Below are 61,427 nucleotides of genomic sequence, written 5' to 3' on the forward strand. Positions count from 1 at the left end.
CTTGAGAAGTAAAAAAGTAGAACATAGAAGTACACTTGGAATAAAGAATTTTCAAGTACATATCTTACAAACTATTGACTGTTCATTTAAATGCTTTGAGTTTCTGCTTTACTAGCAGAAATATCTGTGCTAAAAATCTCAGAACAAGAGGAAAAAGATCCAAAATCTATAGTGGTCCTAATACCTTCTGTAAGCCAACTGAATTTTTAGAAATCCATGAAGGTAGATTTCTCCTAACCCAGAGATTTGTACTTCTCATAACAGATAGGAACAGTTCTGACTTCAACATCTAGAATTTATTTCCCAAAAACATTTGCTTTGGGGGAGCTTGCAATACAACTGCCCTTTTACCTGATAATTCTACATTTATGTACCTTGAGGGTCTTCCAACCTTTAATGAGAATTTTGTTAAATAGAGTGTAATTCGATATAGCTGGGGCTTGGATTAGCCACATTTTTTATGCCAGGCACATTCATTCCTTAGTTTCTAGCCTCCTTGCTGTTGAGTTTTTGCAAATTCAAAGACTTGCAACTGTTTGGTAAAACTTCAGTTGCCCTAATAAAGGATTCTGATTTATTCCTCTGTTGTACAGGTAATGATAAAATAGAGTAGGATAGCAATATTGTTGTGGTTGTGCATTGCATTTTTGGAGAAGGTGGGCCCTGCTTTTTTGTTTTTACTTGTTTTTGAATTTTCTTGCTTGCTTCCTGCAATAAATCATGACTATATTTGGTTACTTATTGCTGAAATTTCAGCAGCATGATTCTGGGCAGACCTTTCTGGGCTGCAGAAAAGGTGTGCTTTGTTAGACTATGTGATATATGCCATGGAAGTGTTGGAGTCAAATCCAGGAAATAGGTTATTAATTATATGTATGATTTCCTGCCTCTGTTCTACAGTCCTTATCATCTTGCTTTCTGTTATCCTCTCATCAACTGTGTTGGCCAGCTTATAAAATAAATTGGTAGGAGAAAAGTGCTACATCTTGATGAAAACTTCAAACTGAATCTTTTAGTTAGTGATGTTTTAGAGACTATTTGGGTTATGTTTTGCCTTATAAGAATTACTAATAACATATTTTCTTCTTCTATACTTTTTTAGAAGATGCAGACTACAGTGCCTTTGGGACAGATACCATGACAAGGAAGAAAAATGTCTTATCAAATGTGCTGCGTCCAGATAACCATAGGAAAAAGCCACACATTGTTATTAGCTTGCCACAAGACTTCAGACCAGTGTCTTCTATTATAGATGTGGACATACTTCCAGAAACTCATCGGAGAGTGCGGCTTTATAAATACGGAACTGAGAAGCCTCTAGGATTTTATATACGTGATGGCTCTAGTGTCAGAGTTACACCGCATGGGCTAGAAAAAGTTCCTGGTATATTCATATCCAGGCTAGTTCCTGGAGGCCTGGCTCAAAGTACAGGCTTGCTGGCTGTTAATGATGAAGTCTTAGAAGTGAATGGTATAGAAGTTTCAGGAAAAAGCCTTGATCAAGTTACAGATATGATGATTGCAAACAGTCGTAATTTGATAATTACAGTGAGACCAGCAAACCAGAGGAACAATGTTGTCAGGAACAGCCGGACTTCTGGAAGCTCAGGACAGTCTACTGATAACAGCCTTCCAAGTTACACTCCACATATTGTGCCACGCTATCAACCTGAAGAAGAAGACAGCGATGAAGATGATATAATCATTGAAGATAACGGCGAGCCACAGCAAATTCCAAAGGCTGCTCCATCCAGTGAAAGCCTGGATTCACTGACACAAACTGAAACCCTTCATGAATCCATGCAAAATGGCTTCATTTCTTCCAAGGAAGTAAACTTGTACTGTTCAACAAGCAGCATTAACGTGGAATTTAAAATCCAGGATTCTGAACAAAAGACCTTAGAAGAAGATGGGACAATCATCACATTGTGAAAGTACTTCATTTAGTTTTTCAGATTAAGAGGCCAAAAACGATATTTGGCTACACCTATACATTACATACCTCTCAATTACTATATTTCAGTGGCTTTTTATATTAGCAGAAAGGAGTTGTGATTCACTTCATTTGTTCCATTTTGATATCTAGCTGAATAATATTTTTGAAACATGGGCTGGCTCTCTTACATTTTCAAGACAGAACATGATCCCATTACTCAAAATCCCATTGCTTATTTATGTACTTTTTTCATTTACAAGAACCAGTTTTTGGTTCTTTTCTTGGGTCTATCTGCATATTTTTATTTCATTATACACATCTTGAAGTCAAATCCAGCCCAGAGAATGCCTTATTTCAGCCTAAAATATTAATGAAACAAAGTCATTCAACATGAGAGATAACCATTTTAACCCATGTCCCAATATGTATTAATTAAAAGGTTATAAATGATTTATAATGGATCAGTTTCAGTTTTCATAAATCTTAATGCAACTATTCATACAACTATACTTTGAATTTACTAATGTAATGGTTAGTTGGGAGCTATAACTATTATTTTCTTTTAAAAATTATGAGTCTTTGACTGTATTGCGATTTATTCCTGGTGCTGGAGGAATAAATTTGCACTGGATAAGGTAACTTATTAAAAGCCAATTAAATTGTTTCTCTGGGTCTGTCATATATAGTTATGTACCCATTCAGTGAGAAATGGTGTGATCATAAATGTTGCAATGCAGTCCAGGCCCATTAAAAGTAGTGGGATTTTCTGTTGACTTCAGTGGTTGTTGCAGAATGTGATGTCAGGACCTGGCATCCTTGGGCAACTGCAAGAGCCTTGACCAACCCATTCCTTTTGTCCTGCTCCCTATCCGTTTTCCTAGTTCAGTATTCAGACTAAGGCTAGATGGTTGGATCTGTCTGTCCCTTTAATTCCCCACTGTGACCTAACTTAGCATAGTTTGGGTCATTCAGTGGAATTAAAAGAATGCTCACTTCTGCTTGAAGCTGTACCAGTACAACCGGGTGAACCACCAAGGTTCCTTAACAGAAAAGCAAGGCCATTAAAGAACATTTTGCCCAGGGGCCACCAAGCCCAGAAGTTGACCCTGTGGGGTTTTACTGTATCTATAATGTGAATGTCTTTTGTGTGTTTTTAATTCCAAATGCAAGTCCTAATGATAGATTTGGCAATCAGGTATGTTATATATAGAGGGTTTTTTTTTTTTTTTAAACGATTGAAGGATCTTCTACAATGGAAGAGATATTTAAAGAAGGCAAGTTGTATAATCATAAACATGGGAAATATCATTTGAACTTCTTTCCCTTTGGTAAAAGGCTTTTTTTATATATAAAGCTCTTAGCAAAGGAATTTTTATATTTAACCTTTAGGCATATGTTTATACCTTTTTCTTTCATGTAATTGTGATTGAGGTACAATCCAGAATTGCAGGAAAAATGATTCCACAATAGAAATTGTTACCTGTGTGTATGTTCGGTACTACTGTGAATTACCTTGATGAATTATATTGTAGATGTTAAACTTTTAACTATCACAGAAGCATGGAACCCAAAACCTTAGTGGAAGAACTGGATGTTGAAACGTATCGGTTACTGTGCTATTTAACTCCTTCATTCTGATTTTTTGACATTTCTGTTGCAATTACGTTTCACCATTTTGCATCTATTATTATTGCAATTACAGACTTAAGGAAATGTTTATCATGCTGTGTTTAATTTCCATTCCTTAAGATTGTAGCCTCAATCAGGTAGCTTGTATTATGAGATGAATGTGTACGTTATAAATAAATATAAGTTGTATATAAATATATACACACACATATATGTGTGTGTATGTGTGTACCTGTAAAACAACCTTGTTTTGAAGCAGCATCATGTCTGAAACTCTTTGAGTTTGGCAAAATCTTTGAACAGTATGGAGGGAGAGAGGATAATGCTTACTGCTACTAAAATGACAGGCTGCATTGCATATGACTGCAACGTAATGCAGTTGCCTTGATGACAGAATTGTAGAGTTTTATGACTACCGTGTTCTTACTAAATCTTCAAAAATTAAGCTGCTTAAACATAATATAGTATGTATTAGCTTGAGACGTGTAACTATAGAGAGAGATCTCAGTCACAGTACTAAGATAACTGACATAGATTTCTACATACTACCTCTAAGACTTTACCACTTAGCATCTTGTGGGGGAGAAGGAGAAAGGGCAGTCTCCGACTAGAGCAGTGTTTCTCAACCCCAGCAACTTTAAGATGCATGGACTTAAAACTGGCAGGGGAATTCTGGGAGTTGAAATCCACACATCCTAAATTTGCGAAACTCTGGACTAGAGAGATACCTAGGGATTCAAAAGTGAACACCAAAAAAAAAGGTTAAGCTATTTAGACTGGTCTGCAAGGCACCCTGGTTTTCTCCCATATTCTTTATATATGCATCACACTCAGCTTTTTATTGAAGCTTCTCTATTATATGTATGAGTGAAACATTGTATTGTTTCATCAGAGAATCAAAATTCTTTAGATGCTTTTGATCCTTTAAAACAGAGGCATATTTTAAACCTCTTCCCCTGTAGCTTGGAATCAGATTAGCCTCTTAAGTGCACCTTATCTGAACAAAAGCAAAACATGGCTACAATGATACACTTTTTTGGAGCTGTTTTTTAGTTCCAGATGAAGTCAAGCTGAACTGTGAAATCTTTGTTCTTCCATAAATGTTGTTTAGGATTCTGTCATGTACTGTTCCGACTTACATATTTTCTAATTAAAAACTTTATGCACATAATTTTTACATGAACATGTATAGAATCTCAAATGTCAGTATTTTTCTTACCACTTTAATGTATGATGTACCTCTGTACGACTAAATGAACTTTGATTTTACAAAAATCAATTGGCACTAATCATATGCTAGTCATATTTTTTAGAAACTTGGTAATAAAAATTATGACTATTGCTAATCTGAAGCTTGAAAGAATGGTTTATTATGTAGGCTGTAGATTTTCAAAACATCACTTGCTGATCCTCCAAGATATATTTATCTGACAGCCATCCTTGAAGCTAAAAAAAAAAAAAAGGTTTGTATAGCTGACACAGAACATGCTCACACGCAGTTAGAAAAAGTAAGCAGAATCTTGCTTTTTAAAAGGGGAGATCTCTAGGAGCAAGCCCAAAAGTTTCACAAGTCTATCACTTCTGAGCATCCTGAATCAAAAGCCCAACATCATTTCAGCTAAAGAAAAAGTTATTGAAAATTAATCTAGCTCTTACTATGTACCCCCAATTTTTCTTCCAAGAAAGAATTTAAAATTAGTACATCAGGCACTTTCTCCTCTTAGAACCATAGGATGCTGTTGTAGGAAATTGTATACATGCAATTAGTAGTAATTTTAATGTTCTTTTTACAGTAGTTGATTTCTTTAGAATCTAAAAAAAGTATCTGTTAGAAAAAGCCTTCCAGTTGCTATAGTAAGTGGTCAGAAATTGAATAAAAAGGTATTTTACTATTCACTACATGATCTTTAATATTTTTTTAAAATATTCATATGCAGTTTTTAAGCCATCAACTTCCCTTTTTAAACTGAACTGAATATTCCAATTTGCGTGGAAATGCTAAATATCAAGTTACAAATGGCATTCCTAAGTTGATAAAATATCCAGTTGCTTTTTAACATACAGGCTTGTTCTACATTATTTCCAGGTTTAGAATTTGAATTCCCCCCTCCATAAGATTAAACTTCCTGAACACTTACTTTCCTTTGAAATTCCTTTTCAGCTGTTGTGCCATATTGAGTAGGTCCACTGCAGCACTTCACTTTCATTCTCCAGCACAATCCCAGGAAAAATTGTAGCTGCTTTAAAGTGCTGCACATCCTACATTAGTGCTTCTGCATGTTGCAAAGCATCATTTGGAGACTCAATGTTCCGAAGCACCATACAGCTCTATTATTTATTTTATTATTTATTTAATAGACTTGTCCCCGCCCATCTCCCCACAATGGGGGACTCTGGGCGGCTTACAACAAACTAAAATCAGAAATACAATTAAAAGTTATAAAAACCAGACATTACAAAGATAAAAAGGCTAAAAAATCCAAGAGGCCGATAGGGGCCACACCAGGCCGCTAAGGGGCCAGCCAACCCCATTTCTGATATCCTCCCTCCCCGCCCCAGGCCAGATGGCAGAGCCAGGTCTTCAAATCCCTCCGAAAGGCCTGGAGTGAGGGGGCCTGTCTCACCCCCGGGGGCAAGATGTTCCAAAGGGCGGGGGCTACAGCAGAGAAGGCCCGCCTTCTGGACCCCGCTAATCAAAGTTCTTTTACTGCGTGGATCCGGAGCATGCCCTCTCTGTGAGCGGGTGGGACGGGTTGAAATCGTGCGGGCGAGGCGGTCCTTCAGGTAACCTGGCCTCATGCCATGTAGGGCTTTAAAGGTGATAACCAACACCTTGAATTGGACCCGGAAGCAAACCGGTACCCAATGCAGCTCACAGAGCAGAGGTGTTATATGGGTCCTTCGGGCCCCAAAAATTGCTTACGTGGCCATATTCTGGACCAGCTGAAGCTTCCGGATACTCTTCAAGGGTAGCCCCATGTAGAGTGCATTGCAGTAGTCTATTACTAAGCAGAGCAATCCCATTACTCAAATAATGAAGTGTATCAGCTTAAAAAAACACACTTTGATTATTTAAATTATTGACATTTGTTTCCAACATGATTAAGATGAAGGGTTAAAAACTAGTTAGTTTCAACTGGTGTGGAGGAAGGGAGTGTGAGAGATGGAGAATTGAAATGCTGAATGGTAGCATTGAAAATAGAATTTAGGTTCCAATTTTCCATAAACAGTATAGTCTATAAAACTTTATAATGTATTTATAATTAGAAAGTTCTTACTTAAGTCTCAGACTAGGCTTGGAGTAGTTGCACTGCCAAAATTGTGAAATTTAATTCTTTTAGGCTGTATTATCAGTTTACAAGTACTACAGGGTTTGGTCTGTGTGCAGATGCACACGTGCCACTGTTATAAACGGAAAATGATTACATTGTAAGTCCATGGCTGCGATCCACATATCCAATTAGACCACAGAATTTTGCATTTAAATTCTATTTAATCTTGAATGTGAGTGAAAACTGATGACAACATTAATTAAAAGGTAGCTGAGGTTCTATTCTAAAACTAGGAATATAAAAGTATGAGATCAGAGAAAGATGAGATCAAATGGGTTTTTGGGGACAAGATAGGTATCTTAAAGGAAGGGGTAGACCACTTGCTGGCCATGGCCCCTACCAAAATATCTGACTGACTGAATATGGGGTTCTTGTGGAGTCCAGAGATACTGTAAATAAAAATAAGACATTTTGTTTTTCAGCATGCCAACATCCCATTCTTTTTTTTTTTTTTTTAATGAGAAATATCTTTTGTTTAAAACAAAATACAGATGAACACTGGCAGCCTGACCAGGGTCAGTGCAGGTTGTGGCATAAGGAACATTATTGAGCACCTTTGGAAAAGCTTGACAAAAGGAAACTACAAGAAAAAACTCTTTCAAGATTCTGTTTGGTACAGTATATAAAATACCACCGCAGAGAAGATTTGAGCAGTGTAGGGCAATACATTCCAGTTGATGAAGCAGCACAGAACATTCAAAATTAAACTCAATTGCAATTTCATTTAAATATAAATGAAATAAATTCAAATGCAGACTTCTTTTCCCAACTCTGATTTTTTTTTTTTAGTATCCCCCTGGGCATGTCACTCCAATAAGATAAAACCTTTTGTGGGTTGATGCATGCACCTGATCTTTGAATAACAAGGTTTCCAGGGTCTCTGGCTTCAAGGCTCCAAGCTGAGGCATAAAGGAAAAAATGCTACTCCAGACCATCTAGTAAAACTGGGTCAAAACAATTGTATAACTAGAGCTGCGCCAACACTGTTACCTTGGATGCCTAAAACCATATAGAAACTGCTTTGTGTTTATGTGTTCTTGTGACTAAAGTCTAGAACAGGTTCCGTTGGACAAATACATGCGGGTATCTCTTGTGTAACCATGGGTGTGTACCTTGCACTCGCTGCTTATTTTTTATAGGTTGGCTTTTTACCTGCACAGCTTTGATTCTTGAGCTGTCTTTTTGGATCCAAGCTGTTTTTCTGCAATCTGAACTCTCTTGATCTTTGTATTTACACTGAAATTCTTCGGGCATTGAAAAGGGAGGGTACAAGGTGTGGATGAGCAAGAAGAGGAGGAAACTGTCAAACTGAAAACTCCATTATGTGAAATAGGAGCTGGAGTTACAAGGGAACAGAATAAAAATGCAAACAGAAGTCACATTCCGTTTAAATTCTACACCAGCTTCAGATTTACAGTACATGCTGTATTATTGAATTAAGATACAACATTTCCTTGAGAATAATAGAATTTTTTTCAAGGGCACTTGCAGTAAGAAAGACCTGATCATATATGCCAACATGATACATTTAGATTCAAGGAACATACTAAAGTTATAATAAGAATTGCTTAATGGGGGTGGGGGAAAAGGGGGAAAGAGAGGGAAGCTACCAGAATGCCCTTTTTTAATAATGTTTTTTTTCTCTATAATTTCGTTAGCTTTTTTTGCCTTTTTTTTTTAAAAAAAACCTTCTTTTATAACCATCATCTGTTTATGTATGCACTGTATGTATATGCACTCTTTTCCTTTTCTGTTGTTTTTGTTTCTTTTTTGCATGTTTTATTTAAATAATACATTTAATATGTTTTAAAATAAACTTCAATAGATCTTAGATTACATCATTTACTTTCTTACATCATATATAATTTTATTAAGGATTTTAATTACAATAGTAAAATCTAATACAAACTAAAAGAAAGAATAGAAAGAGTAAAACGTACAAAGGAGAAGAAAAAAACAGAAAATAGAAAAAAATAGAAATAAGAATGTAGTAAAGAGAAATTATGTGTGTGTGTGTGTGTGTGTATGACTTCTAACCTTCAACACAAATATAAACAATTTGTGTAACTCTTCACTCCCTCTTAGTTTATAACCAATGATCTCTTCATCCCATATCCCATCTCTTATCTATAGACAAATCCATAAAGTATCATCTTTTCAGTCCTAGTGTCAGCAGAAAGTCCATTAACGGTTACCAGAAATAACAACGTATCTTATTTTAACCTTGATCAAATAAACAACTTTGCAACCTTAGGTTACATCATTTTCAACAAAGAAACATTTCAGATTTATTGAACTCCATTGCATTCCTATAGAAATAGTTACGTTGTTGGAGGTGCAATGAAATCAATGCTTCATTTAAATATATGTTTCTACAGTATCCAACAACTGTATTCATTAACTCAATTTTGAGATTCAATATTATCAGCTGTTCATATTCTTTTACAGTTTATTCCTGTAATATGGAAGTTCACATTTGGACAAAGAAAATGGGTTTTTGGTACTCTACTTACAGCTGAAAGAATTACCAGAACATATGGCCCCATCTATGCAGCGGACTGTGGAATTGATGTTACCAGCAATTTACAAACCAATAACTTATGAATATACATTATGATTATAATTAATTATGGCTTCCATTTATTGAAATGTCTATTGCACAGCTTTTTGCATGTATCTGTGTCTGTGAATATGTGCCCTGTATGTGTTTGCTTCTTTTTTTAGCTTTTTCCCTCCTTTCTTTATCATTTTGTGTTTTCTTTTTCTTTTTTCATTTTTGTATTCAGTTAATACAAAAAGATCTCTAGGAAAAAAGAGAGAATAATACAGTACAATGTTATTCTGCTGTCCAGTCCAGCTGGTGGTGGCTTTAAAAGGCTTTGAAAGAAAGGTTTACATTTATTTTATTCTCTGGGATAGATGAGGCTGGGATATATTCATTTAGCAAAACACATACTAGCCTGCCAGTAGAGGAAAGGAAGGAATCTGTTTGCAAGTGATTAGTGAAAATGGATCCTAAGAACCATTAGAAGTGGCAGTAGCAGTAAATTTTCTAAGCAGACTCCACTTTAGTAGCCTAGCTCTCTTCTTACATCACAATTCCTTAAACCTAGAATCATCCCCAGGTATGTGTGTGGGAAGGATAAGGGGAAAGAGAATGACCATGATGATGACAGGAAATACTGTTTGGGCTCAGAAGCTAAGCAGGTATAGACCTGGTTGATACTTGGATGGGACACTATTATGAAACATCACCAAGGATAGGTTGAGACAGTGGACATACAGTCATTAGGAATTAGACCCAACTCAGTGGTACCTAACTAAGGACCATAACAACGCAATGGTTGTGACACAGACATTATGCTTATTCTGTAAGAGTAAATGTTTGGCTGTAAAAGAATAACTTGGCTACCTCTCCAAAAATTAGCCCTCCAAATGCCGCAGGAAATGGTTTGAAAATGTAATCCTTTCAGACAGAATTGTCCCTTCAGTGTTCCCCATTCTCCCTCAGCGGGCAGGAAGAGAGGTGACTTTCCCAAACTGATGCTGGAAATCTAGACAGCGATTACATTCCCTACATTAAAAAGTCTTTCTAGCCAACCCACCTGAGCCTGGGGCTGGCAAAGAGTGTTGCACTACAACTTAGGTGGTTTCCATATTGCAAGGAATCTAAACTATAGAGCAACTCCAAATACATTTTATATTTTTAAGCCCAAGCTGCTGTGTGTAAGTGGACAATTGTATTCCTCCAGTGAAAAAGGAAGAAGTGATTGGGAAACAATTCCTCCCTCCGTCTTTTCTCTTTTCTTTTCTTTTTCTTTTCTTCCTGTTTCTTTATTGAAGAAAAACCTTGCATTTAAATTGTTACTACCCATAGTGACAATTTGATAATTCTGCACTTCATTGTGTGTAAAGTATTAAACAGCACTAGGTAAATCATCTGGTAGTAGAACTGAGATCATTTTTGTTATTATAAAAATGGTAGCAGTGCTGCCATCTAGTGATGGAAGGAGTAATTGCTTGAATAAATTATATATGTGTAGCCATAGAGCAGTGTTGTCCAAACTTGGCCACTTTAAGATGAGTGGACTTCAACTCCCAGAAGTCCTCTCATGGCTGGCTGGGGAATTCTGGGAGTTGAAGTCCACTCATCTTAAAGTGGCCAAGTTTGGACAACACTGCCATAGAGAGACAGGAAATAGTACGTCCATTAATCTGTTGAGGACAAATAATTGTGTAACTCTCATTGTTTTGCTTCAGCTGCCACAAGTAAAGAATGTTGGCATTGCAAATGAGCCTGCTTCTCTCCAGCCAAGTGCGGGCTGCCCCCGCTCTCCTGGCCTTTCAAAAAGGTGTGAAAACATGGCTATGCCAGATGGCCTGCGGGCCTGATGAGGGCTCACATTGCTGGAACTGGCTCATGGGATGATTGATACCACTTCCCCCATCTTCTTGATTTGTATATTGCTTTTATAGATTTGTTATTTGTGTTTTAATCGGGGGGTATTTATATTTTTATTGTTTTTATTGTCTTGGTTTTAATTGTAAGCCACCCAGAGTCACCCTCTGGGGGAGATGGGTGGCATATAAATTTAATAATAAATAAAAATAAATAAAATAAATTGGGACTTCAGTATTTCAAATGGCAAATCACTGTCTACTCTGAATCACCTCAATTCATTCATTAGACATCACCATTCATAGCTCTGTTTTATCTGTTTCAGTTCTTTTTATTATTTAAATATTGCCCTTTGTATGCCTTTACCGGTAGGAATTTGTTTAGAATAAATATATAAATCTGTATGCAATTGTTTTAGAAATCTATAATAAATGCAAAAAAAAGTCTAACAAACATTTAGTTTTTCAATTATTCTGTCATCCTGTCCTAATACTGAGCAGAAATTTATGGAAAATGGGATAAGAATGCATCATGTTCTGAAGATGTATGGTGGTTCTTGAGATAAAGCAATGAATGTCAGATGATGAAAACCTGATGATGTTTAAGTTTGAATGAGCATGATAAAGGAAATTATCTGGAAACCAAGATCCATGAAGAACATTTAAAAGAGCTGAACATATTTTGATTGCAATGGAGAAGTTACAAGGAGGAGATATGATAACAGTTGATCAGATTGTTCAAATATCTGATGATGGTGATTGATAGAGGTCTACAAATACACAAGAGGGATGTCTACCTGTTCTCTGAGCCAATGGGTTGCAATTCAAGGAAATATATTCCAGACTTAATATTAGGAGGAATTTCCTGACAATAAGACTCTTTAAGTTTTGGAAGAATCTGCATCAAACAGTGGGAATTTCCCCTTGCAGGAAATTTTGAAACTGGGCCTGAATGGCTACCTGTTGTGAGTAGTTTAGTGGACTCTTACACTGAGCAGGGAGTTCACCTACATGATCAACAAGATCCCTTTAAATTACACATTCTATGATTCTATGAGACTTCATTTGGATATTTTAGTGAATAGACAAGTAAGCCTCCATTCCCACATTCACTGATGGTTTGCCAGTAGGCAGCCATGGTCTGAATTTGAACACACATCTTCACTGAGATAATTCTATATTCAGGTAAATGCATATCCCCAACTCCATCTTACTGGATATTAAAAGGGCTGGTTAAATTTAAGAAAAAAAGATTGTTGATGTGGGTGAAGTGGGCTACTGTCAATACTGTGCTGGAGCCAGCTCGTACCAGCTTACAAGAAAGAATTGATAAATTTCCTGGAATTTTACAAGCCGGTTGAGAGCAGAGCTAAGCTGCTAAACCTAGTGCACCAATCAGCTGTTTGGCAGCGTGTGGAGCAGTGTGGCGGTGGCAATGGAACATGCAGAGCCGATTGTTATACATTTATCAGCACATCACTGGCTACTGGGGTTAGGAAAAGGAGATAAGTAACTTCCTCTTGAGCCCCTAATGAAAGGAAAGTCTATAAGAAGCTGAAAAAAGTCCAAGAAAGCAAATTAGGTACTAGAGCATTGGTTCTCAACGGGGGCGGTACCGCCCCCCGGGGGGCGGTGGGAGGATGCTGAGGGGCGGTGAACTTGTTTTGGGCGGTAGGGGGGCGATGAGCATGTTTTGGCATTCGAACTTAATTTTAAAACTCCCCTCAAAATTTATTAAATCGATTATCCGGTTTACACCATTTGTACCAGCAATAAAACGAACTTACGCGACGGCTGCCCTCACGCACTTCTAAGAATGGTGAGACGAATTTGTATTCTAGGTAGGCTGACCTTGAAGAACTCGACACTACGATTCTTCTCCGATCCCAACCAGCACAGTGCATGCGTCAGCTGTCTTCCCACGCGATTAATCGCAGCACGTGCGTCAGCTGTCTTCCCACGCGATTAATCGCAGTGCGTGCGTTGAGCATCCTTTCAATATGAATGTTTGGTTTGACCCGTGTTTCTTGAGTTGCTTTTCATTTGCTTCATTTCTGTTTTTTTCCCTCAGTTTTGATTTACTTTCATTGTTTATTTGGCCAGTCGGCTAGGTAAGTGCGCTTATTAGTTCTTTATCGTGGTCGTGAATTATTAATTTTGAGAAATAGTTATCTTTCCCTCATCATATTTTGCAGCCGCTAACAATATCGGTTAATAAAAAGAAGTGTCATCAAAAATTACTTAAAATTTTTGCCTTTTATAATTCAGTAACTCCCCCCCCCCCCTAAATTACAGGATTTTCACAAAGGGTGGCATTGAAAAATTTTCCGCTCCTTAGGGGGGCGGCAGCTTCAAAAAGGTTGAGAATCACTGTACTAGAGCTTCAGATACCAGGACATCCTATGAAGTAGAACTATTAGTGTGATGGAAGACTTGAGTGAGGAGGTCCAAGGTCATCGTGGGGGGAGGGGGAGAAGAATCTCAAGCATCTCCTCAGCCCACAGCCTGAGCATATGAAAACCAATAGGATGAGACTGGCACCACCTTAAGGAATTCAGAGTGTTTAATTGCTGTCATTGGGGTTAGAGTTAGTCTGGTGAGATTCTGTCTAGTAGGTGTAAGCTAATAAAGTAACTGAACTGTTCCTGAATCATCCTGCTGAGTTTCTTGGGCTGAACCTGACAATTAGCTATAGATTATGCATTATGTTTAATTTCTGTTACTGTTATTTATTTAAGCCTATTATTTTGTCTCTGGTATTTATTTTCTGTATACAGACACATTAATTGTGTTTTTAATGTCACATCTTTAAACCAAATGTTCCTCTAATTTGGAGCAGACCAGCATCATCTTGTAGTCTGCACAGGACCTTATATTTTTCTTCATATTTTTCTAATGAAGGTTCTTTAAAGATATTATTGCTGATTTGAACAGCTCTATAATTTCATCTCTTCCATCGGTGAATGTTTTTATGTCATAACTTAAAATTAAGAAATAATTTCTACATTCTCCTTTTTCTTTTTTGTAAAAGAAAGTTTGATTTATGTAGTTCTTGTGAGATTGGTGTATTTCCCAAAGGGGAGGGGGAAGAAGGGCTAATTTTTATAACTGGAAGACACTGCATCAAGGCCAAGAGGTGGCTGTATAAAATGTATTTCATTCCTCCCTCCCTCTCTCTCCCTCTCTCTCTCTCTCTTCCTTTTTAATTTGCCAGAAAAGCAAGATAGGTTATGGAGCTCTATCTCTGTCACAAGCTAGGCTTAGGAGAAGGATGCCACAGGAGGCAACCTCCTAGAAGATAGGTGGTGTCAGCAGGAACTACCAAGCCTCTACATCAAAGCAGAAAAAGAAGCTAAGATATGCAGACCCTGAAGGCTTCTGGGAGAAGAGGTTTGAAATCCCAACCTTTCAGTCTACAGGTTCAGTTGTGCTGCTATAGATACTGATACCCAAAATATGCTCAAAGTTGTTCTTTCTCAATACTGAAGTAAAAAATTGGGAATTGTTCATTTGTCAAATTAACAGATTTTAACAAATTTATTTGTTTTATTTTATTAATTTATTAAACTTTAGTAACTGACATTTTGACTTAGTAACAAATTCAGGAGAATTGGTGCCACAATGCTTGTTTGAGATATTTGTAAACCAGTCACAGCAAATGTTTGCCATTAGCAGAAATGAAGATGAAATTAGATAACTTCCTGAGAGCAGTCAGAATTCAGTATTATAGATTAATATTAGCCATCAAACATCTTATGACTTTTAATAAATAGTTTCATTTGCTCATTTCTGATCTTTACCATTTTGCTTCTTCTAAAGATGGTCCTAAACATCAAAGACATTGACAGGCCTTCATCTGCCTGTGTAGCAGTAGCTATGAGTCAAGGAGGAACCACAACTCACAGACCTGTTCCTTTAAGTGGAAAGTGATCCATTTTAGACTTACAATCATTATAGCCTGCATATATATACCTCTTGTTACTTTGGCATTTTTCTTCTGGAAAATAAAGAACTTTGCTCTCTAATGGCTGCAGTTCTTTAAGCTCCCCTGTCAAATACACTCACTCCAAGAAAGAAAACCCATATACTTGTCTGCCAGTGAATATGCTGACATTGTCAGATAAGTGATTCTGTGATTGTTACTGAAAAGTTATTCTATTCGTTCTTTTCTAAGAAGCTATCGATCGAAATAATATCTCCACTTCTGTGAAATTTTAAGAAAATAAATCACTCTGAAGTAAGCAGTGTTAAGTCTAATCATAAAATCTCTTCTTTGTGATGTTGACGCATATTATTCTCCGATAAGTTTGTTGGTCCAAGCAATAAGGAACTGAATAAATGCCGGATATGTCAGGAAAAATATAAAAGTAAATTGAATGGTGTGAGGACACTTTGCTGCAGTCATTAAGGAGTTCTAGTCCTGCCTTAGGCACAAAGCCAGCTGGGTGACCTTGGGCCAGTCACTCTCTCTCAGCCTGAGGAAGCGGGCAATGGCAAACCACTTCCAAAAAAACCTTGCCGAGAAAACTGCAGGGACTTGTCCAGGCAGTCACCAGGAATCAACACTAACTTGAAGGTGCACACACACAACACAAATTGAATGAGTTACTTATGAAGTGTACAGGGTAAAAGAAGAAGCAATGGAGTCAAGAATGAATGGATGCTGAATGAATGTGGGTTAATAAAGATGAGTGACCGGTACAAAAGAAGTATGTTGAGGTGTGAGGGTTGAATAAAAAGCAATAATACTTCCAATGTTATAAGTAGCCAAGAGAGGGCACCACTGAGGCACTAGAAGAACTCACATGTTCTTTATCATCTGTTCTTTCTCTCCAGTTGGCAGGAAGTTGCTGTGAGAAAAGGTTGTATTGCTATTGTTTGTGAAATGGAAGCCTGCAGTGAGTACTCATCAGTGCCCTTTAAGCAACAGACTGGAATTGAATTTTTGAGTGGGGAAGGAGTGACTCCAACTGAAATTCATCACTGAATGCAAGTTGTTTATGGTGATGACTGTGACGATGACATGAGTACTGTGCATACTAGGCACATGTAAAGATGGTGAACCAGGAAGAACTGATTTATGTGATCAAGAACAAAGTGCACAGCCTGTGACAACAACTGACTCATGTGAGAAAAGTTGATGAGTTGATTAAGGATAATCAGCGGATCATTCAAAGGGAGATTACTGTCAAGCTTGACATTTCAAAGGAATGCTTGGGTCATATTATTGATATTCTTCAATAGTGGAAGTTTTGTGCAAAATGGATTCCTTGCATACTGATGACAGAGATGAAAGTTTCAAGAGTTGAAATTTGCTTGCAATCATTGCATGCTATGAGAATGAAGGTGACAAATTTCTTCACTGCATTATGACAGCTGACAAAACATGGGCTCATCATTATGATCCAGAAATGAAGTGTCAGAGCCATAAGTATCATTACAAAGCTTCACCTTTAGAAAAAATATTCGAAACCCAGGCTTTTTAGGGACACCAATAGTGTTATTCACATGGATTTCTTTGAAACTTGCACCACTATCAACCCAATGCTACATTGCAACACTCAAAACAGATTAAGCAGAATTTGGAAGCACTAGAAGGAAATTTTGCTGCAACATGAAACACAATGACTTGCACTTCATGAGCCATCCAAGAAACAATAGAAAAGTTGGATCTCACTGTCTTACCCAACTCCTCATACAGGCTACGGTTTGGTGCTATGTGACTTCCACCTTTTCCCAAATTTGAAGGAGAACCTTTGTGGGTATTTGACTCAAATGAAGAGGTGGAAGGGACTATCGGGATCTGGTTGAAGAGGCAAAGTATGGGTTATCTCATGACAACTTTAAGAAGCTTGTCCAGGCAGTGATTGATGGCAATGATGTGGAGAAGTAAATGCAAAAGAGATCACTTCAAGGAATACTTTCCTGTTTCATTGATTTAAATAACCTTATTTAAACTAAAGTTATGGAGGCAGAAGCCAGTCTTTTTATTGAATTTATTTATTTTTATTTATTTATATTTATGTAGCCATCCATCTCACACAAGGGGACTCTGGGCAGCATACAACAATTAAAAAATAAATACATAAAAACAAACATAAAAAACTGTAAAAAACCGTAAAAACACACAAAATAGGAGGGGATAAAATTAATAAGGGAGCCATCATAAAATCTCCCCAATCCCCTGGGCCCCAGGCCTGATCACATAGCCAGGTCTTGAGGGACTTGCAGAATGTTAAGAGGGATGGAGCTAATCTCACTTCTGAGGGAAGAAGATTCCACAAGGTGGGTGCCACAGCAGAGAAGGACCGCCTCCTGGGACCCGCCAAATGTAATTCTCTGGCAGACAGGATCTACAGCAGACTTCTTTGCCAGATCTGATGGGACGGGTAGATGTAATCGGGGAGAGACGGTCCCTCAGGTAACCCAGCTCCATGCCATGAAGGGCTTTAAAGGTCAAAACCAGCACCTTGAATTGGACCCGGAAGCAAATTGGCAACCAGTGCAGCTCACAAAGCAGAGGTGTAACATGCACCACCCTAGGGGCACACATAACTGCTCAAGCCACTGCATTTTGCACCAGCTGAAGCTTCTGGATACTCTTCAAGGGCAGCCCCATGTAGAGCGCATCCTTATAGTTTGGTCCTACACAGAGCATGAAAGATTGAATTGTGAAACAAATATATGAAGAAATTTGAGTAGGTTGAAAGGGATAGGAAAAGTCATAAACTGAGTGGAGTCAATGAGGTCCTCAAAGAGAGAGGGATAGAGATGAGAAGAAAAGCAATTGTAGGACATGATCTATGGATGTAGCGGAGCAGGATTAGTTTTGCAGGTTTCAAAGGAATGGAATAGTATAGCGAATTGTGTTGGTACAAACTAGATTTAGTTAGATCAGGGTTCCTCAACCTCAGCAACTTTTAAGATGGGTGGACTTCAACTCCCAGAATTCCCCATCCCAGCATGCTGGCTGGGGAATTCTGGGAGTTGAAGTCCACCCATCTTATGATTGCTGAGGTTGAAGAACCCTGAGTTAGACTGCATTTTTCTTTTCTGTTATCTCATACATTTACAGTTCCTTTGCTCCCTACTTCTTACTCTTTTCTCTTCTTTGCATAATGGTTTTCCCAAAAGGGAATAACATGATGAGGATATATATGTATGTGGAGTATTGCACTGAGACAGGAATAACTCTTGCAATAAGACCTGTATTTATATAAAATTTCCCTTGCAAAAATCTTCATGCTCTGCCAGGCTCGTAGTTTCTACCATCTGTAGAAAATGACATTTTCAAATTTGATGAATTGATTCCTGTTATCGCAAATGCTTATGGCAGAAATCTCACCTCTCAAAACACACGAATAACACTAAGCTGCAACCCCATAACCTCCGAATTCAGTACAGCTTGTTCTGAATCAGCATTACAAAATTGTACTGAACAGCCTGGCTGCAACAATGATGCCTTTAACACTTACACAACAGGCAGCAGTTGCGGCTGTCCCACCATTCTATGGAGGAGAACAGAGGGAAAGTGCATCTGTTGTACTTCTGCCTGTCATGTAGCAATTTAAAAAATACTCTTGACAACGAGGAAGCAGCAGAATGAGAGATGAAATTACCCCACGTTAGGAGGTAATACCATCTGTGTTTGCTTGCCAACTTTTCTGATTACTTATAAAGCAGATGTACACACACACACGTATGCAGGTATATATGTTTAGATATAGAGCAGAGAGGGCCAGGACCAAACTAAATTTGATTCGATTTGTTGTTTTACTGTATGTCTGTTCCACACTTAGTTGTAAGTGCATAATAAAACTCCTGCTCTTAGGATCCTATAGAGGACGCTTGGATTCAATTGCAACGTCGCCGACCTATCCAACATTTATTTCTTTAAAACTTTTATACAACATTTCCCATAAAATATCCCGAAGCAGTTCAAGTTTTAAGACGGTCGTCAAAACCATTAATGTAAAACGTTCAGAAACAGGGGAGAGAAGAGGATTTGGGAAGGAGAAATCTCACACAAAGGCGAGGTGCTGGGTGTAAAGCGGGGCTTCGGGGGTCCGGCGGGTCTCCTCCTGAGGCACCGGAGGCGGCGACCTCTGCGGGCCGAGACCCCCGGCTTCCCACGGCGCATTTCTGAGCCCCGCTCGCTAGGAGGAGCTCCGGCTTCGTCCGCGGAAAGCCAGGCACCCGGAGGAGCCGCTTCCGAGCCGGCCGCCGCGACTGCGAAGCTGCGCCAGCGGGAGCGGCAGCGGCAGCGGCAGCGGCAGCGGGACCGGCGCGGGGGGCTGCCGGCTCTGGCACGGCCTGCGGGCCGAGAGAAGGCGCGCGGCTGCCATGAGCCAGGCGGCCGCCGACGGGGAAGCGGCTGCCTCCCACGGGCGCCCCTCGCCGCCCGCTGCCTCCTCCTCCGCCGCCTTCCCCGCCGCGGCCGGCTGGGCGGCGGAGCAGCCCGGAGACGACGCGGACAACGGGGAGCCCCGGAGGAAGGCGGCGGCGGCGGCGGCCGGAGCGGAGGAGACGGAGGCCGGCGGGGCTCGGCCGCTCGCTTGCCGCCTGACCCCTGAGGCCGGGGAGGAGGTACGGGTGGGGCTGCTGGGGGTCGCCGGCTGGAGCGAAGCATTGCAAGGCGGTCCCCCCAGATCGGGAGGCATCCTAGGGGTTTGTGGGTGCCCCGTGCCCCTGGGGGGTGCTTGGGAAGGGAAGGAGCCTGTGGGCGGCTGTGTTCCCACGACCCTCCGAATCCCGGACTAGTTTACCGCGTTTTCTCTTAGCGTGTTGTCCAAACTTAGCCCGTGTGCCTAATGCGTGGTTCCGTGAGTTGTGCAAATCCAGGACACTGAGTTCATTGAGTCAACCATGGGCTACTGCGTCGTAGGGACACAGCTCAGTGCTAGGATACGAAACTGGGGGCCAGCCTCCCTCCCGCCCTCTCTCCCTCTCGGCCTGGGGACGTGGAAGGCTCCTCCGCAATCGAAGAAAGTGTCCCATGATAGTGTAACACACCCTTTAGCTCCGTGCCACTCTGCGGTTTGTCTCATTCTGGGTGTGCCTTCTGCTTCTTCTATATGAATTCTGTTTAGGGATCACCTTACGTCTTGAAGCAGGTATTCCACCGTGCAGTTGTAACATCCCTGTATAACAATTTAAAAAGATCCAGTAAAATATATATATAGATATAGATATAGATATAGATAGATAGATAGATAGATAGATAGATAGATAGATAGATAGATAGATAGATAGATAGATAGAGATTAGGTGCAAGGAGAAGATATTACCTGTTGGTCCTCCAGGATCTTTCACTGGTGTTTCGATGCTCCCATCCACGACATCCTTGGGGCTCATTTAGCTGGAATTGTCTTGCACACTTTTTTCTTATGCTGTTTCCCGTTTTTAGAGATCAGTCGTACAGGAGATTCTGTACAGAGTACCACAAGTTTGTCTTCTGTTTCTGCTCCTGTTCAGTACTTAAATAAAACAGAAAGTCACCAAGCGGAGATTTGGGCAAAACTACCATCATTATTGTGAGGGCGCATAGCACTACTTGGTCTGTAAATATGTCATCGGGAAATTAATGTTGAGATGGAATTGGCCCCATCCCTGGAGGTTGCAAGGGGTTCAGGTTACATCATATCTACACTGCACTTAATGTTCATACTCAATTTAAAATAACGATATTAGTATCTAAACAATTAAACGATTTGGTACCAAGCATTATTTGCATCCATATGGGCTCATTTGTCCATTGTTAGCAGCAACTGGCACAAGGAACAAGCCATTGTTACATGATGCACCTTCCTTACAGAGTTCATGTTCTGCCAAATTTTAGATAATTAAAAAAAAAACAGGTTAAAAAAAACTTTTTTCCAAGCTGGTTTTTGTTAAAAAGGCTGTTCAAGTTGTTATGCTAAAATTATTTTTAGTTGGCTGACTTTCTGAATATTTGAACTGTGAATATTGTACTATTAGCATCCAAATGTATTTTAGTTGGTTGAATTTGTGGATATTTCAATTGCAAATTTTGCATTATTAGCATCCAGTTTTATACATTTAAAAAAATTTATTTGAAGAGTGCCATATAAGTGAATGAGTGAATATAAAAATCCACTACCCAAATTAATGAGCAAGTCCATTAATAAAATATGGTACTCAAATTATACTTCTTCCCTCACACACACAAATAAGAATTTCTTCATGCATTACAGCTTAATTAAGGATTTTCAGTGCATATGGTTGCAATGCTGTATATTGGAAGTGATCTCTTTTGAACATAGCACAACGTTTCCTTTTTTTATTTTTTATTTTTATTTTGGTGTTTTAGTTGACTCCTGGTGACTGCCTGGACAAATCCAAGCAGTTTTCTTGGCCACATTTTTGGAAGTGGTTTGCCATTGCCTTCTTTCTAGCTGGCTTTGTGCGTAGGGAGGACTACACCTCACGGTCTCCCGCTTTCTAGCCTGGCGCCTTAACTGCTGCACCAAACTGGCTGTCTGTACTAAGCTTACTGCTGAGTAAATAAAGAAATATTTTGTAAACTCTGCAAAGGGACAGACACCAAAATGAGTACAACATTTGGAGAACTCTCATCAGGAGGGTTGAATGGATTGTTAAGATTTGCATGAATCAGAAGCATTGTGATTATAGAGAGTAATTTGGTGCGTATGTATCTTCAAAACAAATATAAGCAAATATATAACACATGCAAATTTTCCAGTTTTAAATTTTGTAAAGTAATACTTTTGTAATTTGCTATGATTTGCAGCTCTTGTAAACAAAGGGGTTTCATAAGTTTCTTGAAATCTGTATATATATAATTATATAATTGGAAGGAATGAGAAAAAGAGGATAACCAGCAGAAGGTAGATGAACTCATTTACAGTGGTGATGTGTGCACTGTTAGAAGCCCTGAAAGACCAAGTTAGGGACAGATCATCATGGAGAAAATCTATGTGGTTGCTAAGAGTTGACACCAACTTGATGGCACATAAATCAAAATCAAATGTATATAATATTAATTCAGATTAAATTGCAATTTTCCTAACAACCCTTATATATTGTTTAAAGTAATAGTGTTAATAAAAAGAAAAGTATGTGAGAGAAGTTAGACACACATGATTAGTGAAATGGAAACAGTCCTTTTCCCATACCTTTAAGAGGTAGCGTATGTGTCTATGAATAATGCATATGAGGGTCATCCAAAACAACTGACATGAGAAAGAATAGACAGAATTTATACTGTTAAACATTTAATAATGGAATTCTGACATTGTTAATATTTTTAAATATAACTTTACACTGTATTGCCAAGGGTGTCTAGCAAACAGATCCTTGCTCTCCAGCAGTCTAGTTTCAACAGGTTACATTACTCTGAAACTTAGGTTCAGTTGAATAAGGAATGGCAGAATTACTTGTTTAAGCAGGGATGCTCCATGCTTGCAGCCCACTTAACAGCCCGCTAGCAGTCTTCTGAGTCACTCACAACCCCCTGAAGTGGATGATATTTTTTGCATTGCGGGGGGGGGGGATTTTAAGTGGTAAAATGGGTGCCTTATTTGCAGGGGCTTCATCTTAAAAAAATCCAACCCCCCAGTTTCACTCACCCAGTCTTGGCCCCATCCACTTTTGGAACTATGACCTTTGTCATGCTTCACAAAGTCCATTGCAGTCCTCGAGGCAGTGGAAGTCGTACGCTGCTGCTTAAACCAAAGTCTTCTCCAGTCTGATAGTGTCCAATACAGTTGGATACCAATAGTGGATGTGAACAGTTTGATTAGCTGAATGAGCTTGTTCTACACTTTTCCTCTCTAAATTTGTCACTGTGACTTGGTTCACAGAGTAGATATATTTGTTATCTGTTACTTACTAATAATTTTCCCATAATAAGTTAGTGAATTTGAGCTGACACCTCATGAAGAGACACCTCAGATGTTTAAATGTGTGCGTGTCTGTGTGTTTATATTCAAGGAATTATCCCCCTGAACACTGTTAGGAGAAAGATGAATAATGAATTAGAGACTCAATTTTCTCTTACTTTGTTTTTGTAATATCAATACTGTTTTATGTGCTCAGATTGGCCCAAGGAAAGAACATGTCAGGTTTGTTGTTGCTAATCCTTAAGAGTCAATGTTGTCTACTACTGTATGGTGGTTGACATGCTTACTTTTGTAATGTTAATTATTTATGATTGTGAAATAATGGCTACTAAACTTGCATGCCTCAGCTAATACAAAACAATCTAGCATAACTATTTTTTGAACATGTCTGTTATTTCCCATCATGCCCCATTCAAAGCAAAATATGAGATTTCACAAGCTTAACTAGCTTGGGTAGGTTTAGATATTTTATAATTAACTACACGATCTTGGCCATGTTTATGTTGAAATAAACCATCTATAAATAGAATTCTTTCATGGTAAATGGGTTATATGAACACGTTTGTGAGTTCATCAGGAGGCTAACTTTACTTTTCAATACAAATAGTATTGCAAACTAACTGTATTCAAGTAGATTTATTGCTCAGCACTTAAAAGTGTGTGTTATACTAGACATAGCTTTTATCTAATTGCCATAATTGTATGGAAAGTTCACACAGTGTAACGATGTGTTACAGTGTTCCTGTAGATACCGTGAGAGTTTCATGTTGGCATAGCCGCCAATTGAAGTTAAGAATTAGATCAAGATGGCAAAGTAGGAGAGAATAGATGAAAATTTTCACTTGGGAGGCTATATTCATGTTCCCACTCAGCTGTGAAGGTCATTGTGTAGTACACTGAGTAGTACATAAGGCAAGAATAATGGGAAAATTTGCCCCATACCTAAAGGACACTTCACACATGGATGAAACTTCATTTGAAATGATCAAGTGGGTGGACAGTTTTGATTTATCCATAATAATAAGGTGGATGGCTGTATGTCAGTCAGGGCAGTAACATTAATTCATTTAAAAAAATAATCTCGCAGTTTTAGACAGCAACAGAAAGTAAAAAGTAAAGCCTCCTTTGAGGTGCCTACATGGACGTGGACATGATTTCTGGGAATGATTTATCATTTCTTCAAGATTATTTCACTTCCCAATCTAGTCTACAATCTTGGGAGTTCCTGGTAATTTCCAGTCAAGGGCTAACTAGGTCTGGTATTGCTTAACCAAGTGAAAGAAAAGTGAACATATAAAGCCTTAGGCACAAGAGTTTTATTTCTTATTTATATTGCTGATGGTAGGTGAATCCAAAATGATTCTTTCAGTTAGGGATGCAAAATAATTTTGCTGTGGGTTCCACTGAGAGTGGTATTTGTGTGTCTGCTTCCACCAGGCAAATGGAACCTAGGTAGTGTTTGTCTTTCAGCAAAAATAGGCAGAAAACCTGTATATGAAAAGAAGGTACATTATATTACTGAAAGTGATATACAAATAATGGTAGGCAGTCAGAAATTACACTGACGAAATGTGTGTTGAAGAAACCTGTATTGGAAAGTTGTTTGTCAAAGAACAAAAAGATAAATTATTAAAATGTAAATTGTTCAAAAAATTAACTACTACTTAAATCAGAGAAAGAATATTGTTAGGAAATATTGTGAATGTAAGTAGGTATGACATTTTCTGTGGATTTTTAGAGTGGAGTTCTGCCATACTAACGTGAATAGCAAAGTGGATTTTAGCTGGTCTGCTTAGTCTCATTACGGAGTATAGAACTCTTCTGTTTTTAATTCTTCCTTGAAAAAAATTCCGTGCTTTTTTCTCCAAGTTATCAATGTAATTGATAACTTGGAGAAAAAAGCTGTAATCTGTAATCTGAATAAATTTGTGCCTACCACAGTAATTCTTTAATCGGAATTCATGGGTGTGTACACTGGGGACAAGGAGGGCAGGTGATATCATGTCAGTTTCGATGTCACTGTAGAAATGGTACAAATTCCATATGGAACATCATTTGTGACTGACACAAATCACATCATTCAGATCATTTGCTTTACAATGAGCAACTGAACTTTTCAGTGTTACTTTTTCCTTGAATTATATTAGAAGCTTTCTCCATATATATTCTGCCTTTAATTTCTTCTTGTTTGGTGTAATGAGTTCCTCACAGTGGCGTGGCAATAATTATTTTCATTTTAACAGAAGAAAGTGATAATTGAAATCCCATGGAGTCAAAAATGAAATCTGACATAGGAACACTTAATTCATGACATTTCTGAACAGAAATTTTGAGAAAATATTCTACAGGGAGCTTATCTATCAGAATGGCATTGCCAGATAATATAGCACCATATTGTGCTACCTGGAAACATTATTTTATGTCGCTTCTGCCTGATTTTAGGAAAGCACTGCAGAATTTAAGGACCTGCCCTGAAGAAGCAGTCTTTCAGTTTTCTCCAACCTGGTGCCCTTCAGAAGACTCCTGTTGGACCAGAACACTCATCATCCCAATCAGCCTGACAACCATACTAATGTGTATTTCTTTTTAATGTTCATTGAGTGCCACTACCAGTTGTATAGCAGATGTACTGCACATAAACACTGCTTGTTGAGATTTAGGGTTTATTCGTATAACTTTATTTTTAATTTATGTTTTTCATTTGGTGTTCATTTATTATAAGGTTTATGCTGCCCATATAACTAGACTCTGAGTGGTGTAGAAAAACAAAACAATAAAAAGTAACCAATGAAATAAAACATAATGCCCCCAATAATGCCCCCCAATTATATAAAACATATAAAAGAGGAAACGACAGCCATCTAGATACTATTAAGTTTTGGAAGCCTCCCAGAATAAAATTCCTAATTAACTAACAAGTATCGCCTTGCTTCTGAAAAACTTGACATTCTCTAGTTGCCAATGCTAGAAATTATGATGGAACAATATTTTGTTTTTTCACATTTTGAATTCATTTCAGACTTTGTATATTCTTTGTTTCATTATATCTATTTCTTATGTTGCATTCCCAATTTAGATATGGATGTGTGTTAGAGGACTGATTAAAGATTTTTTCCCCTCGGATACTGGAGTAGACTTACAGATGTTTATTTTCAATTACTTTTCTTAAAGGTCTTCTATTCTGGTTCCTACATGCAAGGTTTTCAAACCATTTTATTTAATCTGTATAGCAGAATTCGTAGTGCTTCAGTTGATGATTTCCTGTATTGTAGTAACACCCAGCTAATACTGGTTGATCTCAAAGCTAAGCATCATTGATCCTGATTAGTACTTGGATGGAAGAGTAGCTGGAAAATCCTTGGGTTACAGTATAGACTAGACCAGTGTTTTTCAAACTTGGCAATTTTAAGATGTGTGGACTTCAATTCCCAGAATTCCCCAGCCAGTGATGGCTGGGGAATTTTAGAAGTTGGTCCACACATCTTAAAGTTGCCAAGTTTGAAAAACACTGGGCTAGACCATGTAGTTGAAAAGTATCCTGAAAAAAGACAGTGGTAAACTGCTTCCATATTGCTCTAAAAAAAAACTACGTGAAGTTGTCTTTGTAGAAGCCATGAGAGTCTTTTCGGCACCAGTGTACTCTGCTTTGTCAAAGTTTGTATGTAATTTAATGTTATAAAAAATGTCTACTGCTTGGCATATTTCCTCAGAGGTTCAGTTTTATTTAGTGGAGATTATGCCCAAATAAGTATACATACTATGTTCTGTGAATTTTAGCCCACTATCCATCTGAAATCTCAGTGGGAGTATCAGTTTAAATCTCTTTTTTAAATAAACAAGATGAATTATTGAAAAAAACTCTGCTCAAGTCTTTATGTATGTCCTTGTTTGTGTTCTGTGCTGGTTCAAAAGTATCAGAAGACAATTCTTGACTTTTGAGCTATGTCATAGATTTGTCTCCATGCTTCACTAGACTCTTATAATTTAAATTCCACTAAGAGTTTATTTAAATGTCACAGACTTGTGCAAAGCCCTTATTGACAAGAACTTAATGTGTATTTATACTATTTATTATTGTGTTCATTTTCTAAATTGCATGCAGTATATGCACAATATAATAGCTTGGTGATTGCAGGGCTACCAAGAAGACAATGGGTGTGAGTGAAAAATTGTCCTCTGTAAAGAGTTCCTAAACATCCTGCCTGTGTGTAGAAAGGCCACCAGAGGAAATAAGGAGAGCATGATGTAATGTTTATGTAAGGCCTATTCCTTGAAATATTAGAAGAGACAATTTCAAGTGATAGTCAGTGACCTAAAAAGTTAAATATAAATATAACTCTGATAATAGGAATTACTTAAGTGTTTTAAAGATAGTGTTGATCTTTACAGAAATTCAGATATATGTGTAAAGACAGTATATGTACTGAAACACAGGAGAAAGCAAAACCAATATATAATTTTGGAATCTTAATTTTTGACAAAGTAGAAATTGTATAATAGTGATAAAGTAAGGGAGGAAGACATTTTTAGAACAAATAGAGGTGATGACACAGAAATCAAGGATATGACATGGGTGTTTCACACATAATTCTAACCAAGATTTTCTAAAACATGGTTTGTTGAGTAAGTGATAGTGATCTGGCTGGCACATAACCCATAATGGATGATATTACACATGGCACTAAGCTAAAAGTACACAAACTGTTTTAAAGGCACTGTTTGTTTTGAAAAAAACAATACTTAATGGAGTATCTAGTTATACTAGGAGTATCTCTTTTAATTCACTTCATATACCTAATATTTTGACTTTTTAATGGCGCTTGGACATTAACTTTGAATAATCTTTCTTAACTTGATCCACAAAGGCAGCAGGTTGGAGAAGACCACCATAAGATAATGGATCCCATAACATCTTAAACAGACTTCTGAGCACCAGATTTAGAGAAAGTGTTGCTGTTCTATAAATAATGTATCCTAATTCCAAATTTCTGCCAGGCCAAAGGAAAGAAGAGGTTTGAAATTTGCAGCAGTTTCTGTCACTTTCCTTTCCAAAACATGAAGTAATTGGAAAACTATGATTTTACTGTGGAATATGTTACACGTTCTTTGAAATGGCATTATGAATGAAATGACAAGTGTTAAAAATTTAACCATGTATTTCAAGTTCACTCAAAGACCATTTTATTCAAATTCCAGTAATCATTGTAAAGTGGGGAAGTTGTTTTGAACAGGTTCTTAGATGGTGAGCTTCATCACCTTCAATGGGCTTTCACAAACAAAATGCTTTCTGCAAGGATGGTCTGTTGCTACATTATTGGAAAGGGTCCAAGCAACAAAATTTTGCATGCTTATCATCAAGAGAAAACATGGAAAATCAAGTTTGCAAACATAGCATTTTTTTTTGAAAATTGTATTTTGTATGTAGGTGCATATAATTTAATCTGAAATAGAAAAAAATCATTGTGTTTAACTGTCAGAATTTAAAGTTTTTATGTAAGTCGGGTCATTCAACTTCGTTTGGGATACAGAGGATGTTCAGAGGGTTGTCTCACTATTTCGCAGAGGCAGTAAATTTAAGTTATCTCTTTATTTTCAGATGAAAGAAGTAGAAGAATGTATAGAAGAGATGTTAATAAGACTGGATGAGTTCTGTGGAATGACTGATATGGTATGTGTTTAGTTCAGCTTCTGTAGACCTTGGAGAATATAAATACTTCCTCTATGTTGTCTCCTCTGGAGGCCATCTTGAGAGTGATTTAGAAACAGCAGCTCAGGCTGCAGTGAGCTGTGTGGGAAGAGGGAGCTATTTCTCTCTCCTCTCTCTCAACACGCACGCACGCGTGCACACACACACACACGCTCATGTTCTTCCTAAGGCAGCCATCTTGATAACAACCTTCTCTGAAATGGTTTTTATTACTGAGAACAGTGATGGTTGAGCCACAAGGTGGCACCATGGTGCACAAATACTTGCGGGCCTAGACAAGTGCTCTTTGCTTGTAAAGTTTATGTGCACCATTCCTACCTGCATGCATAAACACAATAAGGAGCTCTGCTGTTCTCACAAATATCTCTTTGTGGCTATTTGAATACTGTATGAAAGATTCCCCATGTTAGTTCTAGAGGGAAAATCTGCATACTCTCCCCTAGATTTCCCCTTTGTATTTCAGTGGAGGATAAAACCTAATGCCATGAAGTTGATAGCTGCCCAAAGATCATCTTGGAAAGGGATTGTGGACTTTTATTCGAGGGCCAAAAAACATATTCCCAAGAGGTCCACTGATCTTGTGTCATGATAATTGACTACTTTGCAACTGATGATTTAAAATGTGGATATTGATACAGTCCTGCTGATATCATCAGGGCATATTCAGCATAACTGGACATGGTTGTTCTTTGCAGCATCTTTAACCAATGCTTTGCATTGCAATGATTTGTGGACCCTTTTTAATCATTGCATTCTGACTCATAATAAGTAAAGTGTGGTATGCATCAGCTTAGTCTAGAAAGCCATGCTTAACAGTTCTTCCAAAGAACATCAGCGATTTGTCAAGTATGTAGTGCAACTTCAAAGGGTAGCTTAGCTTTCCTAAGAATACATAGGCTGTTTTCATAGGTATTCAGATTCTACCATTTCAGATTTTTCTGTTCAAGTGGCAACCAACAAAATGTTTAAGGTTACTTTCCTAGGAATTATCTCTATTGAATTCAAGGATACAGGTTTCTCCATAGATAGTGGTAGATTTGTGCTATTGGTTTCTTTGTTGTATTATTATTATTATTTTACAGAACTAACGTTCTCTACTATGACTAAAAAGGGGAAAAAACCCCGAGAAAATTACCCTTTTTTAGCCTGTCTCACCTTGTAACTTTTTTGATGTTGTTTTCTTTGCTGTCTCTTGCACTCAAGGGACAGGAAACTATTTTTATTTTGTTTTTATTGATTTTTAAGATGTTACTGTCCTCAGTTCAAAATATCCAGAGCTGTTAACAGTAATAGTTAAACACAATAAGAGCATCAAATACAGCAGGAAAAAGAAGTAATAAAAGCTTAGAACTCAAAAATAACATGGGTGCCAGATGAGTCTTTTTTACATGGACAGTGCCTTTGCTTATATTAAGTTTTTAAAAAGGATACATTTTGTTCTACTGAGATTTTTTGACGACTTAAACAATCAAAAATCACTTAGATAGGCTCAATAAATGTTCAGATTACCCAGAAAAAAATTTATCTAGTCTCTTTTATAGCAAAGAGGATCAACTAATTCTTCATTTGATCCTCATTAATTTATTTTATGCATTTATTTATTTATATTTCAAATTTGTCACTGCCCATCTCACTGCAGAGTGACTTGGAAGACTTAGTAGACAAAGTGAAACCAGTGAGGGCTTTGGGGAAGAATAGCAAATAATGCTGATGTAGTCAAAAGCATATCTTAAACTTGAAAGAAGCAGATTTTAATAAATTCAAAAGTATAATTCAACGGGAGGAGAAGCTCATGGAGAAAGACCCCGGGTGTGTGTGTGCAAAAAAGTAATAATATAATCACAATTACAAATAATTCCAATGATGAAAGGAAGTGGAAAACAACAGAAGCAGCCACTGAGCCTATAAAAAACAATGGTTTAATATGTCATTACATTGGTAGAGTTGTTTTTTGTTATTATTTTATTCTGCCTTTTTTATATTTGGTCAGTTCAAGGCAGCAAACATACCTAATACTCTTGCCTCCTATTTCCCCCACAACAACTCCTCTTTGTGTTGTGGTAATTACAGAGGAATTATGTTTGGAAACCATATTTGGCTGTTACATTTTCTTTTGCATGGATGTAAGAAGTAAAACATTGCAATTTTCCAAAAGGAGCTATAGTGAGTCTGCATGTTGTGTTAAGTTTAATCGTTAATGTGGTCCTAAGGGGATTTAGACAGGGACTTACCTGTGTCCCAAAAAAAAGGTGCTTTTTCAGCAAAGACGTACATAATAAAGAAACTAAATATTTGCTGCACGTTTCTTTCCTCATAAAGTTCCAGAGAGAAAAAGGAATTCCCTAGGAGAGGGGAAGCTAAGCCTAGTTGAGCCTGGTTAATATGGAATGGAAATCTCCAGGGAATGCCAGGGCTGTAGGCTGGATTGGGACATTGAATAAGCATTCTGAGGGAAGGCAGTGGCAAACCATTTCCATACGGCTGATGAGAAAACAATATGGACACGTCTATGAAGTCACCAGGAATTGAGCTTCACCTGAAAGATACTTTACCTTTTGTGGTAAGATGATGTAGACCAGGGTTTTTCAACCTCAGCAACTTTAAGATGTGTGGACTTCAACTCCCAGAATTCCCCAGCCAGCCATGCTGGCTGGGGAATTCTGGGAGTTGAAGTCCACACATCTTAAAGTTGATAAGGTTGAGAAACCCCAATGTAGACTATGAATTGGAGGGACAACAGTTCTTAAACTGTATCTTCAGGCCCTTTCAAATCTTTGTTCAGGCACGAAGAAAGTTACATGCATCAAGGTAAAACTTTTCTTTTGTTTACCTTGCTTACCATGTTTACAACAATCAGCCTTTTCTATTGATTCTATTGATTCTCCTATTCGCAAATGCCAATTATTTGTTTGTTTGTTATTATGTGCTGGTTCTACTTTAGAGTTTCTGATGGTATGTTTCCAAAATATATCAACCGTTCTTTGTTCTCTGTTTTGCTGTTCTCCGGCCAAAAAATGGGCATCTCTCTCTTGTACCAATTACTTGTTTTTATCGTCAGAGAATGGCTGCTCCTGTAGTAGTGTAGTGTTTCCTTTCATGGTTTACAGGTGAGGAATATATTCCTTCACTTTTCTTCCAGTAGCATTTTTAATTTCTTTTTGCTATTATGTTCATCATCAACAAGCAAACTTCACTGTCTTGTCTTTAGACATTTTGAGGGTCAATTTGTAACCCCACCTAGCTAATTGTATTTTTCTGTTGCAGCAAATACAGCAAAATATCAGAGTTTGTTATCATATACATTTTAATGGATTATGTTTCTGCGTTGGCAATGATGCCAAGATACAAGTTAGGCTGGATACAAAATAGAAATGATAGCTTTCTCCAGTTGTACTTTTGTTGGCTTAAAAACATTATTCTGCAAATTTTTCATTGGAGTTTTGAAGTTACCTACTTTTTGAGTTATCTGCTTCTCAGATAAAGTGCACTTAACCACTATGGAAGCATGTCCCGACAACATCTTTTTTCTGCCATGTCTTGTGCTGGTTAATGACCATAATAAAGGTTTTCAGTTTTTCAGTTCTGCCATGTCATCATGACATTGCCTCCAACTTGTTTCCATCTTGTACGTAAGACGTCTTAAGTTATCCTTAGCTATACTGGTGTTAAAGTAGTATTTTTCCTCTTAACCTGAGCATCCAACAGCAGCTTCAAGGTGTGTAAAATCTGTTACTCTTCACTAACTGTTACATCAAAGGCTTTGTCAGGTAATCAGTAATGGACAAGAACAGAGTAGTACCTATTGACCTTTTCAGCCTGGTATGGGCATGTCCTCTCCCTTGAGTGCCTGTCAAGCCTTGTTTGCTGCCATTCTGCTGTTGTCTCCTAAAGAATTGGAGCCAGCCGTGCTGTGCCAGCAGTCTCTCAGAATTATGCAATACAGTACTATAACACTATGTTTCTCAACTGACAGTGCTGTAGGTATCCTAACTCTTTGGCTATTGCTGATTTTAATGCAAGGCTGAAAAAGCAAAACAGTGGAATGATGGGTACAACTCTTCCTGCCACTCACTCCCAAGAATAGAGCAATCTGGAAGTTGACATGTGTTGCCCTGAAAAAGCAGAGAAAAGGAAGAAAAGTCTTAAGTAGAAGCATTGCTTCTGAGCATCCTTTGTGATTTCAATATGTTTTTTAGCTTTATTCAGCTAGGATGACAACAGTATGGGGTGCAGAGGAAGAGCACAGGAAGGAGCCTAGCGCAGGAAATGTAGCCAGAATCCTGGAGCCAGACCCACCCCATTCCCGCTCCAATTCTGCAGTTGGAGGATGCGTTGTCAGCTAATTGGCGATAGGCAGAAGAGGGAGTATAGCAAAGCCAGAACAGATATCAAAGAATTGTTCTTCTCCTAACATGCTGCACATGGAAAAGCAGAACAGCACCACTGGCAGTGAATCAAAGCAGATGATAGGCATGATAGGGATCAGCAGTGGAGGAAGAAATGTATATATTCTTGCAGCCTTAAGCTAAAGTATGACACATTTTGTGGCTTACATAGTATGTAGACCTAGTAGTTGGTAAGGGAACAGCTGCCACTATAGCATAATTGAGGATAGCTGTAGCCTGAACAGATCCTAGAAAGGAGTCTACTGATGTATTCATCTATATTGAATTTTCTGAAGGAAAATGTTTGGCACTATTTCATACATAAAATGATATTGCATGTATTTTTATACAGTATATTGAATGAAATATGTTTTTGTATTTATTGACAGTGCTTTCTGATACATATTTTTTCTTGTCTGTGCAGATTAGGAGTGATACATCCAAGCTCTTGGAAGAGATGATTCCACTTATTAAGGCCAAAGTTTCAGAAATGAACAATGTCTATACAAAAGTGGATAAACTAGAGGTTCGTTGCTTACATTAAGTAAGGTTGGACCAGAAACGTATACTTTTGAGTAGTTTCAGTTCTGTTGAAGTATTTAAAAAGGTTCTTACTATTATCAGAATACTGGTGAAAAAAGTAATGAACAGATCTTTTATTAGAATTCACCAAAAGCAAACGTAAATAACGTAATATATACCAATCACACTGATCCCTTTTGGGTAAGTAACACTGTGCGCCATACTATACAACACCACACAGACATGGATTGAGAAATAAGAAGACAAAGAAATTAAGAGTTAAGAAAAGGAAACTAAAGTAGCTAACTCTAGTTTCACCATTCACTGTATCTCTTTGTAGCTTTCTATCCTTGCAAACCATTCTTGGTTCCACCACATCTCTATCTTACTACTATCTTGTGCCATTTAATGTTCTCACATCTGCCTTTTTGAAGGTCTCAGTTCAATTCAAGAGGACTTTTTCAGTCTTCCACTTTCTGTGAGTCCACTGACTCTTCATATGTTTGTTTTGTGATTCAGTCCTCATTCATTCTTTCTATATGTTCAAGACACATCAATGTAGTTCTTTCATGCTGGTCACTCATTTTTGTATTCATTTAGCACCCAATCATTCTTTACCCTATCTCATCTTGCTTTATCACATATGTTTCTTAATTACCCCATGCCCATTGCAGTCGATTTACTTTTATGTTTCTCCTGTCATATCCAACTCTTACGTAACACAGGGGGTGCACTCATTTTTGCTTATTTTGACAACCATTCACTTTCTGCAAGAGATCATACATTAACCACTATTTTTTCTCAGTGTTTAACATACATTAAAATTTCTCCATTCTCCCACCCTTAGTAAGCATTATACTAAAGTATGCAAATTCATTTACTTACTCTAATTTTTCACCATTTATGAATAACTTGTGATTGTTCACTCAGTTTTCTGTATCAAACTTGATCTTTGATACATTAAATTTTAGATCCATACTCTTTGTTACATCCAGTTCCAGCAAATCATTCAAGCCCTTAGCTAACAACATGGCATTATCTGCATAGAAAAGTACTTGCATATTGACATCCCCACTAATATAGTTGTGACATTGCTCTAATGCTGGAAAAGGTGGAAAGAAAGGGAAGAAAAGGATAACCAACAGCAAGGTGGATAGACTCAGTTACAGTGGTGATGAATGCACCATTAGAAGACCTGAAAGACCAGGTTAAGGACAGATTGTCATGGCAAAAATCTGTCTACTTTGTCACTAAGAGTCAACAGGAACTTGATAGCACATTCAATCACTAAAAACATGCCTTCTCCATTTATCCATCAAAAAGTTAACCAAGGAGACATCACACATCCTTTTCTTAGTCCTCGTTCATGGTTATCCTTTTCCTAAGTGTTTCACTTAAGCTTTCTTTACATCGTATAACACTCTTATCTAGCAACAGGCCTTCAATTCCACATTTGTCTCTTACTTTCCACAATTCAAGGGTACTCACTTTATTATACAGTTTCTTTAAATCAACAAACATATAAAGAATTGTCTTGCATTCCTACAGTTCCTAATGACCTGCTGAAGATCAAAAATCAGATCTCTTCTCCTCTTCTATCAATTAGAATTTTGCTGGACACCTTCCAGTCATACTTAATTACCTAACCCCTTTGTAGTTGTTGCATTCATTCTTGTTACTTTTCCCTTTCTCTAAATGCTGTCTTTAAACAAGCCACATAGCTACTCCATAAACAAACTACTACCATATGTTAATATTTCTCCAATTAGACCATCTGCACCTATAACTATACACATTTTCAGCATCCTTACAACATTTATGACTTCCTCTTCTTGAACATTTTCTCTTAAATACTAACATTGCATTTGTTTCTGTTCTACTGTTTGACAGTCACTATAATTCCCTCACTTCAGTATCATCCCAAATAATTCCATTATTTTTATTCATTTGTTCCTTGTTTAGCTGTTTTCACCTACTTCCAAAGGAATTGCTTATTGGCATCAAAATTCTGCTACATTTTTTCAGCCCTTTTAATCTTAACCACTCCTTGCTTTCTGTAACTACATTCTTTGCAGTTCTCTTTTCCTCTAAATACACATTCTGTTTATATATTTTTACTCATTCTCATTTTTGCAGCAACCATTTTCTTATACACATTTTTTCTTATCCAAGTCTTTTCACTTTTTCATTGTACTAAGCATTGTTCTTCATACTTTGTATTTGCATAATTCCACATATTTCTGTAGCACCCTGTAATTTCTTATTTATTTATTAAATTTGTAAACTGAGTTGTTGGTAGTTGGGTGGCATACAAACTTAAATAATAATAGTAACAATAGTAACAATAGTGACAGGAGGAGGAGGAGGAGGAGGAGGAAGAAGAAGAGAAGGGGGAGGGGGACGGGGAGACAAAAAAGTCTGGATAGTGGACATTGCAATACTTGGAGACAACACAATAGAAGAGAAAGAACTGGAGAAAATCACAAAATATAAAGACCTGCAAATAGAAGTAGAATGACAATGGCAAAATAAAGCAAAGAATGTACCTTGTTATAGGTGCCTTGAGTGCAATCCCAAAATATCTGGAGCACCAATTGAACACCATCGGCATTGACAAAATCACCACCAGTCAATTGCAAAAGGCAGCTTTACTTGGAACATTCTGTGACGATACCTTTAACACCATCAAACAACAACATCTGCCTATCCCAGGTCCTTGGGAAGGACTTGATAGGTGGATGGAAATGCCAAATCCAGTCTAAAAATCTGGTTGACTGTGTGACCAACAATAATAATAAATTTCACTCTGTTTGAAATGACTTACCTCCATTTTCTATTTATTTCTCTGGGAAATCAATTCTTTAATTAATTCTTTTAAGTACAGCCAAAACTCAGTTTTACCCCAAATCTGCTCACATTGTTCTATACAAGCCAGGATCTGTAATCTTCATGCTATTAAGCCAGCATAATATCAGCATAACACTAAGAGGTCCATGCAGTATATTGACACACATTTAGTGTATTCAGAAAATAATAAACTCTTCTGGAGGCCAATTATAACTGAATTATTATGCTACGTTATAAGCTTTTTATATGCCGTCAGTATAATTCTTCATTATGATTTTATATTTTGTTTTTTCAGATAGAAGGAAATCATGAGCAATTTTAAAAAATACTTTTAAAAACTACTCTCCTGACTTTCTGTGTTATGTGTATCCAGTCTACTAAGTGAATCTCTGTTCAGATCTGAAAGATTTATTAGTTGGTAATAAGGGAATATGGCCCAATATATACCATTCATAAAGGATACAAGGGAGTATCTGGGAGAGAGGTGTGGATTTCTTTTCTTTTTTCTTTTAATCATATTTAAGACATAACTAGCTTGAGAAAACGAGACTAGCACAAACTGTAGTTTACATCATGGATTTTTCCATTTATTTTTTTTTAGTTACTAATAACAAACAGAAGAGGGATCGGTATTGCTTCAGTCTATTGGTCATATGTCATACATAATTTCAGTATGACTATCACATGCAAACAGATATTCCAGTTGCTGAAAAAAACAACGTAACTTTGGAAAAGTCTTTTCAAAATTAGGATATCAGACCAATAATCTTGTTGACTTAATCTGTTTCTGCCTCTTAGGCATTTGTGAAAATGGCTGGACATCATGTTTCTTTCCTAGAAGAACAAATTCTCCAAGCAGAGAAGGCTCATGCTGGTTTCCCCTCTTCTGTGCAGAAGCTGCTTGGGTCAGTGGCTTTCCCTTTATTTAAAAAAGTAAGTAGGAAAAATTTTTAGACGTGGGAAAAAGCAGCTTTGAACAATACTTCCTCTGTCATTTTTCCAAAAAGGATTCCTTTTCTGCCATAGATAATTATTTTCTGTTAGGGGAGCCTTTCACAGATGATTCAGAACTGTATTTTGAGACCCTGCCCCAAAGCTTCTGACAGTTTATTTGTACAGGTTCGCTTCGTCTGCACCTAGAACACAGAGAAAGGGCGTTTCTATTCCTTATATCACCATTTGAATTTAAGTTCACAGCAGTTCCTGAACTAGGACCTTGGGTTATCCTGATCATTTTGAATACAGAAACTAAAATTGTTTGAAAGGTTTAAGTAACCGCATTGTGTGAATTTGAGTATTTATTTGTTGGATTTATATCCTGCTTTTCCTCCACAAGCAGCAGAAATAGCCCTCCTTCAGTTATTTCACCAGAACAAGCCTGTGGGCTGTGAGCAACTGACTGGCCCTCCCAGTGAACCTCCATGTCTGAGGTGGACTTGAACCCCAGTCCTGGTTCAGTGCTTTTTCCATTATACCATATTGGTATTCAGTTCATCCTACACTGCATCCTCCTTCTTTGATCGGACAAATATTCCAGTGAGTAAGGAGACAGGCAGTGAGGAGGGAACCTTGGGTATGGTTTATTATTTAATTTATTTGTATCCTAGCTTTTATATAAAGAAAGTCTTCAAATGATGGGGAAAAAAACAGTAGAAACTTAATAGTAAGATTAATAAATGTCCAAAAATCTGCCAAATAAACAATCCAGTGGATAAAGTTCAAAAACTCTTAATATTACAAGGAGTGAAGGACAGGATATACTTTCCTGGCTCCATAAAGAAAGGAAATGCATGAAGTGAATGTATCTAGAGCAGGGTTTCTCAGCCTTGGCAACTTTCTGATGGGTGGACTTCAACTCCCAGAATTCTGCAGCCAGCCTTGCTGGCTTATATTTATATAATATTATATATTTATTTATTATATTTATTATATATAATAAAATATAATATATATATTATATTTTATATAAAATACAGTAAAAATAGAATAAAAACCAAACACTCTTGTCACTCTTGGCGTATGAACATTTAAAATGGTCTTACAGTTTTAGTTTTATTGCTTGAGTTATATTCGGACAACAATTTCATATAGTTTCAGAACAATACCTACCACTAGAAGTTGGAAAGTAAAGCTGCATCTAGAAAATAAAAATAAAATCTCTGTATTGGCTACATATTTGAACAAGAACATCCAAAATGTTCTTGTTCTGCCTTTGTCTATCATATCAACTTTCATACATGGTAAAAATAACAGAAATACTTTCTATAAATTTATACAGAGTTCTAATAAATAAGTATGATGGATAGATTAATGCGGGAGAGAACAGCAAAGAAAGCACATGCTATTGCAAATGTTTTGCAAATGATACGTGAGGGTGTCTTAGGAGTAATAGGTATATAGTGAATGAACAAAGAGCATATTACATTAACATTATTGTTTAAAATATTTATTGTTATCTAATGTTCCCTGTTTGTCACCTTTCTTTCTTTTATACCCAGATATTTAAGTATGGATTTATGAATCAACACTATCATTTTAGGTTCATGGTTCATTTTTTTCCCCTGACTCTGTTTTCACACCAATAGTAAATAGTTGCAGAAGGGGTCATCACTCCCTCTATTGCCCCCAGCCCCCACCCCCAAGTTTTTGTTTTATAGTTCAGGAGGGATACCCATCCATTAAAGATGTCAAATTATGCATAAATAAGGAGAGCTTTCTTTCTCTCTTGCCCCACGAAGGAAAAAAATGAAGTACTTCTTCATGATGCACACATTTCAGTTATAGAATTTGCAGCCCAAAGCTGCAATGATTGCCAGCAAGTTTAGATGGGTTTATTCAAAGGCTATAAACAACAAAGTTGACTGGAACCAGCATTGCAAGCTGCTAGAAGAGGACTGCATGAAGGGCCACATCAGGAATGCATTTGCGCAAGTCAAAAGGATTTGAACACCATTTACTGCTCATAAAAACATCATCAGAAACAAGCAAGGGAAAGAACTGTCTGACCAACAGGGTGTCAAGAACAGATGGTGAGAATATACAGATATGCCAGCAGCAGAGAGGCCCAGTATCCTCAGGATGATGAGGGAAGGGAAGCAGAAATAGAACCAGCCATCCTTCAGGAAGAAGTCATGTGGGCAGTGAGCCAACTGCCAAAAAAGAAGGCCCCAGGTGTTGATACCATCTCTGCAGAATTGCTGTGGCCTGTGCCATCCACAACCACCACAGCCTTGTGCCAGAAAGTTTGGGAAACAAATACATGGCCACAGGATTGAAAATGATCATTGTTCATTCCATTGCTAAAAAAGGGGCAACTGCAAGGACTGCTCCAGTTACTGCACAATTACCCTTATCCCTCACCTAGCAAGATTTTCCTTAAGATCATATAACACTTTCTGGCACCAACCATCGAAAGGGAATTATCAGAAGTTCAAGCCGGCTTCAGAAGGGATCGTGGCACTTGTGACCATATTGCAAATCTAAGTTGGTGCAGTCATTGCACACAAATCAGGAAGCCACTGTGCGAACATCATATGGAGACACTGATTGGTTCAAGATAGATAAAGGAATGCAGCAAGGTTGCACCTTCCTTATTCAACCTGTTACGCCAAAGTGATCGTGAGGAAGTTGGAACTCGAAGAATCAACAGCTGGAGTAAAGATTGGAGGAAGGAACATCAACCATCTTCAATATGCTGAAGGGCCACATCAGGAATGCATTTGCGCAAGTCAAAAGGATTTGGACACCATTTACTGCTCATAAAAACATCAGAAACAAGCAAGGGAAAGAACTGTCTGACCAACAGGGTGTCAAGAACAGATGGGTTTCTCCTCTCAGAAACCAAAGAAGGCCTGAAACATCTGATCAGAAGAATTAAAGAAGAAAGTGAAAAATTTCACCTCTTCTTGAACATCAAAAAGATCAAGCTCGTAACCACTGCAAGGAATGGAAATGTCAAAATAGCAATTGATGGTGAAAAGATTGAATGCATCCAAGAATTTACTTTCCTAGGATTACAGCTTGATCAAGCAGTGAATGCAGTCCAGAAATAAAGTGTTGAATCGCACTCGGTTGCACAGCAATGATGAGCATGAATCAAATATGGAAAAGCAAGGACACCAGCCTGGCAACTAAATGCAGATTAATCTGCACTATCATATTTCCCATACCTACCTACAGTTGTGAAACTTGGCCCATGAAAAAAACTAGACAGGAGGAAAATCACTCATTCAAGCTGTGGTGTTGGAGAAGGCTCCTGCACATTCCTTGGACAGCAAAGGTGACAAACAAGCAAGTTCTGGAGCATATAAAAGCAGACATATTGCTGAAAGACAAAATCACAAAATTATGCCTTACTTATTTCGGCCATGTCACGTGATCAAATTCACTGGAAAAGGCAGTTATGCTTGGAATAAAAGGAAATGAAGCCACCAAAAAATACAGTGGCTAGACACCAACCAGAGCATAAAAAAACTGAAAGAAGCCATACAAGGTCGGAAAATGTGGAGAGAGATGGTTCATAGAATTGCCGAGAAGCGGACACAATTGGATGGATAGCATCGTCATCATTCAAAAGCTAGACATATTAATAGAAGATAAGCTTTAGCTCAGGTTGGAAGTAATGGCAGAATGCTACCTGCTAACTGAGTACCAATATACTTTTCGATTATTAATGCTGGGGGAATAAAAGTGAGATTATACTATAGGTTGGCTAATCACTGTGTGACACAAGATGGGGGCTAGATTTTTTTAATTGAGCAAGCATTTTATAGAGAAAAATAAAAAATCAGTTCTGATTGGTGGCAGCATCTGGCTGGCCTTGTCTGGATTCAGAAGCTAAGTGGGGTCAGTCCTGGTTGCTAGTAAGATGGGAGACCTCAGGTGAACACCAGGGCATCTTGGAAGGACACAGTGTCAGACTATTTTGGTAGTGCTGTTGAGAAAATGACATGGATATGTCTATTAAATTATCAGAAGTTAAGTTTAATTTGAAACAGACTTTAATTCACTTACTTAAAAAAATCATAAAATATGGAACAACAATGCATAACCTATATCATAGCTTTAAAATGGGGTGAACAGTGGTTTTTGGGCCAGGGGCTGCATTAGGACTTGTGATGTGCTGAGGTCTACATTCCAAAATCAGTATGCCTATGTGAAGGAGTATGTTTGACTAGAGAGAAAAAAAGTGGAGTGTTAATATTGACAAAATAAATATAAAAAATCAATATTTTGTCTCAGTAGTCAGGCATAAGCCATCCAGGAAGCTCAGAAGAAAGACAACAAAGCTTCTGCAGATACTATCAACTTTTTTCCTAAAATGGAAAATGAATTGTTCAGAACTATCTGTGTATAAGTATGTGTTTTTTTAACAAAAACACAGCCCATTTTGTCTTTGAGAGGAACATTTGAAAAGGTAAAATAATGCATTTTTTAGAGAATGGTTTAATTCCCAAATACTTCCAAAGTATAAATTAACACGAAATCTAGAATTCTGTTCAATTTATTCAATTTATGGTTGCCCAGTTGCCACAGGTGTCACAAATTTTGAGTTCTTACCAATGCTTAGCCTTGAAATTTGGGTGACTCTGAATGTATATGGAATTTGGGTTATTTTGTGGTGAAAAACACAATCTGTGATTGAAAAAAATTGTGGGCTTTCCTGACAAAGGGTATAAGTATCAAGAAATGTGGGAATTGCATTAATGAAGTTTTATTTATTTATTTATTTAAATTGTGAGACTGCCCAACTTCTCAATTACTTTGGGCAACTTACAAATAAAAGAAAAACCAATGCTTATAAAAAAAAAGGGAACACAGTTGACCAGAAGAATAAACACCCAATGTTAAGGCAGACAAAACGAAACTATCACCCTATCTCAAGGCCTGGGAGAACAATCCGTTTTTTAGTAATTTCAAGAATGCCCTATGGATGGGAGCTGAACAAATCTCTGGGGAGATATTGTTCCAGAGGGCAGGCACTGCAACCGAGTACACATGCCCCCTGGGTCCCTCAAGATGCCACGGTTTGATGGATGGGAGCTGGAGTGTACCCACACTGTTTGATCACACTAGATGGTGTGGTCCCTCAGATAACCAGCCAACTGATAAACAGTGCAGCTTGCAAAGTAGTGGGATCCCATGAATGCTGCTGCATTCTGGACCAGCTGTAGTCTGCCTGCCTGTCTGATTGTTGTTTAGAAAGGGCAATACCACAGTTGTTGTTGTTGTCGTCGTCATCATCATCATCATCATCATGAGTTTGGAATAAATCAGTGTAAGGAAAATATTTTGGAAAAAATTGGAAATGGATGCATTCCCTTCTTAAATACATTGGAACAGGTTTGCATGGATTGCAAAACTTTACTTCTTGTGGAGTCCCTGGAGTTCTCTGGGATTGGTTGTTTTCTTGCAAACGTTTCATTACTCTGCTAGGTAACAACTTCAGTGCTAGAATGGAGTGGGGTTTGCTCTCTGTTTATATACTGTGGCATGCCCTGCCAGTGTTGGTAGGGCTGTGTGTGTGTGTGTGTGTGTGTGTTGTTTTTTCTCTGGTAGTTCCTTGATTAGGGTATTGTTTACTGCTTGATTGTATGTCTGGTGATAATCTTGGTGTCTATCCCTGCTTATCTGGGTGATGATTGCTGGTGAGGAGATGTTCTGGTCTTTTGTTTCCTTTTTATTGTCTTTTTTGAATAGTGTGTAGATGTTTATCTCTTTGTGCCCATTGATGGGCACCTTGTCTGAATTTCCAGGAATTCCCTAGCATTTTTGGATTTAGCTTGGTCTAAGACACTGACAGTTTCCCAGTTGAAACTATGGTTGAGTCTGTCCATGTGTTGTGAGATTAAGGAGTTTTCATTGTGTCTTCTGACTGCTAGTTGGTGTTCGTGGATGTGCTCTGCTAGCCTTCTGCCTGTCTGTCCTACATAGTGGTTGTTACAGTCCTTACACTGTACATTGTAGATCTCCTGTTTTTTCTTGTTGGGCTACTGGGTCTTTTGGTTTGCTTAAGACCCTGACTACATATATTCTCTTCTGTTGGTATTTTACTTCTTACTTCAATTTTGCTTCAGCCCTGTGTCTAATCTGGTTTGTGAGCTTTGTTGCTTTCCTGCCAACCCTCCCCCCCTTCATGCAAGTCTCGGTTCAGGCCCCTGTTAATCTCTTTCTCCATTTCTGTGGCTGAGTGATATAGCTACTTCAGGTCAAATTGGATTATTCATGCTTTTGGATACCATTTTTAAATGGTTGATGCTATCTTTCGTGCAAATAGAACTCTGGTAATTTTTTAAAATATTACATCCTAACTATTTTTTAGTTTGGGGTAACTTTGTGAATGGGAAAGTCTGTGTGTAAAATGCAGTAACAAAAGAATGAAAACAGGACAAATGAGCATGCATAGATATAAAAAAAATGTCTTAAGTGTTTACCACACTTGTCTGTTCTCTGAGACTGAGTTTGAGATACTTGTTTAAAAATTAGTTTTGCAAGAAAAAGCAAGCAAGCACTGAAAAGCATTTGGAATTATTTAAATTTTGATGGTGATTTTCCAGTGAATGAATTTCAAGATCTGCCTTGGAATATGCTGTAATATTGCATTATGGTCTGAGCGGGACATGGCAATTTAGAGCAGGCCTGCACAACGTGTAGAGGAGAAAGGACCACGTTGGTAAATTAAAAATCCTCGCGGGCTGCAAAGAAATATCTGGCACACTGATCAGCCAGCGGTTGTTAGGTTTGGATTGTTAAGTGAATTACCCTGATTTATACTTCTAGAGCTAAACCATGAATCTGTGTACATTTTTTTTTCTATGAATTCTGCAATACAAGCCTCAGTTAAAAAAAATGTAAGGGAGGTTAGCCTGAAAACAAACACTCTGGTTTCAGGTGACAGCACCGTTTAATTTTAAATGCATCCAAAATGTGCATTTTGTCTGTTACAAAGGTCAAACTTTCTGGTATGTTACTTGTTTAAAGGAGATTCAGTGTGGGGTCTTTACACACTCTATGAATGCGTGTGCATTTGACAAGGACTAAAACAGACTGATCTGTCTGTTCCCACAACACGCCAAGCTCAGAAAAGGCCTTTGCTTCCCCCAAAGCCAGAAGACCAAATAATTTCTGTTAAGTTTTGTCCTTCCTGGCAACTCTGCTTGAAACTGCTTCTTGGAGCAGTGCCAGAGATGCCGAACTAAGTTGGAGAACCAAACTCTGAATTATGCGATAGCTTGGAAAAATTGTGTGACAACACTATGTTCTATTCCCCCTTCCCCCCGCTCCCCCCCCCCCGCCAGCCTTCACTTAGCCTTGTGTAAGCCTTGACTGCAGTTGGAAAATTATTACATTCTGTTATTTTGTGCCAACTGTGTGCAGGCTACAATATTCAGAGCATGGGTTGCAGTTGGCATTTTGGTTCTATGCAGGGGTGCCTAGAAAGTTGGTGGAAATTTGTTCCCTTGTTCATTTTCCCACTAGCAACTTCTAGAGTCATCCCACAATCATTATGCCAAAGTAACAGTAATGAGGACAGGCTTTACATCATTTCAGCAAAGTTGGGGTCTCTGTTAGTCATGAGTGGGAAAAATAGTCAATATTCAGAAGTGGAGAAAATAGTCAATATTCATGCATAATACTGAGCAGGGTTTTTAAAACCATTGCTTGTTGAACAAGCCATAAGTTTTATGCAGAGCCAAAACAAACCACTTTCTGGTTTAGGTTTATGAATTAATGGAGTTACCAAATGTAGTCTGAGGTCACTTTATGAGAACTTTGTGCCAGTTCTAAAGCAGCTCTGAATTTCTGTGACCCATAATCTCTGCTGTGTTTGGAGCTGAGTCAGTTTGTTTCTGGCTATGCTGCATTATCTTGAAACTGGTAAATTTTCTTTTTGTTTTTGAAAAAAAGAAACTCTAAGGCTTTGGGGAGCTTATGCATAATGTATTTCCCTATTTGGAGGAACTGCAACCTCCCCATACCTCCCAGTTCCTGAATTTCTGTCATTTTTGGTTTTTGTCCTTAGCAGCAAAATGTTAGCAAGGTTGAAGATGATCATGAATTGTCCTCAAATTGCTATTTAAGGATACTGATGTGGACCTCCTCTACTGGATTATGGTGTCTAAATAAAAGTATTTGGCATATTTTACTTGTTCCTGGTAAAATTAACCCATAGCGATTAACAATATAAAACTACATCAGCAATAAAATCTCTATCTATCTATCTATCTATCTATCTATCTATCTATCTATCTATCTATCTATCTATCTGTTTTGAGAATCACAACGAGGAGGCAAGGAAGACAGCAACATCCAAGTACCACCAAAGGTTAAGACAAGTTAGGGTTGATGATAACTATGTTGGTGATGCTGCTATGATAGCTGAAAATGCAAAGGATCTGCAAGCCCTAGTAATACAGGTCAAGAAGCAAAATGAAAAAAATGGGACTGAAATTAAATATAAAGAAGACCAAACTAATGACAACAGGTAGAACAACCAGCCTTAGAACTGGCAATGCAGATATTGAAGCGGTGGATAGCTTCTGCCTATTAGGTTCAACCATCAACAGTAAAGGAACAGTCAAGAAATATGCCACAAACTAGTACTTGGTAGAGGAGCCATAAATGGCTTGGGAAATATATTCACATGCAGTGATGTCTCTATACCTACAAAGATCAGAATCATGCAAGCCATGGTATTCCCAGTGACAATCTATGGAAGTGAAAGTTGGACTTTGAAGAAGCAGGATAGGAAGAGTATTGATGTTTTTGAACTTTAGTGTTGGAGAAGACTCCTGAGAATATCGTGGACAGCCAAGAAAACAAACTAATGGATCATCAAACAAATCAACTCAGAGTTCTCACTCAAGACACAAATGACCAAGGTCAAATTACCGTATTTTGGACACATTATGCAAAGACTCAGCTCTCTGGAAAAGGCTCTAATGCTGGGAAAGGTGGGAAGAAAGGAAGAAGAGGACGACCAGCAGCAAGGTGGATGGTCTCAGTTATAGTGCTGATGACTGCTTTCTTGGGAGTCCTGAAAGACCAGGTTAGGGATAGATCATCATGGAGAAAATCTGTGTGGTTGCTGGGAGTCGAAAACAACTTGATGGCACATAATCAATAAGCCTGCATTGCAATATTCATTTTGAATGTGATGAATGTATGTATTGTGCTGTCGGTTTCCTGCAACATATCAGTTAGAGAGCCGAGCTCAGGGCGTTTACATTTAGATTTAGGGAAAGTGGATGCTTTCATAAAAAAAGAGATTAGGAGTCTGGTTTAGTAACAGAGCAATCAGATTTCTTCTTTTTACAAGTTTTACAGGTGTTATATTACCCATCACATTATTCATTTTCTTAACTTACTGGGAATCATAGATATCTTGTGCCAGTAGAGGCGAATCCTATGCTAAATCATTTAATTCTACAACTACTATCAAAAGTGCATAATACAGTGCATTGTGAAGGGAAATACATTGTATTTAAGGCCAAACCAAATGGAATGATGGAAACCTGAAATTGTGCATCTCCTGTTCTTCCATATTTTATGAAAAGCCGTTGTTGAGAACTCCCTGGTTTGGATCAGGATCACAACGTTATAGCAGAAATCAGTCCTCTACACTATCTTACTGAAAATTATTTCCATGATGTTGGTATTCATCTACAGTATTAAAGTAAAGATATGCCTGCCCAGAACTGAATATTCAGGGCTATTCTGTCTTTGAATCTGGAAAATCCATTTACATTTAGCAATATAGTAAGCTTCTATCTTCAGTGCTGAGGTGAAGAAGGCAGGAGGAATTTTGGGTGGATTATTTAAAGAGAAGTCAGGGAAGTTGCAGACCCCCACTTCTTGCATATACCAGCTATCCCTGGTTAGGATTATAAACATCTGGAACCAGTTAGCAGCAATGCTGATTGTGCTGGAAAAAATTCTAAATTGGTTTTTTCATTCCTTTCCCACTTCCCTGCCTTATACAGATTTTGAGTATTTTAACAAGCAGGAAGGTACGTATTCAAAAAGTGGTACTGATTCAGAGTAATAATTGTTCAGCTTGGTTGCAGAACTGATGTTAGTCTGGTATTGCCCCCAGATTTCCATTCTGAAAATCACATTACTGCTGGTGAGACCTGGAAGGAAACGACATTTTGACTGGCAATTTATAGCTGCCATCTGAAAAGTGCTTCAGTTAGAGAACTGCTAATATGCTTTGGGACAAAATTAATTAAAGGATAGGGGAGCCCAAAGCATTTCTCTGCCCTCACTCCCTTCCTATAAACATCCTGCTGTGTACAGGTAATACTGACTCTGCATGAGGTGTGAAAGCGATTAGTTTTAGTACTGAATTACAGCCGTTGCCATGCTCAGAAGAAGATGCCTGTTGCATCTTGCATAACTGGCATGAAGTTGAACATGGGATTATAATATACTGAGTCAGACCATTGGTTCACACCTTGCTCAAATTTGCAAGCATTTGATTGGAAGCAACTTTCCAAAGTTTTAGAATCAAGCATTGGCCAGAAATTACAGGAATTGAATCCAGAATCTTTTGCACACAAAACACATTGTTTGTTTGTTCAAATTTATTAGCTGCCCAATTCTAACGCACTCCAGTGTACATGGTGTACTGTAGTTATACCACCAACAATTGTCTTTCAAAATATGACTCACTCCAAACTCGGGACTTTAAAAAAAGTAATGTCCAATTTGGATTTAAACATGTGTTTTAACATGTTGGAGTACTAAATCAAGTTTGACAGAATGTACATGGATATGCTAGGGTTACGCTGTTATGGGTTATACAAATACAAGTATATATTTTAGTTTACATAAATGCCTGAGCTGCATAAAATAATTAGGCTTCTTTACACTTTTTTTTTTAAGTTTCAAATCAGTTGGTTGAAATGCCCTAAAAGTTAATGCAATATGATTAACTTTACAAAAAAGAGCTGAAATCTGTCAGAAAACTATTTTCCTTCTTCATTAATAAAATCTGATTTGAGATTGAGACAGAGATGCAAAAGAAATAGACGCTAGAAAGCTAAATTGGCTATGAGAACATCCCCCAAACTCTGCGTAGATTCTAAGAGACTGAGTTAATAAAAGTTGCTGGGCAGGTTAACCAAGCACAATTTCAGTGTTCACATGACAAACTATTTTATGGATTAAGGTAATGGCTTAGTTCACACAACGTGCTGACCAGATCCATTTTAGCCTAGGGAGTTGCCCATCCATGTCAGGTTCTGCTGTGTTTCAGAATTCATTACTAATTGTTTTACATTATGAAAGTCTAGAAGGCACATCCTTGGGAGTGTATTTGAGAATACAAGAAACTGATCTGTAGATTACCTTGCCTTTTATTTTTATCATCTTTTCTAGAAAGCCAGCTTTCTGCTTAGAGCTTTATAATAGAATCACCCAGTTAATGGTAGGAGGAAGACCTTCCCTACTGTTTGTTCAGATTTAGAAGCCACATTTTTAAGAGGAATGGCAGGAGTATCCTCAGTTGGATTGGACTAGACTGGGATTTGGCAATTTGATCCTTTCCATAGTGATAGCTCAGATATCTTATTTTATTTTTTTTAAAAAAAAAGCACTATTGAACTTCCCTGGATAATTTCAAAGAGTTGTTAATTTTAAGAATGATTTCTGATAATTGTCCAAGAGTAAGTCTCAAGTCTAGGGGGATTGGGGTAGGGGTAGGGTATGGGTGTAGGTAGGCACATATCGCTTCTGCTGGGGAAGATGGGGGCCATTTTTTATAGCAGCTGCCAGTTTTGCCTGTGAGGTAATGGTGGTTGCAGCAAAGTTACTTCTCCACTGTAGCCTGAAGGAGTCGTAACGTTGAACCGATCGCTCCTTCGCCTCCACTGCAGCAACTCCTTGCTCTCCCCTTAGCACTCTGCCCTTCCCCCATCTTCCTCCACGGAGCCTTTCTCAAGGCAAGTTTCTGGCTGTCGGAGTATCAAATATGCAGAGACTTTTTCTCCTTTTTCTCTCTGTCCAAGGCATTTCCCAGAGTTGTTCTTACAAAATAAGCAATATCTAAAAAGGCACTCCCCCCCCCCCCCGGGTTCAGTTTGCCAGCGACGTCTGCCTGTCTCCTTTGCTTCATTCAACTTTACATATAAAAGTGCACAGTAGCTCCACATTAACTAAAAGTGTTTGTGTGTGCGTGTCTGCGTGTGTGTGTGTCTGTGTGTCATACAATTCCAATTTATTTCCTGGGGTGAAAATGCAACATGAGCAGATGGCAAGTATTAGCATAAAAAATGTAGCCAGGGCCTCTTGATGCTGATTTTAAGGATGATGTAGATTTCTGTCATGAACTTGCAGTTAGTTAAATAGTGCTTACAAATTAATGGGTTTGTTCCACTTGAAACGCTTGATACATGTAGAAGTTCGGCAATCAATGGCTCCTTGAGGAATAATCAAGCAGGATGGAGGCTCAAGACCAACTAGACTTTCTTCTCAACGTGTTTGTGTCAGTGTTGTCAGATTGATAAAAATAGAAAAGGATGTGCAAAATGGATTCCTATCGAATCCATTGATACTACTCCTTCCTTGTGCATTTGCATTGCACGTTTAGGGTAATTATCCTTAAAAGTAGGAACTTGATTTTACAAAGGAACTTGGCTGCTCCTAAAGACAGCAGTATAAATTAATACAGGTCTGAATCAGGGTTGTATCTTGCACTTGTAATTGACATTCATGCCCATAACTTGCACAATAAAACTGAGTAGTTTCCCTTCCCCATAAATCTGGTAATGATTTGCAAACCTAATGCTTTTGGGAAAGATAATCGTGGTTGTTTTTTGTTTTTTTGTGGGTTTTTTTTTTTTTTTGCTTTCACGAAAAATTCCATATATTCTTGGTATATCAAATCAGTACAAACAAAAACTGGAGAGATTTTCTGTATAGTATTTACAGTACCCTAAGCTGTTGTAAGATTTGCAGATACTTTGAATGGGTTCTTAGCAAATGCAATTTGAATTCTATTACCATAATTATCTTCCTGATGCTTTCTTCTTTGTAGTTTTTCTCCATATATCTTAAGGCAAAGATAGACAGACTTTATTGCAATATGTTGTGGAGCAAATTCTTGCAAAAATGATCTGTTGAGGGCTGTATTGTCCACTGATGGTGGCAGGTGTTGAAGTAAACAGTGGTTATTTTATTTTCTTTCTCCTCACATACTGTATCTGTTTGAGACAGGGTAGATTGTTTATGCCAAATATATGAATTGATTGTTTGCAAAGACCTTTGGAAATTAAAGGCTGTCATATAAATAGGACGGTGACCATTCATTCATTCATTCGTTCATTCATTCATTCATTCTACATAGCTGCCCATCTCACATACGTGACGCACTTGAAAACAGAAAACAATAAACAATTACAAATAAACAACTAAAATAAAAACCATTAAAAACCAATTAAAACAGTTAAAATGTAATTTGTGGGAGAGTCTAATCCATACAGTGAGTAACAATACAACCAGCTAACAGGCTTCATACCACCACTGGCTTCCCAGGAGGGGGAAATAAAAGGCCAGGAATTAAAACATGTAGCTGCACTAAAACAAAAGTTACTCCGGATGCAGTCCTACTTTAGTTCATATTTCATATAAATAATAAATATATATTTATATTTGATTTATATATGTTAATGCTCTTTCTTCATTCTTCCCCCACAATCTTTGAGCTAGGTTGGGCTAAGGCAGAAGGAGTGGCCCAATTAGCTTACATGCCTGAATGCTGATTTGAACCTTAATCTCCCCAATCCTAGTCCAACACCTTAATCCCTGTAGTACAGTGGTATGCAGTGTGAGATTTGCCCCGTTCGACAGAGAAACTCTCGTGACACGTGTGGTTCACAAAGAAGGTTTACTCATGCGTAACGTAGTAGTCACAAGCAAAGCCAGGACTGGCTTGGTACAATTGCATCACTTGTTATATTCCCCCCTTCCCGCGCTTTTTCCCGCCTCGTGATCGCGTTGCGGCTGTGGGCAATTAGGCCCCCCAATGTCCCCCCTGATCGTTCATGATGGCAGGGTCGGTCAGAGTCCATTGTCCTTGATTGCCAGTCCCCCTCCGGCTGGGTTGGCCCCTCCCTGCTACGTGCAGACCCGCGGGTTCTGTGCTGCGTTGCGATCTTGTTTCGCTGCCCTGCGGCCCCGTTCCTTGCTTGCTCGCGCCGTTATCAGTTCGTAATTAAAAGCTTCCGCTGCGGTTTTCCTGTTTAGCTGGCCGCAGGTGGCTCGTTAATTAGCGGCGCTTTCGGTTCCTCTTTTCCCCGCTAGCTACCGCCGGTGGATTCCGCGTGGTCTGGTTGCGAGCTTCCCTGCAGCCCCGTGCTTCCCTGAAACCTCGTGCTGACCGAACCTGACATGCAGAGCTTTCTACACTGAACTCCATCCAGACAAATATTTCAGGAAGCAAGAATCTATAGAGACAGTGAGAAGAGAACCCAGGCTACTGTTCCTTATTCAACTCATTTGTACCCTAGCTTCTATATAAAGCTTTGATGATAAAGCAACAGAAATTGCCATAAAAATTCACAACACTAACACTCTTTTAAAAAATCCATCAAATAAACTATTCAATTGATAAAACTAGAAATTCTTAAATAGCATTAAAAATCAAGAGAACAGGACGTATTCTTTTGGTTCCCAACAGATAATCAAATGCTTGTGATGAATATATGTAGAAGTTTACTCCCATAATTAGGGTGCCATCACAGAAATGGCTTTGTCTCTGGTATCCATCTACTTTTGTCTCTGAAAGCTGAAACATTCTTTGAAGGGCCTCACTGTGAATTTGTTTGCTCTATTGATGAAATTAAAACTCTGCTTTCTCCATTGATTAGATTAAAGGAAGCTGTTTTCAGAAAAGTCAATATTGTAAACATTTTGTGGTTTTGTTTATACAATTTATAACTTGCCATTTTGCTCAAATGCCTGTCAAATCACCACCAGTAGCTAATCTGAAAAGGATTTTTTTTCTATCCAGAGACTGCCTAAGAGTTTCAGAACTGGGAAGAAATTAATCCTGAATTATTAGCCTCTCCAAGGCAGATCAACGGGTCAAGGAACCATGGGGTATACTATGTTTGCATAGCAGTACTGTTAATTACATATAACACACCTTTTGTCAAAGAAATCTAATCCAGTCAAGTAGATGAACCCTATTTGAGATTCTTATTCATTAGTCAAGCTTATTATTGATCTCTGTGATATTTTGGTCAGTACCTCAAAACTATCAAGCCTTTATATTCCTTGTTTTAAATCCAGTAGCTGTTTCTGAATTCAAGCATCAATTGTGTCTTGTTCCCTCTTGCTGATCTTAGATTTGCAGCATGTTGTTAGGGGTTTTTTAGCTCAATTTAATTTGGGATTTGTTTGCCTTCCAAGACCGTGTCTTGTGATCCTTGCTTAGCATTGTTTCTGGCTTACTCCAGTGTCTAATCCATGTTTTCATGACCAGCATCCTCTATACTTTTCTTAAATCACCTTGTTTGCCAAGTTAAATCTATTTGCCCTGTATACACATAAACAACTTTATAGTGTAGTAAAATGCCAATTGAACCTGAAATCTGGCTCCCTATAATGATGTGGTATACTCTGTGAACTAGCTCCATTTCTGGTGCCGTAGAGTACACTGCATCTTATGTCAGAGAGGTAACTTTAAGGCGAATGACTTATGGTCAAAGCAAAAATTAAGAGTGTTTGAGAAGCTACTACCAAAAGTCACACTCACAAGCCAAACTGTTAAGCCATCTTTTAAATTTATTTTTATACCAAATTGCATCAGCTTCTGAATCTCTAATAATGCCTTTATTTGGTCTCCCCATTATTGCTAGAGGTGTTATGATTTAACCACACTTGGATTTATAATCCAGGAATTTTCAATAGTGCTTCCATGAGGATGGCTTTAAAAAAGATGTACGAGTAAGAGGGGATTGGATAAATTCATGGAGATTCAGTGTTCCCTCTGGCTTGAGAGTGGCATGCTTCTAAATGCCAGTTGCAGGAGACCAAAGGTGGGAGAGAGGTAGGTTTCTAGCTCCAGATTGTGAACACCTCAGAGGCTATGAAATTCTTAAGGAATAACATACAGCCATGTGTTAGAAGGTAGATATTTAAACCACCTTCTCCCTGTCTATTCATGTATGTACGTATGCATGTTAAAAATAAAAAATTAAGAGTCCCAAGGTGTTGAATGATTCTCTACTGTTCTGGAAACAGTGCATAACATGCCATGTGTGTGCTATATCACTAGAACAGAACTCATATATACATAAATTCACATTATATGAACAGAGGACTACAGTAACGAAAGATTGCAAGGAAGGGGCAGGATAGGTACCTAATGTAGCAACAAAAATCATCTGTAGGATTTTTTTTACATAATTAGAATTCATAATGTGCATTAAAGATCACTGGGTTTTTTTCAACAGTGCACTTTCAATTTTCCTGTACATGTATATGAATGTGGCCATTTAGGCCAGATAGCACACTTTCTATAGCTATTTATAGTATTGGGAATTAAGGTCTCAGTTTTTAATAGTTTTGGCAGATGAGTGATAGTAAATTTCATTCCAAATTGTTCAACCAACTATTTCAGGTATCCAAATGATAAACATAAGGGGTTGGTCTGAAAGGCTTAGTGGTCTTTTCGTCTGGAAAAAATAGCTATTATTTATTTTTCATGAACCTGCTAACCACCATAATAGGATTCACTTACTAACCAAGACCTGAGCTCAAATTAAAGTTGTGTGTTTATGTGTGTGTTTAAGGAAACCATAAAGGCTCAGAGAGAAGCAGAGACATCAGCTGCTAACATACATAAATACCATTGTCCTCTGCTGCCTAAATCAGAAGTGAAGCCCCTTCAGAGATGGTCATTGCGTAGGTGATGGATTTCATGCACTTGGAGGGTTAAGAACTACTTTAGGAAGTGGATGATGATCATGGATGACGATGATCCTGGCAACAAAAGCAGTTTAACATCAAGTGATTCCATTTCCACAATAGCAGTACTGCCTTTGTGTTCCCATCTGTACCTAGCACGTGGAACGTTCTGCAAAACAGTTTCTACAAAGGTTCCTGTTACCACCAAATATGAATGTGGATTATTTTTGTATATGTGTGTAGGAGTAACAGCGCTTTCCAGGCCTGGCTGGATATATATATTTTTTGCAGTTGCTGTGGCCAGCAGTTGCTATTACAGTACTCCAGGATAGTTTACCTAGCACAGCTCAGCCTGCAGGAGTCGCCATGATTTCTGCGGCTTCCGCTTGGAGTGCCCTTCCCCCTCCGTGTTGCAGTGCTGGTTCCACGGGGAGAGAGAGCGCGGGAGAGAGAGTCTTCCTGTAGCCATACACCAACTATTTTTATTTGCCTCTCACTAGCAAAGCTGTCCCCGTGTTGAATGGAGGTTGTTGGGATTTGTTCTGCACTCCCATCACTTCCTTCAAAAAGTTATGTGGCTGAATGCCTCTGATGAAGGGAGCTGTGGCTCACAAAAACTCATGCCTTTTAATAAAATTTGCTAGTTAGAAAAGGTGCTACCAGGCTCCTGATTTTTGGCCATCAGGGTAGAAGAATCACTCGTTGCTTGAGAACCAGATTAGAATGTCTCAAACACCTTTTAATTTAATATTTTGGGTTGAAGCAGCCATATTATTTTGTTCAAATATTGATTCATCGTTTTCAGCCAGCACCACCATGTCTTTGTTGGCGTTCAAGCTGCACAGACCATGTAGAAGCAAGAGCAAGCTCCTCTCATGCAAAGCTCAGAATGACAGCAGACATACCGAGGTTGTCAGGTTAATTACAAATATAGATTTAAAAATGAGCAGAGGTTATCAACATATAGGTATGACAGGAAAGCTTAGGAAAGTCTGTGGCTTAAAAGAGGAACCAGTATGAAGCTTCTGGTTTAGGAGAAGTCACTGGTATAATGAGGGCTTTGGAAATTAATCTAGCTGTGCAGTTTGCAACACCAATCTAGTCCTGTGTTTTGTAATGTAATTAGAGATTAGAGAATGCAGCATCTGTTGGCCCAGGTGATTTCTTGAAGTTTCTATTTCTTACCTGTTTTTCAGATTCCGATGTAGCTTTCCATAGTATAGGGGAGAGATGTATCTCACCTATGCTCTGGGGCAGTGTATGGCTCCTAGAAGCCTTTGTTTTCAGCTCCTAGAATCTTGAAAAAGTTGGAATCAAATTGTAATTTGAATTGGATAGAGAGGGGAAATTATTAAATGCATGACAGGAGACTATTCTTATTAACTGTTCACAATTAAATTGCAATTCATATAAAATGAAGACATACTTAGTTTTTGTCCTGGTCGCATCAACTGTTTCTGGAAGGATGTCTCCTGGCACATCGTTCTGAAACCATCTGCTGCCCTGCATGGAAAAAGCTGCACATTAATGCCAAAGGTGATGGGCAAAAAATCTAAACGAGCCTTCTTAATGGAGATGATAACTGGCTTTGGGGATTTTTCCCTCCCCATCTTTAACTAAAAATATCAAGTGGCCTAGACCTGCATGCCGATCAAGCATGTTCTCATCTATATTCCCTATCAGATGCAACAAACAACAACTCCTGTCTATCTGAATAGCCTTCTTGGGGCTAGCATGATCAATGTACATTTGTGTGAATACTTGCTGCCTGTTTCATGTCACACTATTTGATATCTATTATCACAGTGCGTTAGGCGCTCTTCAGATCTTTTAAACATTAAGCCTATTGTTACTGCAACTGATTAGAAGAGGTTGTTTCTAAGTAGGACGCTAGTTAGCAGCTCCCTCACTACCCAACTGGAAATCTTGTCCCAAGTTACTTCTTCTGTTTCAGTTGCTTTAGATCAGTGTTTTTCAACCTTGGCAACTTTAAGATGTGTGGACTTCAACTCCCAGAATTCCCCAGCCAGCATGCTGGGGATGGGGAATTCTGGGAGTTGAAGTCCACACATCTTAAAGTTACCAAGGTTGAAAAACACTGCTTTAGGTGAATAATCCAAGCCAGGGAAGGAATATGGGTGGACTAGAGTAATTTAAGGAATAGAAGGGTTGACCTTTCATTACAGAAAGTGAGAACTACTACTTCAACTTTGTACACATGATTCTCTTGAAAAGCATTCTGGTAAAGAGGAAGCAAAAGCACGTGAATGTATTTCTGTTTCTAATATGTCTCCGTTCCTAGTCAGTATTGCTTCTCTCTCAGAAAAGGAGGAAGGGTCAGCTCTGCTCTTAAGTGAAAGGCTTAATCCTTAAGGCTGCCTGTTGGTTCTTGCAGTATTCCAGTGGAGTGTCTCATAAGGGAGAAGTGGGGTGTGTGAAGGTAAAGGGTGATTTCTTTGGAAAGAAGGCTATTCCTTTCTTGCTCTTTTATTATTTTAACCTGGGTGGTCATTTATCTTTTATTAATGAAGGAAAGGAAGGAGTCAGCTGCTGTCTCAGAAGTAAGAGAGTTAACATTCTTCTCTGAAAAGGATTGCAGGAGAACTCCCAGGGGCTCTCCAGCCACCTCTTTTTGGTGTTTAGCTACTGGAGCTGCGTTAAGCAACACAGCAGGATATTCCTTTACTCAACCAGGAGGCAGCTGGCCCCTCCTCCACATACCATCTCGCGCACATGCTTCACCACACTTCCTCGGCCTCAGAATGACTCTTTGGCTCTTTCCACACCATCAGCCTGGTTCCAGAGATGAACGTCTGAGAGTTGCCATCCATCCACCTGCTCTACAGCTGCTTATTGTTTCAGTGGTACATAGAGGACATGCTGAGTGCAGAAGGAAACAGAAGTCGTAAGGAATGCTTCAGGGGTATTCCCCAATTCTCAATGGGCACCCGTGAGAGCAAGTTTCTGCTGGATGCCATTTTATGGTTGCTGAGGAGATGCAGGCTGAGAACTTGACAGGTGGAATGCTCCTGCTTACTTCCTTGGCAACAGCTTAAAATGGTATCAGCCTGTGAGGAACTACTGTGCAGTGTCATTCCTAGCCCAGCCTGGAAAAATGGGGGAAGATACACTGCAGAATAATTTCAGTGCTGCTTCTCTTGCAAAAGAAGCAACTGCTGCAATAAAACATTGCGATTCTGCAACTGTTTTGGTAAGAAAAATGCCAAAACTCTGCCGCCTACTAGCTAGGCAGGATTGGTTTGAGGAGGGGAATGCTTTCTGTTTCTGCTCCCGCCCCCCCCCCCCCCAAGCAAGAACCTCAGCCACTCGGTTGTTTACCTAAGTGAAGACAGGGAAGACTCTTAGAAGCATGAATGCTTTATTTTCGGAGGCACTACTAGTTGAGGTGAACAGATGATAGGGGTACGTTGCTTTCTTGCCCTACTTGTGATGCGTCCAGAAACTTCTAGTCGTATGACTTCGATCTGACTAAGCAGGCCAGTTCATCTATTAACTCATCCATAACAAAATGTAAAAGGGCCTGTTTGTGAGTTATAGAAATTCTTGAAACCCTTTTTCAGTACCAAGGCAGATTGAAACATTGACCTACTTTATTCTTTGAGAAGTTCATGCTAATCTAGTCAAGTGTGGTATGGAGATGATTTGGCGTGCACTTAGCTGTTTTGAGAATGCTCCAACTTCCAAGTGTGGAAAGCAGGCATCTGCATGATCTAGCATTTTTCAGGGGCTGTTTTTAATGTTAAGTTCTATTTTTTTTAATACCCCATGAATTCACTTTGGAGGGAGCAGAATATGAAAATCTCTATCAGTACTTTTGCCCATTTCTCATACCTCACAAAAATACAAGATACACCACTCTCTCAGGTGACTTGTTCTTAGAGTAAATCAGCAAAATGTAGGTGCTTTAAGGGATGCAGAGGGAACACATCTATGAAGTACCTTTCGGTTTGATGTGTCAGGTGCACATTTGGATGAGTGGCATTCCTACCTTTGTACCTATGCCCAATTGCCATTTGTCATTCACATTCTCTGTTACATCTGGTTAGGGAGCAGCAGCTAAGGATTTTCCCTTCGACATCTGGATGGAACATCTTGGTCTGTCACTATCATTGCATTGTGTCAGATTAAAGATGGGAAAAATCTTTAAAATGTATTAAACTATTGTCCTGTATCCAAAGTTTCCCAATCTTTTATTATGAACACAGTTGGAAGCATCATGAAGTCTGTGGCTCAGCCTGCTCAACCTAGAGCAGAATATAGTCAAGAAAGGGATTTATCCCGGCAGCAAAGTCTCCCCAACAGGTCTACATGCTGCTTTGAAATGGACGGTTGTCCCACAAAAGCAATAAACTGATGACAACCATTGTGCCTTAGGAAGATATTTTTGATTACAGGATTCATATAATCCCTCTAGGTCCCGCTCACATAAAGGGAGATAAAAAATTTACTACATAAATTTCTGCTTTTGACTCTATACCTCTCTTACTCTATATAACTATTACGTTTATTCTGTAATGAATTTCATTGTGTTTGGGTAAATGTGGTTCAATATATTGGGAATCTGTTACAAAATCCACAAATGAGCAGACACAAAAACTTTATAGCAAGATTAAATTTCTGTGCAGGTTCAATTTACCTACCCTATTTCTGGTGTCAAAGATGGGGGGGAGAACAGGAGGGGGAAGACTTTTCACTCAAGCATCTGGCACATCATCTCCCTACTGATTACAGAACCCCATTTGCTTTTTGTGTATCAAAATCTGCAAGCTGTGGGATGGAGTTTGTTGTAGATACAATAGCTTTGCCATACACAATTCTTGAGAGCTAACTTTTTTGCATCCAGAACCTCTGTATTGCAATCTGCAGTTTTCAATACAGCACAGTGGAGAACAGAGCAAGGATGTTAAACTTAAATGTATTAGAAATAATGAAGAAATATTTGCCACATACACACATCAGCAGGCAAAGCTGACAGGAAACAGATCTTAATGGAATTTGTTATAAAAACTAGGTTTAGACCTTTTTGTGAATAAATCAAGTTTGTGTTGACTGCCCTCTCCCACCCAAATAATTTACACTTAAAATGAAAGGGTTGGCATTAGATTTGCTGAACTACAATAATAATGAGGGTTCTTTCCCCCCCTGTACTTTTTGTGGGAGGGGATTGGTTCAAATTGAAGGTTGTTTTTTCAGTTAAATATAGCATTAATTCTGAAATTACAACCTTCATTCAGGAAAAGCCCCGTGGAAGTCAAAAGCGGAGAGTTTCATTTAAATGTCATAATACAAATGAATGTGTAACTTTTAAGATAATTTACCTGTACTTAAAATATTCTTAAACGTCCTTGCTTCCATTGTGTTCAAAGAGCACTTTCACTTACTATTAATTAGATCTTTTAATTCTGTGATGCCCAACTTAACTTTTGTGTTTTTGTTTCAGACTCCAGCTGCACAGCACAATTATAACCTGCCTGAACTTTATAGAACTGAAGATTATTTTCCTATCAAATATATTGGTAGCAAGTATCAAAGCCATTAGTTCTGTATTTAAGCTTATAGCCTCACAGACAAATAAACATATATGGTATTCTCCTTCCCATTTTCCTGTTTTGCATCTGTGTTAGGGCAAAATTCATCATGGAAAAGAAACTTTGCTATTTCCAATGTACTGCATTCTATTCTGTCCATTGGAAGGGGAAAAGGCTGTTTATTACCTTTGTGTTTGATACTTGAGACACGTTTATGTAAATAAAAATCAGGAAACAAGATTTAAAAGAAAGAAAATTTTTCTGTGTGAAGACACGCTGTGAAGAAACCGCTTTATCACTTTGTAATAGCTAAAATCTGTTATAAATGCCTGGGCTGCTTCAGAGCAGAAATCTCGTTTCAAAAGTAACCTACCTAGTTATATATCTTAGTATTCAAAAGAAAAAAAAGTAACCCCATTAAAGTGGCAGAAATATTCAAACTGTTGTGTAGTGTGGTATTAAATGGTATAAATACAGTTCTGAAGTATATTTGGTGCAAGCAGGAGACTCTATATTATTAAAATAGATAACGTACACTATGAAAACCAGTTTGGTGTACTAGTTAAGGGCAATAGTCTAGAAACTAGGAGTTCTAGTCTGTCTTAGGCCCAAAACCAGCCTGGTGAATTTGGTCTCTCTCAGCCCTAGGAAGAAGGCAGTGACAAGCCACTTCTGAAAAATGTTGCCAAGAAAACTGACTTGTCCAGGCAGTCGCCAGGAGTCAACACTGACTTGAAGACAAAACAAACACTGAAAATTAAGTCAGTCCTACTTATACCTCTCTTTATGTCGTCTGCAACTAGAGCAACTATATACAATTGTTATGTACTATTTACTCCAAGATTTGATTTTTGTTCACAGCACTTAAGATACAACTCACCAGTATGTAATAGTTGTGTTTAAAAATTAAAATGTTTCACTATTCCAAGTCTGATAAATAGGAGTTCTGAGGTCATTGCAATTTATTTAAATCTGCCAAAATTATCAGTGATCTGGGGTTCAGGCATATCAATAAATATATTTTACTGGAAACACAACTGAACTTACTTTTAAAAGAAAATTTTGTGCTGTATTATAGTCAAATGACTTGGAAATATTTGTGTATAAAGAGAAGGACCAACAGTGAAAGGCAGCAGGGCCTGGTAAAGCTAATGTAGGTAAGAAGACATAATTGATAGCAGTGACCATTCAGAAGATGAGTAAACCCTTTGTTCAAATCACAACAAATCGGGTAGAAAGCTAGCACATTGGGATATCTTTAAAAATATTTCATTTTTTAAAGTAAAATCTAGAGTTGATCTCATCTTACTTCCCCATAAGTATTCTT

General features: G+C 38.2%; 2 protein-coding genes across 2 annotated transcripts in view; both read left to right on the top strand.

Moving 5' to 3' along the window:
- PARD6B (par-6 family cell polarity regulator beta) overlaps positions 1-4,282 on the top strand; it is a 30,502-nt gene extending 26,220 nt beyond the window's left edge. Inside the window, exon 3 of the mRNA XM_007432852.4 lies at positions 1,103-4,282. Within this exon, the coding sequence (XP_007432914.1) occupies positions 1,103-1,932 (830 nt within the window). The 3' untranslated portion in view covers positions 1,933-4,282. The remainder of the gene's footprint in view (positions 1-1,102) is intronic.
- A 15,193-nt stretch (positions 4,283-19,475) lies between these two features.
- Positions 19,476-60,540, top strand: BCAS4 (breast carcinoma amplified sequence 4). The gene is made up of 5 exons (XM_007432853.3): positions 19,476-19,881; positions 28,774-28,845; positions 33,694-33,795; positions 37,437-37,571; positions 60,013-60,540. Exons 1-5 carry the CDS (start codon positions 19,639-19,641, stop codon positions 60,109-60,111), a joined length of 651 nt encoding a protein of 216 aa, XP_007432915.2. The 5' UTR covers positions 19,476-19,638; the 3' UTR covers positions 60,112-60,540.
- Positions 60,541-61,427: the final 887 nt, after the last annotated feature.

Source organism: Python bivittatus, unplaced genomic scaffold (assembly GCF_059951505.1).
Source record: "Python bivittatus isolate LINGU-HERP-01145 unplaced genomic scaffold, Pbiv_v1 ctg000700_np1212, whole genome shotgun sequence".
Lineage (NCBI taxonomy): Eukaryota > Metazoa > Chordata > Lepidosauria > Squamata > Pythonidae > Python > Python bivittatus.

Excerpts from the sequence above, each read along its gene's own strand:
- BCAS4 (XM_007432853.3), top strand. The coding sequence starts at position 19,639 with ATGAGCCAGGCGGCCGCCGACGGGGAAGCGGCTGCCTCCCACGGGCGC. Across the intron at positions 28,846-33,693 it reads TCTGTGGAATGACTGATATG|ATTAGGAGTGATACATCCAA; the intron begins GTATGTGTTTAG and ends TTGTCTGTGCAG. Across the intron at positions 33,796-37,436 it reads CAAAAGTGGATAAACTAGAG|GCATTTGTGAAAATGGCTGG; the intron begins GTTCGTTGCTTA and ends TCTGCCTCTTAG.